Source organism: Emydura macquarii, unplaced genomic scaffold (genome assembly GCF_026122565.2).
Source record: "Emydura macquarii macquarii isolate MOO-44397 ecotype Brisbane River unplaced genomic scaffold, CSIRO-AGI_Emac_v2 contig_1119, whole genome shotgun sequence".
Lineage (NCBI taxonomy): Eukaryota > Metazoa > Chordata > Testudines > Chelidae > Emydura > Emydura macquarii.
This window is the reverse complement of record NW_027131256.1, coordinates 20,166,820-20,237,547: the sequence shown is the minus strand read 5'-3', so window position 1 is coordinate 20,237,547 and position 70,728 is coordinate 20,166,820. Positions and strand designations below refer to the sequence as shown.

Genomic DNA, 70,728 nt, shown 5'->3' with positions numbered 1-70,728 from the left:
GAAGGGATAGAAATGTACAAGAGTAGCTGTGTTTGCATGTGCTTCCCATTGCCCTGTTCAGCTAGGCAGTGCAGCTGAAAAGTGTGTTAATGCATACCAAGATTTCATGCAAATCCTCCAAAGAGATCTCCTGGAAAGTTTGGTACTTACCAATCCTCTGCCAGAGATTCCTCGGCAGAGCTGCTTTGTTTCTTCCCCTGTTGTAGGAAACTTTCCCATGCCAATTGGCAATCACTTGTGCAGGGACCAAAACAGAACACAGGCAAGCAGCATAGGGACCCAATTTGAAGCTGCTTGCATAGAAGAGATGCACCATAGCATCCCTGCTTACTCTCAGGAGTGAAATATCAGCTTCTATTGCCCCCCCGTGGCACAATTTGAAATGTTGTCTCTATCTACCTGCATCAATAACCCCAAATAATCACTCAGAACCTTTTCTCCAGCTTGAGTGCCCCCTCACCCTGGGTACAACTCACCATGCCCTAGCTGATCATTGAGCTGTGTGCTTGCCAGGGGACAGTAAGAAAGGGGTGTATTTTACAGTAATGAATCGATGCTGTTAGTGCACTCACAATCATGCTTCTGTTAATTGTTTATTGTGCTTTTACAGATCTGACCTTGAGGGGAAACATCTCCACACCTGCCGAGCACCTGCTGCTGATAAAAAAATGACCTTGGAGAAGCAAAGAGGAGATGTTCCAAGAACTCCTCTAGTTCTCTGAAGCGGGAAAAAAGCAAAAGAAAAAAGGGCATGGACACACACTGTGTCCAGAAATCAGAAAATTGATAGGCAGGAACAGAGGGAAAACCAGGGGCAAGTGATAGCAAGTCACGAATGTATGATAAAAGCCATGGAGGAGCAAACAGAGCTACTAAGGTCACTAATAATACTGCAGACTGAATTCATGTGTGCTTGCCTCCCCTTCCAGCCAATACAGAACTGCTTTCCATGCCCTCCCCAAACTCCACCCACACATTCCTACCAAACTCCCGGCCCATCTTGGCACCCATTCACTCCATCCCTTCAGACAGCTTCCAGAACAATAGCTGGACATACACCCAGCTGTCATAGCTTACACTGCCCCTCACTGCTTTCTTCCCTCCAGCCCAGCTTTTTGGATGTTTGTGAATAATTGTTATTTAATAAAGATATACTCTGTGAAGAATAAGGAATGTTTATTTGTCTCTTGCACATGGTTGGTGCAACTTACATTGATACACAGTGCAAGCTCGATAGCAGTCATAGGATGGCACGATACTGTTTACAAAGACTCCTTATTGTTGCTCATTGTCAAAATGGCTCCTCAAGGCCTCCCTGATTCACATGGCCCCCCATTGTGCCCCTCTAATAGCACTGACATTTGGTTGTTCATAGTCAGCCACAAGGTGATCCACCTCTGCGCTCCACCCAGGGGGAAACTTTTCACCTTTAGCTCCACAAATATTGTGGAACACACAACAGGTGGCTATAACTATGGAAATATTTTCCTCATTTAGGTCTAATGTGCCCCAAAGGCATCACCAGCGAGCTTTTAATCTGCCAAATACGCATTCATCAGTCATTCAGCACCTGCTCAACCTGTTATTGAAGTGTTCCTTGCTGCTATTCAGGTTGCCTGTATAAGGCTTCATGAGTCATGGCAGTAAGGGGTAGGCTGGGTCTCCCAGGATCACTATGGGCATTTCAACATCCCCCATTGGAATCTTTTGGTCTGGAAAGAAATTCCCTGCTTGCAGCTTTCTGTACAGGCCAGTGTTTATGAAGATGTGTGCGTCATGACCCCTTCCCTGACCAACTCATGCTGATGTGAGTGAAACGCCCACAGTGATCCACAAGCACCTGCAGTACCATAGAGAATTATCCCTTTCTATTGATGTACTCTGTTGCAAGATGGTCCTGGACCAAAATTGGGATGTGTGCGCCATCTAGTGCCCCGCCACAGTTAGGAAATCCTATTGCTGCGAAGCCATCCACTATTTCACGCACATTTCCAAGACTCACAGTCCTTCGTAGCAGAATGCGATTAATGGCCCTGCGCACTTGTTATAACACAGTTCCAACAGTGGACTTCCCAACTCCAAACTGATTAGCGACCAACCGGTAGCAATCTGGAGTTGCCAGTTTCCACATGGCAATCGCCACGTGTTTCTCCACCAAGAGGGCAGCTCTCATTCTGGTGTCCTTGAGCCACAGGGCAAGGGCAAGCTCCGCACAGAGTTCCATGAAGGTGGCTTTGCGCATTCGAAAGCTCTGCAGCCACTGCTCATCATCCCAAACCTGCATAATGATGCAATCCCACCACTCAGTGCTTGTTTTACATGCCCAACAGTTGCACTGTTGTTCTGTGAATGCAAAGAGTAATCCAGCATCATTTGTTTGCATGGCACACAGCAGGTCAGACACCTTAGATTCCTGTTCTGATTGGGAGCTCATGATATACTGTGTGACCATCCGCGATGTGTTCAGAACACTAAAAACAACAGTGGAGAGCAGCATAGGATCCATCCTTTCAGAGAGAAATGGCAGCTGTGATGAAGTGGAGATGCCCCAATGTTTCCTCCAACTGTCACGTACACACCTCCGTTTACCCCATATGTTACTCATATATTTCCCCCAGATGTTATTCAAGTATTTTGGTAATGGGACTCGATGTGTGATCATTGCAGAGACCACTAGAGGGTAGATGGGCCTTCCCCAGCCACACATACGCAGACCATGGGCAGACCCCCCACCTCTGATCCATTGGGTCAAACCAGCTACCACAGGTTGTAAAACCTTGCCATGGAAAGAGACAAAGGACTGGAGAGGGGCCCGAGAGGTGGAGGTCTGTCTGGTGGCTGGGAGAAAGGTCAGTCACCCATGTAGGGTCAAGGGGAGTAGAGCCCAAGAGTGGGGCTCTGAGCCCCCACAGTTGGTCACTGCTATAACTACTAGTTACGTTGCTAGCGACGTCTGTCTATACTGTAATCCTGAGAACTAACAAACCCGTCTGATTTCTCCACTGGCTGTGGATTGCTTCTGACTGCAAGGCGGGGTGCCTGGCCATTTGTGGGTGTGGAGGAACTCCCCAGCGTCACATCCAGAGGGTCCCACAGGGGGAGTTCGGATGGGGCAGGAGTGCTGAACCTTCTGAGGCCAGAGTCAGGAGGCAGCTGAATTGGTGTGTGGAAACCCGAGGAGGCAAATTCTGAAGCACTAGAGTCCTGAATGGCTGCATCCCAAGTAGTTCCTGAGCACTGACCCTAGGGATTCCATCACAGTGGCCACTCAGGAAAGTGGAGCCATTGAAAAATGCCAGGAAATGCAATTGGAAACACATGGCATGATGGGATGGAAAACACTGCATCATGGGGCATTGAGCCCACACCCGATGCAGTGCAATCCTCTCTGCCTTCCCACAACTCCTAGCAGCACAAGGTAGTGGCGACTCAAGAGTTGCTCAGTGGGATAGTAGTCATAGATGCCATGTCCCTGCCCTCACTGTTGACATGAAAGCAGCAACGGAGGACGTGCTTCGGCGTGCGACGTAAGTGTGGTGTGGACAGGCACAAACATTGTCATTATAGCGCTTCTTGCTCATCTCTGTAACTTGCATCAGTGACGCACTCTAGCTAGTGTAGACAAGGCCTTAGTGAGGGTGGCAGGGACACAGGCATGGCGACATGCCTGCCAGGAGCGGAAGGGTTCAGCAAGGTGGATTGGGGCAGCAGCATGTAGCACATGAGCGTGTGAGGGGGAGCCGGGAAGTAGACAGGGCCACGAAATGAGGTCAGGAGGGGCAGTGTGCGGCTCTGATGTGTCTCCACAGGCTCAGACCCTTCAGGCTGGGGGCATCCCATCCGCCCTGCTCCCGGGCCCCCTTCTACTGCCCAGGACTGCACGTCCTGGGGGCAGGGCTGGGGTGGGCGCGGTTCACTGAACCTGCCCACGGCCCAGGCAAACACAGCGGGGGGAGCGGGCGCCCAGCCCACTGCCAGCCCGCGCGCCCAGCCCACTGCCAGCCGAGCCCACGGCTGCCTCAGGCACAGCGCGCGCCCCTCGGCCTCCCGCAGGGCGGCAAAACGGCGCACTACACCGCAGACGCTCTCGAGGCAGCAGCACCAGCCTCCACAGCAACACGTCACTGCCCCTCTCCGGGAGCGAGCGGGAGGGGCGGGCTCTGCAGGCAGCGCGTGCCCGCCCACTGCCGACGCGCAGTCAGGGCGGAAGGGAGCAGCTGTTCTCGTTCCCCCGCCCTCTCTGGAAAGGAAAGCGGGAGGGGGGGGGGGAGTGTGGAAGGGAGTAATATCCGGGTAACTCGAAGGAACTGTCGATTCCGAAGCCTAGGGGAAGGGAGGGCCGGACTACACCACGGTCCCGCTATGGGGGTGAGGGGAGGAAGGACCGAATGTCCGGCTCGCAGCGTGTGCAGGGGAGCTGAAGCGGCAAAGAGCCCCCCCTTCTCCACTGAGAATGAGCTCGCCCTGCGCTGCCCTGAATCCGGCCGCCGTTGGGGAACACAGGATTACCTGAGGGTGCGCGGGACTGAGGCGTCCCCCTGGGAAAGTGCAGAGTGGGATTCCCCACACAGGGCTCTAGCCCTGCCTCCCGGAAGAAAGTATCTGACGGCCGCAGGGCGGAGGGGGGCGGCCGCCGGCCGGCTGATTGGGTGGAGGAAAGACGATACCATTAGGCGGGTGGATCCTAGTGGGGAGCAGAATGGTATCTCCCAGCGCAGGCTGTGGGCGGAACCATCCGGCAGCCTGGCCGGGGGAGGGAAATGGGATTAAACACTAGTGGCTGGCGGACGTAGAGAGGAGGCGGGATTATAGTGAAGAGCCTGGTTGGGGAAAGCTTAGCAGAGAGCGGCTCGTTGGTCTAGGGGTATGATTCTCGCTTCGGGTGCGAGAGGTCCCGGGTTCAAATCCCGGACGAGCCCGCTACGAAGGTGGGGGGGCGCGAGCCCCCCTGTTTTGCGAGGGGTCGGTCCCTTAATTCATTTTGTTACGTTCCATGCGGGGCGGGACCCCGAGGACAAGGACAGGGGGAGCCGAAGGGCAAAGAAGCAGATGCAGAGCGCGGTAACTGGGGGAGGTGCAATGGGCCCCGCGTGGCGGAAAAGCCGGGGGACTCGTGCTGCAAGTGGAGCTCCGGGCCGATACCCTGCAGTCAAGCTGGTTTTGGGGCTGGGGAGGAAGAAGCAGAGAGATCGCTGCTGTTTCCTTTTTAAACCCTTGGGAGGTGTTCAGCTGTTACAGGCAGTGGGGCGGGGAGGGCAGAGAAGCACCTAGACAGACAGACAGACAGACAGGGAATCTGTGGAGAATGGGTGGGGGGCAGAGGAGGAGAGGGGGATGGCCAGGGCCCCCAGCTTTGTGCATCCCAAGAGAGTATTCCCTGCCTTCTTCCCTCTCCCCCGGGGCTCTCTGCTTAGTCCCCCTGTGATGCGAGGATTAGTAAAGGACTGAGCAGTATTGTTGGAGGAGGAGGATGTGTGGGTCGGAAAAGTGGGGCTAATAAGAGTTCATGGGGAGAAGAGGGGGCGCATGAATCAATGGGAATAAATGGTTCCCTCGCCTGAGTTTTGTTCACAGTAATGCCGTCAATACAGAAAGCAAGAGGATCATGTTTTTAGCTGCAAATGCTTCCCCGGTTCTTTCATCTGCATGTATAAATGCATGTCCAATAAAAAACAATGTTAGATGATAATAGAAATGTTCCATTATTGGTGAAGGGGCGGGGGAAAAAACTGGGCTCGTCCGGGATTTGAACCCGGGACCTCTCGCACCCTAAGCGAGAATCATACCCCTAGACCAACGAGCCGATGTAGCAACTCACTTCTAGCCACTATAAAACAATCTAATGTTGGTTTGGGCCTTTATAGCTCTCTGGTTCAGATTCTAGTTAGCTCTATTCCTCCAGCATAGATAGCACTTTACCCCTTCCTTTCATTATACGGTTTTTATTAGAAACAAAATAACTAATTATACAAACAGTGCTATTATTTGTAGTAGAGATAATAAAGTACATATAACTGCATAGACTCTGAGTAGGTGATCCTGTTCCATCCTGTACTTCTGTAAGAGTTGCATTCTCCTTGGGTGAAATTCACTCCGGTGCAGTAATCCAGTACAAGATCTATGGACCATTTAAGAGCTCAAAGTAGGAAGGAATAAAATCCCACAGACAACAGACTGTTATACCTATGTCAAGCAGCAAAGTCATCCATCTCTCCTTGTTTATGAGAGACATATATTTAAATAACTATGGTCCCAACCCTGCAATCTGAGCAACACAGGTAGAGCCCTCCAACCATGGGGACCCTATTGACTCCAGTGCGATGCTGCATAGGTATAGGTGTTCGCTTTTATTCATAGGTCTTTTTGGCACCACCAACCTATCTAGCTGTTATGTTTACATAGAACCAATCATCATAGCAGCCAGGTGTTGAAATATGGCAGTATAAGAGAGGGAGAACTCAGAAAAAAATGGGCTCTGTTCTTACCTTCTTATGATTTAGTCACTATATTTGGATTTTTTAAATTATCTTAGTATTATTATTATGGGCTGGCTTTGCAAAAAGTAGGGCTTTGCAATGAGCTCTAAAGTGGTCAGACTTAGATTACATTTTGATCTTAGTTTCATCTACAACAGTCTATTACTTGGTATGGTCCCTGAGCCTTGGTTTAGGCTTGGAATGATCAAATGGAAGTGCTATGGTTTTCTACAACGTAGGCTTCATCCGCACTTATTTTAATACAGCCAAAGTTTTAATTGAGATGGAACACTGTTCTGGGCCCTGTAGTTTCTCTGGAAAGGACCACTCAGAGGCAGTGAACTGGTGTACTGTAAACCATGCAGTATGTGAACCATATTGCTTGGACTGAGAGAACAATTCCATGCCAGGACTTGTAGACTTCTCAGGCAGCTCTTTTTGGATCAAGATAGAAAAATCTATGCTGGGCCTTTTGCAGCACTAATTGCTGCATCCTGTTGCTCAAATGAGCTCAGAACAAGATGGGATATTGAATACTAGGACTTGTAGCTTCTACACGTGGACATGATGTGCACAAAACAAAAACAAACCACCAACCTGCTCTGCAGGACAATCTAAGAAGGTTGTTCCAGCACCTCCTCTTTTGACACTTTAATCTTTATAAGTTCCTCATCTTTATTACCTGAAAAGAATCAGGCCAGAGTAGGCCTCATCTAAATAGACTTGAAGAGTGATACTGTCACAATTCACAGGGTGAGCTGAAACTTTAAGGGACTTGGGGCTCAGCTGCACCTGTGTGACATTTACCCCACCTCCTCAAGTAAATGAGTGTAGAAGTCACATGACAAGGGGAAGCACGTGACAAAACTGCCTGCTGGGATTAAAAAAAGGGCAGCCTGGGAGTAGCTATTTAGGAGGAAGATTGGATGGGCCTAGGAGTGCTCTATTAAGAGGAAGGCTACTAGTTAAAAAATGGCTGATAAGGCAGCCAGCCTGAGCACTTTGGCAGAGGCTCTAAGAAGGAATGATATAACAGTTTATGTTATGGGGTAGATAGTCTAATTGTTTAGCATCCCAAGATGCTAAACCTGAATGGTAATGTAGGTGTGGGTTCCCCTATGCGCTTCCTTGTATGGAGGTACAGCTGCTCCTGTCAACAAGGAAGAGAAGGCACTGATTAAGGCCCAGAGGGCTGGATGTTGGACCCAAATGAAAGGCTGTTTGGGAACAGGACAAATCTTTTCAGCAATGGTTATGTCTGGCAAGAGGAGGGATGAAATTTATTTGTGTTTCTGTTTGGACTCTAATTCTGAAAGGGGGATACTTCTTGTGATTTAATTGGAGTGCCATAACTGTGCTGGGGGCTGGAGAATCATCTGACAAGGAAAACTGAGGTGTATTACTAGAAGTTAGACTAGGTAAGTCTTATTCTTAATGACTAGGTAAGCCTTATTCTTAATGACTCCTGTGGATCCCTAGAAAACTCTAGAAATAATATTCTGGCCTGATAAACTTATTTGACTCAATATGGCACCCAGCAATTAATTTTAAAACTGCTACAGAATGGCATATCATACAACATGGTTAAATCTGTGCTTCAACTATTTAAATATTAAACATAGGGCAACCCCCCCCCCCCCCAAGTCATATTTTCAAGAAAGAGATGGATGTAGAAGTGGGATGTAACCATAACTCTGTCCTCTTCAGTGTGTATAACAGCACCATAGTGGCTTGACATCAGACTATCCACATGTGAAATACCTGCTCTAGGCAGATGATCTAGTCATGCTATACCCATCCCAAGAAGTTCTGCAAAAGAACCAATACTTACTATAAACTTGCTTCAAAACATAGGTTGTACAGGTGAACCAGGAAAAGACAATGATCTCTAGGAGAAAAGCTACACCAAACAAAACAATTCAACTTTTTTGAAAGAAATGGAGAAACTAACTCAACTACCCTACCACAAATGTGTGGGGGGAACATCAAAATGGGAAATAGAAGGCTTCTGGGGCTTTTTCTTTTAATGATTCTATTTTCCTAATCTACTACTGATATTATCTGAAAGCATCCTCCAACCCATTTTATTTCATGGGAGTGAAATGTGGGGCTTAACCTTCCTAGACACCATACCACCTGGAACAAAAACACCTATGGTTCTGCATGCATGTATTATGCATACAGAGAAACTAACTGAATTGTGACCACAATGTAGAACAGGGACACTTTCCAATCAGTATTGCCAGGAAAAAACTACATTAAGAGAGTTAAACTTGGAAGTATATATATTAAGTAATTTAGGGTGAAAAACAATACAAAGATATCTACCCTTAAAACATGCATTATAAATCCTAGACCTAAGGTTAAACGTAAAAGAAATGTAAACAAAGATTTGGAAATGCACACTTAAAGCACACAAATAACCTTGATTCTACTCTGTAGTGATGCCAATAATCAAAAACTAATCTCAGCTGAAAACCTAATTCTATCCTCTCCCCAACATCTGTCAGGCTATTGCTTCATGAAATTGAGCAAAATGTTATACTCCTGTCTCCTATCAATCTACACCTAAACCAGATCCAGCTTTCACCCAACCCAAACAGAACTCTCATGTGCATAGTCTTCAGTAAAACCAGAGGGTCTGATAGTCACTCTCTGCAGCGGAGAAGCTGTTATCTGTGAAAAGAAGCTGGGCTGCTGAGGTAGCACTGTGGCTGTTCTGAAGTTTTCTAGTGGCAGACTGGGTAGGGAGGGTATAAGGGTGTTGAAGGAGGTGATATTCATTTATCCTGACAGTTCATAATCTGCTATTAATTTGTAACTGTTTTAAAGACCTAAATAGTGAGTAACAGTAAAACTTGAGGTCACATAGTCAGGTTGGGATGTGGCAAAGGGAGTGGAAATGGCAAAGACTGGGACGCAGTGGGGCGGGCAGTACTGTAACCCCATGAGTCAGGTCGCCAGAAGCTGATTAAAAATGCATGATATTTAAAAAATAAATATGAGGAGTGGTATTTGCCTTCTGTTTTTTTGAGCCCTTAAGCTTCCTAGTCTCAAACTCTTCCCACAGCAGGGAGGGCTAGAAACATTTTAAAAAGAGAGAGAGAGAGCTGAGGGGTTTGTGTAATCACATGACTGCAGTCGCTGGGGCTTTAAGAACCACACCCCTGCTGGGGAGTTGGAGCAGTGGTGGCTCGAGCCGGGCAGGGTGTGTGCGCGCAGAGGTGGCACAGGTCACACCTGTAATTTCTGCCAGGAAGGGGCCCAGCAGCAAAGAGCGAACATGAATCCCGACCTCCGCCCGCCCGCCTCAGCCAGGGCAGGGGGGCCCGCGCCCTGCCCGGAGCAGCTCAGTCACGTGTTCCACGTAGGCCCGGGAATGCTGGGGGGGGGGAGAGGCAGGGCAATAAACCTGCCCTTTCCGACAGGGCTCCCTTCTAGTGAATGACAAACCCACTCACCAATCACGTGGCCCACAGCGGACGCACGGGGCGGAGCCAGAGAACAGGACGCGCGGAGGTGTGCGCGATTGACGGCTCCTTTGTCCAATCCCCTGGCGGGGAGTCCTTTCCCCGCCCACTGTCCGTCACTAAGGGGCGGGGCTGCGCTGGGGCTCGGGGGCTGGAACAATGGGGGTAGGGGGAAGCGGCGGCGGCAGGAAAATGGCAGCGGGAGGCGGCGGCAGTGCTGGGTGGCGGGCGACTCCGGGCCGGGCCCCGGCGCTGATGCTCGCGGTGGCGGCGACAGCCGCGCTGGGCTTCTGTGAGTGCGGAGGGGCCGGGCGGCCTGGCGCGGGGAGCCCTCGGCGGGGCGGGGCGGGGCGGCTCCTGGGCTGGGGACCCCACGAGCTCCGCTTTTGCGGGGATCTCTGGGGGGGATCGTCGTCCCCCCGCCAGCTCCTCTCGGCTGCGCTGGGTCCGCCGGCTGCTGGGCGCGCCGCCCTCCTTGGGGCGGTGGCTGCTGGTGCTGGGGGAGAGCGCAGAGCAGCAGCTTTCCTTCCTCTGCCCACCCCACCCGTGCCCCCAGCTGCCGCGGGTGTTGGGTGTGTGTGTGTGTGTGTGTGTTGGGGGGGGGCTCGGCTGACAGTAAATGAAGCTAAACGCGGCCCCAGGAGGAGCTGCTTTAAACAGTCCGTGTGACTGGTGGCGCCGTCCTTGGACCTGAGGGCAGCAGCCGCAGAAAGTCCTCGAGAGACGCGTCCCCCAGCCTGTGCGGCCTGAGCCTGACTGGGGAGAGGGCGCCTGAGGAGGATTGGAGGGACCGGATTGTCCCTCTGTTTGCAGGGACTTGGGCGCACGACTTGAGTGTTTCCGGCTGGAAGAAGTGGCTGAAGCAAGGCTCAATTCCGTGTTGTTGCAGCCGTGGGGGGAGGGGGCACCAGTGGATAGACACAGAGTAGGGGCAGCTGTGAAGACGCCAACCGAACCTGCTCAGGAAGGCAGTTACTGCAGGGCATGCGAAGGACCCTGCCCACCTCCCACCATACATGTAGCTGTTTCATAGGCATTTCCAGGAGTCCTGTCACTTGGCGGAAACTCTGATCTTAAAGGGATGCTCAAGCGAAACTACCTTTAAGGTTGTATCTATTAGCAATTACTAGGCTAAAGAAACTCATGATTTCTAAAATGCTTTTGTGTTTTCAGTTAAACCCTGCAGTGAAACTGACTAGTTCGGTTTCCCCCTTTATTACATAGTTTTACTGCCTGGTTCTTGAATGGTTCTGTTCCCAGGATGGTAGGAATGTTTTTAAATATAAAACAAAACTTGTTTTTATGTGTGAGTCTGTAAGCATCACACAATCATTGCTTAATCATATTAAGTCTTCTTAAACCGAACTTTTAACAAATCTTTATTTCATTCCTTCATTCTAACACATCTTTAAAAATGAGTTGTACCATTTAGCAGAGATGATAGGCTACAGGGTGCCTTTTCCTATATGGACAGGGTTTGAATTTTCATTTACAGGTGTGCCCTATGGCAGATTCTGTATGGCAGGCATTTTTTGTAGAAAACTGATTGTGTTGAGAATTGGTAGTGCGGTCAGTGATGTGTGGTTGTTAGATGTGGTATTTGAGAAAATTGCAATATAGTGTCAAATGGAGTTTGTGTTTTCTGGACTGCTCTAAGGTGGTGGTTTTGAAGTAAGATGACTGTTCCTTACTATATCCAGGGTATGGCACATGCAGAAGTAGGTCTCATGCTTGTCTTCTAGACCAGTGTTTCTCAATTGGTGTTCCGTGGAACCCTGGGGTTCCGGGAGGTGAATTTCAGGGTTCTGTGAAAAATTGAAACCGCGCCGCCGGAAACAGCCGACAGCGCGCGCCGCCGGAAAGAGGAAGATGTCCTGGATTTTTCAGCGGAGGGTATCACATGGCCTTGCAGAAGTTAAAAAGGGTTCCGTGGCCAAATTTAATTGAGAAACACTGTTCTAGACTAAGTGTACCCCGAAGATATTCATAAATTCTCCCACCATTGCCGCAGCCTCATGGTGGGAGAGCTTCTGAGAATACTTAGCATAGACAAGGCCCCAGCTACAGGCAAGAGGTGGAATACCTCTTTATTAATCGTGTTGCATGCTTGGTTTGGATGACAAAGCAGTCAGATTGAAAAATAACTCAGTCACCAAAAAATAAAATTTAACTTCAGGACAGCAGTTCTCAAACGGAGGTATTAGGATTAGGGTGAGAGCCAATTTAAGAGGTGTTCCTTTTCTGTACTGTGCATCTCCATAATGTCTGAGTACTTCAAAACATTAATGGATTTAGTCTCATAAAACCCCTGTGAGACAGAGAACTACTTTTATTCCTGCTTTGCAAGAGAATAACTGAGGCACAGAAATATTAGGCATACGAGGTGCAAATGTGGAAACAGAACCTGGATTTCTGAGTCCTAGTCCAGTGCCTTTACCTCTATGGCAATTAAAGTAATAAACTTCAGCTAACAACAAACAAAGATTAACAAAATAATCCAGTGGGGTAGCCAGCAGGAGTGACTAAGAAGCCCTGACGACATGTCACAACATATGAATATAAGTGGCTTTTAATTATCATTGGAAAACAAAAGCCATCCTACAGAGGGAAAACCACAACTTTTTCCTTCCAAAAAAAATGAAAATATACCTGAATAATCTGGCTTTGTTCAGTCATTATACTGCAACTTGGTAAAGAATGCTTTGGACAGTGGAAAGATGGCTCATCTGTGGAATTAGGAATTTCTACTCACATGCCCATTAATAGTAGCTTATACTTACAGTGTATCAACAGCCTGTATTCTATCCAGATAGGGGATTAAAAAGCAAAACTCAGTCTTACAGAGCAAAGAGAAAATCATGTGGTCTTGGGTAAACTCTGTCCAGAAGGGCAAAAGCTATGTACAGATTAACTGCCTTGAAAGTGTATTTTGATAGTGAAAAATGCTGGACTGCTTACTCTTGACACTGAGGTCCTCTACTCGCAAACCATTCCAAAGGCCAAGATCCCCAAAATGGTGGTCTGGGGAACACTTGCTGGTGGACTTGGGAGAGCTGATTAGGCACATGGGGATGGATTTCTTCTCTTCCACTGCTAAACTTAAGTGACAGGTAAAAATAAAGAATTGCTATAGATGTTAGAGAATCATGAATAGGAGAGGAGCCAATACACAAAATTGCTCAAATATGTCATTCACACAATGGGGAAAAATCCCCAAACCTTTGAGGACCCTTGCCCCAAGGCATTCAGCCACCACTTGTACGGCTGTGTTAACCCTCATGTTCAGTTTGGGCATTGGGAACTGAAGTGTTTAAGTGTGGTGGTAGATGGCATCTTTCTGAATTTTCTGATAACTGCAAGTGGGGAACAAATCAGATGTGTGCCTTATGTGTGGATGAATTAGCTAATGCAGAAGAAGTTAGCCTGTATGATTGGCCAGCTGCCATGTGTGGCATGGAGTTTATGCAACATTAGACCATCCTTGGAGAACAAGACTCCCTCTGGCTACTAAATACCACTGTGCAATACAGTAGTTTCTGTTAAGCAGTTTTCTCTTTGTTGTGAGCTGACTCATGTGGAGGAGGTAGCTATCAGATGCTTAGCTTTCTTTCACTGCAGAAATGACACTAATCATAGGTGGCTGTAGTAAGGGAATGCAAAATATCCAACACCACTCTTCCCTCCCCCCCATGTACTAAAACATCTGGAGAGGCAGATTTGTCTTGTTAGGCATGATATTGGGCCAGGAGTGCTAACTGGCAGACTAACGGGCCTGGAGTGTTGCAAAGAGTCTCAGTCTTATAGATAGATGAGCGCTGTAATGTGTAGCACTCTCACTGCCCCACATAAACCCTGCTGGTGTGAACTGGAAGGTACTTTGTTTACGTTGATATAGTCCAACCTTAAGGTGAACTAGGTACCTTTTAGATAACAGGGTTAAAAAAAGAACTAGATAAGTTCATAGAGGATAGGTCCATCAATGGCTATTACCTAGGATGGGCAGGGATGCAAAACCATGCTCTGAAGTGTCCCTAGCTTCTGTTTGCCAGAAGATTGGAATGGGCAATGGGATGGATCACTTGATTACCTGTTCTGTTCATTCCCGCTGAAGCACCTGGCATTGGCCACTGCTGAAAGACTGGGATACAGTATGGCCATTCTTATGATCTTCTGCACCAGCAAGATCTACATGGGGCAGTTAGAGCATGACACATTAGCATGCTTTCTGATTCATACCCCCAAAGACCACAGAGCTGTGCTGACAACTCTGTGAGCAAGACCAGGGACATAATGGAGGGAGAGGGAGGGTAAGAGGCCCAGCCCTGCCCCTCTTGGCCAATAGCTGGGGAGAAGGAAGAGGTATAATTGAAAGTGGCACCACCAGTAACCCATTGCCAATGGGTTGCAAACCCTGGCTCTGCTTCTGAATTACGTATTTTAATGTAGAGAAAATAGTCTTCAAAATGTTCTTCTTGTGACTGGCTTAGATTCTGCCCCACAGCATAATTACAAGGCTTTATATGCACACATTATACAAAGTTAGTTGGGTTGCTGGTCTCCATAACTATTTGATAAATGAAATCCATAGAAGAGGTCATCTCACTTTGGAAGGTCAGTGGGTCCCCTGCCAGACTTCAATACATTTACCTTTAGATGGAATTCAAAATACAGGATTCTTAAATCAGTCTTCAAACTTTGGATATTCCCTTTAGGTGGCCTTATGCTCCCATGCAATGTAATTCTCAAAATAACTTCCTTATTTTTGAAGTAAACTCTGCCCATTATCCTGTACTTGGGTAGAGTGAGAAATTCCATGTTGGGACTTATTCCCCAGGTTAACAATGGGTAACTAGGGACTGAAGCCTGATCTGGTAGCTAGCATGTGGGGAGTGAGAGTCAGAAATTTTGCCCTCCATTCCAAACTATGCTACAGACTTCCTGTGTTGTCCTAAGTAAGTTACTCAGTACGTCTACATTACAGAGACTTTGCTGGCGTAACCTTGGCGTCATAGCTATGCCAGCATGACTTCATAGTGTAAATGCTGCCAAATAAGAGTTTTTCCATCTGTGTAGGATCTCCACCTTCCATGCAACAGTAGTTAGGTTGAGGGAAGCATTCTTCTACACCTACACTTAAAATTTAGGTTGGCATAACTGTGTTGATCAGGGGTGTTGATTTTTCACACCCGTGACCAACGTAGCTATGTCAGCCACATATTTAAGTGGAGAGCAAACCTCAAGCTATGTACCAAGCGTGCCAATCTGGAAAAAGTGTGGAGTTGAGACTTAAGGTTTGTAAGAGAATATATTTGTTTGAGAACTTGAGAGAATGTGCAATAGGAGTGGAAAGTATGCCCCACTTAGTCACGCAAAGTTCTTCGATGCAGTCAGACCAAAGTGAATATTGCAAACCAAGAGCTGTAAACTGAGTCAAAGTGCAAGGAGGAACAGAAATAGCTGAGTTGCAACAATTGTTTTAAAATCGGCAGGTCACTTGGGAGGAAAGCTGATTAAAAATAATAATAAAAAGAAATCAGTAAGACCATCCAAGCTGTTTGTAGTTCAAAGGCTTGTCTCTTTGTATGTCTCTCAAAAAAAGTTAAGATTGTTAAACGGTGATACGAGAAAGGTCTTAGTCTCCCCTTGAAACATTGCAAAACCCTCATGAGAAATGTAACTTGTCTTAAAATTAATTCAAAATGAGAGAATCTGCCTACAAATACCAACATTTGGCAGATATGTTACAGAAAAATATTTCCTGGAGTTGGTTATACTGGAATTTTAGTTTTAGATAATCAAGTTCCTAAAAACAGAATCTGTTTCAATTTGTTTTAGAGTGTGTGCTTAGTAGCCAAATATTTCAAGGACCAAGGCTGGTTTTGCATGGAATTTTAAGACCCCAGATGTTTGGAGGATATATTCTACAATCTATACCACTGGCAGGGAGGAAAAGCCCTCATCCAGTTGAGCATCTGTTGCCAACACATGTTCAACTGAACTGATGTTAGCAGAGTTGGGAACCCTATGTAAGCAACCCACCAACTGCTGACAGTTTGCAGCAGCATGTTGCCAAAACTTGCTGTGAGCAGCGTTAGATGATCCTGTGCTGAAGACTGTACCAGCAGCCAGTGAATGAGTGGGCTGCGAATACTAAGGCCATGTCTACCCTGCAGCGCTAATTTGAATTAGCTTAATTTGACTTTCAGAAGCCGATTTATAGAAATCGCAGCAGACTGTCCACACTACGCTATTTGTGCTGGTCTCTTACGTTCACACTTGCCAGCCTTAATTCGAATTACAAAACAGTGCAATGTGGGTAGCTATCCCACAGTGCTACTAGCCATGGTGGCTGTTTGGAAGCGTGTCCTCGTCCCAAGATGCAATGCTGCTTCTCCTACTTCCCTCCCCCCAACAAACAGGAAAAGGATTTTCATGCCATTTTTTTACTCCCCCTGATGGCTATTGCTGCAGAGACATGGAGACAGCTGAGCTCTGCACTGTAATTCTAATTGTGACTAATACAATGTGGCTTATCATGGAGTACTTTAGAAACAGAGCAAGAAGGCGAAGCAGGTACTACACCTGTGCCACTGTGGCAGCTGTGCTACAGGCAATTGAGCAGAACAATTGCTGCAGGCTGCAATGTTTCATCTGCAGTCCGTGTAGCGCAGGTTCTGGTGCAGGGAAACAATCACAGACTGGTGGGACCACATAGTTATGCAGCTGTGGGATGATGATCAGTGGCTGAAAAACTTACGTATGCAAAAAGCAACTTTCCTCCGGCTATGCTCGGAGCTGTCACCATCCCTGAAGCGCGTGAACGCTCGCTTGAGACAAGCCATGATGGTGGAGAAGAGAGTTGCCATTGCTCTCTGGAAGCTGGCAACCCCCGACTGTTACCGCTCTGTTGGGAATCAATTTGGAGTCGGTAAATCTACAGTGAGAGCTGCCGTGATTCAAGTGTGCAGTGCCATCACTAGACTTCTGCTATGAAGGCTAGTGACTTTGGGAAATGGGCAGGACATAATGGAGGGGTTTGCCATGATGGGCTTCCCAAACTGCAAGGGGGCCATTGATGGGATGCACATCCACATCTTAGCACCTGCACACCTCGTGACCAAGTACATAAACCGCAAGGGGTACTTTTCCATGGTCCTGCAGGGGCTTGTGGATCACAGGGGTCATTTCACAGACATCAGTGTGGGATGTTCTGGGAAGGTGCATGACTCTCGTATATTTCGTAACTTGGGGCTGTTCTGTAAGATGCAGGTGGGCACTTTCTTCCCTGACCAAAAAATTGACATCGGGGGTGTGGAAATGCCCATAGTGATCCTGGGGGATCCTGCTTGCTCCTTGCTCCCTTAACTAATGAAGCCCTACACCAACCACCTTGACAGTGACAAGGAATGTTTTAATAAGAGGTTAAGCAGTTGCAGAATGGTTGTAGAATGTGCCTTTGGGCGTTTAAAGGGTAGATGGAGGAGTCTCCTCACTCCACTGAATATGAGTGAGAAGTACCTCCTTTCTGTGATATCTGCTGCTGTGTTCTTCATAATGTGTGTGAAGGGAAGGGGGAAAGGTTCTCCCAGGGTTGGGCTGTGGAGGCAGAAAGACTGGCCGCCAATTGTGAGCAGCCAGATGCCAGCACTACGCAGAGAGCTAATCGCGAAGCGCTTTGCATTAGGGAAGCTTCGAAAACCAGATTCTGCAATGAGATGCAGGAGTGATTTCTGTTCCTCTGTTGTTTGCCTTTGATGTTCCCCTCCCCACCCAATCCCCCTTTGATATCTGTGCCTGACAAATCCCTCCTGAACAAGATAATATTTAATTAATAAACTTTTAGGAATACTGCAAAACTTTATTTCTTTACATTCGGGTCGTGGGAGAAGGAAGGGGTGAGGGTTCATTCACTGTCTCCAAGGGTAGGGTGGTAGCTTGCTGGGGTGGAGGAGAGCACGTACTGCATCCTGGACAATCTCCTCCGAGACCTCGTGGTGGCAGGGGAGGTGGAGGGTGGCATAGACCTCGGTTCAGGAGCATTGGAGAGGGGCTGCAGCGGGACTGTGTCCTGCCTCCACTTGTGAAAGTACACAAGACGCTGGAGCATGTCTGACTGGTCCCGCAGGAGTTTCAGCATCTCATGCGTTGTACTGCGATCAGTCTTCTGCATTTGTCTATGACTGTCCGTGACCCTGTCCATGCTCTGGGACAAGGTCAGCCTCCACGCTCTTTGCTCTGTCTCTGCGGATGTTGAGGTGGTCATGAGCTCAGAAAACATGTGTCCGTCCCCCCCGTCCCCGTCCCCCCCCCCCCCCCCCCAATCTGAGACAGTCTGTCCGCAGCATTTCTTAAGGGTCGGTTCAGTGCAGAGGTGTCTACAGAATGAGAGAAAAGTAACAGGGGACACATAGTTAGCATAGTGAAGAAAGTGATACAAATGTAACTATTTCAAAAAGGAGTCCATGAAAAAATGTAGCCACAAGTAGCATAGTGAATAAAGTGATACATTGTTTTGTGGTCTACTTATTAATACTTACATTTGTATCTAGAAAATGATTTCCTCTCTCAGCTTGTATTTCAAACCCCTACAGAGGTCAGCTGCGGGCCGCTTGTTGTGTGTGGGGAAATCTATGCTCTGATTTCAAACCCTTACAGAGACCAACTGCGGACGGCTTGTTGGGGGAAGGAGGCAGAGGGGAACAATGCTTAAAACACAGGAAGCCATGATGCTGGCTGCCTTGATTGCAGAGAAGAATCCTGTGGTGGAGTGAGGAACAAGGCCGCCCTTCCCTGAAAAACTTTCCAGGCAAGGGAGGTATAACAGATTACATACATTACATTTTCCAGGTGATAACTGACGAGAAACGTAGCGTTTCTCAACACATAAATCAAATGAGCCCTGGGTTACCACCCAGTACAGGCAACGAAACACCTGAGATCTCCCTTGTGCCCCCCCACCCAATGTACAAGGACAGAAATGCTAATAAGAGAAAACTCACCTCTGCTCGACTCCATGCTGGAGCACATTTGGGCTTTGCAGTAGCCATGCTGAAAACAGGAGGGAAAGCTCTCTCCATGCTGGCAGCAAGCACAGGAAACGAAGAGTCAAATCTTCCCGGGGCTGCTTGAGGGGAGGGGACTTTAAAATGGGGCTTATGGGATACCTTCTGGAGGTCAATTAATTTGAATTAAGTCCTGTTGCATCTACACTGACACTAATTCGAATTAACAAATTAGAATAAGGTGCGACGCTACTTGCAAACCTGGTCTTATTAATTCAATTTTACAGGGACCTTAATTTGAATTAACAGTAGCGCCAGTGTAGATGTGGGAGTAATTAATTCAAATTAAGGGATTTTAAATCGACCTAAGCTGCCAGTGTAGACCAGGCCTGAGGTTCTAGATGTTGCTAACTCCTAGTTCAGAAGTAGTGTTAACATAGATGGAATTTTTTCAGAAGCTTCCTTAGTGTAGACAAGGCAATAAAAACCTAAAAATTCTTGTAGCACATACAAGAGACTAAAATCTACAATCTTACAAGATAATGCCATTCTTCAGAGTCTAGGTAATCATGGAAATACATAATTTGTCATAGAAATTATATGTAAACATTGAGCCACAGATCAAGTTTGTGGCACTTCTGAAAATCTGCCCTCCTCCTCCCCCCCCCCCCCCCCCCGTGAAATTCATGTCGCACACCTCGATTTATCAATTGCATAATAGGCTTGAAAAGGTGCCACACATATACTTAGAGTGTGGGAGGAGAGTTACCCCTGTGTCCCCTGTTACCTCTGCTACTGATGTAACTGTGTGTTCTTCCAGTTTGAACTACAGAATAAAAATGTATACAGTATAGGAAAGGTACTTCTCTTGTAGTTGATATGCCAGCAGACTTCCATTATAAAAGAGACTTGAAACCCCACCCCACCCCACCCCAAATACTTTTTTTTAGCACAGATGATCAAATGCAGTTTGCATGCTTTGTTACACTGGCCTGTGGGATTTAATCCTTAAAATGCATATGCAGCCCCTGTATGCTATAGGGTCTAGTATGCAACGTTCCATGTTGATCAGATTAATTTTTTACTGTGGCATTTAGTCTTCAGACACTTCCCTGACATATTAAGGATGAGGGTGGCTGCAGTGTGTGCTCCATTTCATGCTAACTTGGTGCAGCTCTTGGGTCCCTTTCTAGCTCTCAAGAGATAGTGGGGCAAAGTTTCTGCACTGAAGCAGAACTGAATAAGAGGCTTTTTAGAACAAGGATCCTTGCCAATAAATGTTGTCTCAGCAATGTAGAGATAAAGGTGAGACTTCAGGGCACTTGTAAAATGCCCAAAGCTATACCAAGTGGATGTATTTTTCACCATTATCATTTTAGAGAGGCAGTATGCCGTAAAAAAAAAATTCCAGAGGGGTAGCCATGTTAGTCTGTATACAGCAAAAATGAGAGTCCTGTAGCAGCTTAGACTAACAAATTTCTGCAGGCATAAGCTTTCATGGGCTGCAACCCACTTCGTCAGATGTATGAAGTAATACAAGATGTAATTGTCACTGTTCACACAGTCTCACCTTCTAATCAATGGTTGTGAATAGGCCCCAACTACCCTAACTGAATTGACTTTGTTAGCACTTGCCCTCCCCATTGTTATGTTTCTTACCCTTGGATGTATATATATACCTCTGATCTGTGATTTCCATTTCATGCATCTGACAAAGTGGGTTACAGCCCATGGAAGCTTATGCCCGCAGAAATTTGTTAGTCTTTAAGGTGCTACAGGACTCTCGTTGTTTTTGCAGTATGCCATAATGTGATTCTTTGGCATATATACAGTTTAAAAAAAAAAAGTATGTTGGGCAATATTGTTGCTTAATGGTGGTGGTGTGAGGAGTGTTCCCCATGGGAAAAAGAGCTGAATGTGTGATAACCAAAGTTTGAGACACAAATTATCATAGTTTGAGACACAACTGGTTGTGTTTTTTCAACTCACTCAGTCTTAAGCAAAAGAGGAACAAAGTTCTTGGTTTATATAAAACATGGAAAATCTAAGCATGGTAACTGTTTCCTTTCCTGCGCTGCTTTAGGACTTGTCTACACGAGCACTTATGCTGGCAAAACTTTTGTCGCTCAGGGGATGTGAAAAAATACCCCCAAGAGACATAAGTTTTGCTGGCATAAACACTTGTGTGGACAGTGCTATGTTGGTGGGAGATGCTTTCCCGCTGACATAGCTACCATCACTCAGTTAGGTGGCTCATTTAGAGGCTCTCTCCCATCGACATAACGCTCTTACAGCAGCACAGTTGTACCAATACAGCTGTGCCACTGTAAATTTTAAGTGTAGACTAGACCTTAGCTGTGACTCCTCAGTTATACATGTAAGGGTGCAGAGGCCCAACAGCTCCACTGACTCACCATTTTTGTGATTAAAAACTGCCTCCTCCTATAGAATTGTTTTATTTGGACTCCCTAACGCCACCTTCTGGGTTTTCTCTCTGCTACCCTTTTTACTCATTCTGTGTCTCTTCTCTCTTCCTTTATGATCTGGCAGTAGCTACTGTCATGCAAGAGCCTTCTCAGCAGTAGCTGTTATCTGGAACAGCTATCATGTTTTATCTCATCTCACCTCCCCATCTCTTTTTGACGTGTCTCCCTCATTTAGATAGGTACCAGCTTCTAATTTCTCTTGAAAATTAAAAAAGCCTTTAGTTATGAAACTTTATAAATATGAATGGTCCTGAAGACAGTCAAAATGAGTAGTTTGTTCCTAACTAGCAAACCTTGTAGTGATTCTAATGACTGCAGTACCAGTGTAGGATGGAGATAGTTGGGTTTTAATCACCCAATATTTAGTCGTCTGACATCCTTTTTCCTGTTAGGTTGTCTTCACTAGGAAAAAGGGTGTTCTTAACTCGAGTTAGCTAACTCAAGTTAATTCACTTGATGTAAAATCTTAGGCCATGTCGACACTAGTGAGCTTACAGCGGCACAGTTGTACTGATGCAGCTGCGCGGCTGTAAAATGGCTTGTGTAGCTGCTCTATGCCAATGGGAGAGCGCTGTCCTGTCAACATAATAAAACCACCTCAACGAGTAGCAGAAGCTATGTCGGCAGGAAAAGCTCTCCTGTCAATATAGCGCTGTGCACACTGACGCTTATGCCGACCAAACTTAGGTTGCTGGGGGGGTGTGTGTTTTTTTCACATCCCTGAGTGACCTAAATTTTGCCAGCATAGTCTTTAGCGAAGACAAGGTAGGCTTGAGTTATCACAAGAATTAGCAAGTAGGGTTAAAGACTAGCAGATTTAATTAAAACTGGAGGAAATCTAATCTGTGTGCAAAACTGGGGGAAATCTAGTCTCTAGCACTACCTGCTGATTCTTGTGAAACTTGTCTTCACTGGAGTGGGAGGGGAAGATGTGTTCTTAATTTGAGCTGTTGGTCTCTTCCTTATGAAGACCAAGCCTCAGTGGGTGGTGGGATTACTAGCCATTAAAGAATTTTTCACTAATTATCACACTGCCAGCAAGACTTACTCTGGGACCTGCGCCAACCCAGGGACATCAACACCTCACTTCTAGATCTGTATTTGTCCTTTCATCGTGCTTTATTTACTTCCTATTTACTTAAATCTTTTGACTTTCACTGTAACCTTAAACATATTTCACTGGCTTTTCACATTTATGCTGTGTGATAGTTATCTCTATCACTTTAGTCATAGACCAGGACCCCACTGTGCTAGGCACAGAACAAAGACAGCCCCTGTCTCAAGAGTTTTACACTTTAAGTATAAGAAGAGACAACAGATGGAGACAAATGGGGGAATACAAGGAAACAGTATTGGTCAGCATGATAGACGGTGTGTTGAAAGCACTGCCTAACCTGTTTGGTTTTTTTTAGCCATCATGGCAAAGGAGTGTTGAGGAGGGATTTGGAGGAGGATAATGGAGTAGCTTTGCAGATGTTCACAGGGCGCTCCTAAGTGTGAGGAGCATGGGGTGTGTGGAAGTATAAAGATGCTTGTTTGAAAGTTAAACAAGTGGGTGATGGAGGTTGGTTTCATGGGCCAAGCGGATATGGGAGTTGAGAGCTCGATAGCAAATGACAGCCTATCCCCACTCCATCTATCATCTCTCAAGGGCATTGAAAGTGAAGGTAAGTGGCTTGTGTGTGATAGAAAAGGGAGAGCCAGTGAAGGGATGTAAAGAGCAGAGCTAGAAAAACTATTTTTGCAGCACCATTCTGAACGGATAAAAGGGGGGCGAATTGCATTTGTCAAAGCCAGAGAAAAGGTTACTGCAGTAATTGAGACGCGTGACCATGAGAGCCTAGACAAGAGTTTGGCTGTGTGGATGGATAGGAAAGGCAGTATCTTAGCTCTTATGTAGAAAGAATCAATAAAACCTGGGCACAGTCTGGATGAGAGGACCTCCTTGGACCATCCTTCCTATCTTCCACTTCCTGGCCCTCCGCTCTTTTGTTATCCCTAGCTCAACATATCCTAATAATGTCACCTTTTGTTGACAACACCTGGCTTTGCTTTTTTTATTGCCATTCATCTCTCATTTTCCCTCATCCAGATAGCAGTGACATTAATCTTAGGCTTTCCCATTCCTGTCACTTCAACCTCCTCTTAAACTGTCCCCGGGTGGATTACAACTTCGTGAGAAATGAGAGGGAGAACAATATATTGGACAGGTTTCTGTGCAAACTACAAAACTTGTTCTAAAGACCACTCTGTCTAATTGGTCAAAGACAAATATTAAGTTTTAGGGGTTAAAATGAGAAATTTAGCCTGGAAACAAATAATTTTGCTTTACAGAACTCTGAGAGATGGGAAGGTCTTGTAACTGATATATTGATGATAACAGGGTCAGTTATGACCACCTTCAGGTCATAACTTTTTGATATGTTGGTTATTAACGTTTCATGTCCCAAAGACTGTTTCTAGTGGGGGGGAAGTGGACCTGCAGACAGTGGTGTCTGCCTCTTCTTAATTATACCTGAGATTTAGACTACCACAAGAGATGTTCAAGTGCAATTAACTTTACTGGTGATTCTCTTGTCTTGTTTAATGCCACATATCAGAATATAGGGTTCTGTATTTGGTATTTCCTTGGGTTTGTCTGTGCCAGCTATCTCCAGAATATTGGGCTGTGATTTTGCTGATGGTTCTACTTTTGTTTTACAGTTACTTGGCTTGTTTTTCTCCATTTTGTGTAATCTTATTCTGCAATAACTATTTTGGTCAATTTTCCCATGTAGAAAAATTAAAAATAGTTTCTTGCTTTCCAAACCTGCCACTGTAGACACTAGACAGTTGGAGTTGTGGGTGCTTTTTGGAAAAACTGCACTTGTAGCCCTGGCTGGCAACCTCAACTGCTAGCTTCTGTATTTAGGTAAAGATCAGGAAACCGAGTAAGGCACTTTCAAACTACAATTTTGGGTAGAACAGGAACCTGTGTAAGACATTTGAGTTTGAAAAGTTAGCATTCCCCTGCAAGTGTTATTGAACAAGCTGACTCTTTCCTAGGGAAACTAGATTTTCCAGAAATATTGCTCTCTTTTGCTTCCATTGCTAGCTACAGAGGTAAGAGGCCAGCAAAACACATTAGTTCTGAACTTGTGTAGTTATCTACACTGATAATCTTAACAAGTAGACAAGCCCTAAACTTTCAGTTTCCTTTCTTTTTAAATGTATTGGTCAAGTAAAATCTGTTACAAGCTGAAAATAGTCCCTGGTATCAGAAAGCCCCTTTCATGGTTCAGTTGTTACTGGATTGCAGGAGAACAAAGACAGGTGGAACTTGATCAATATCACTTGCAGAAGCATGTGAACTCTTTAAACTCAAATGTCTTAATGTATGTCCTGGTTTCTGGGGCAGTTGTGTATTGACTGAGGGTAATTGTAAATCTTGCCTGACTTGGGTGGGGAGAGATGAGAAGACTGCAAGACAGTTCCAGAAGTGAAAGGTTTACATGGGCCTCTTTTGTCCTAGTACTGAAACCCAGATTTCACCATATTCTGGTGAGCTGTATGTTAGATTTCACTGACATGATGGTATGTTCTAACCAGCACTATGTTATTTATTCTGTGACTGTCCCAGAAGCACAGCATGAGGTGACTCTGAGCTAATGTGACTCCTGACTCGTGCAGGGAGAGATGGGAAGGAATAGCTGAAGAACGGTGTGGTGTATTACAGTCCTTTGATGTCTGCTTTGGGTTTGAAGATATGGTTGTAGATTCAATGAGGCTGGTATCAGGGTTGGCTGGAGACTATAAAGGGGAGCTATATCTGTTCCTGAGATCAATGCAGTTATGTTGCTGCAGGTTTCAAGTCTGTAAGATCCGATCTTTAGTGAGGTTACAACTTTAGAGATTTGTCTTTCTACTCTGCAGTATTATAGGATAGTGCTGGCTGGTTGGCTTTTCATGTAATTCAGTGGTTGCTCCTTTTACCTGGCCATAACACAGTTCTATCAAAGCATCAGGGTTTGTCGCTAGTGAGAATAAAGTATCAATTTTGGAGTGGCTTTGTGATGTGGGCAACTGGGAGTCTCAGTTTAGACTGAGGAGACAAAGTCCACTTATGAACTAATTGGGAATAGAAGCCAGGTTTCCAGGGGTGAAAGTTTATTAATATCTAGGTGTACAACAGATCCTCAGGTCCCCAGATAGTAAAATTCCAGCTCAGTAAGTGTGGGTTGAAGAGGAAGATAAGGCTTTTCTTCACTGCACTTCCGAGGGCTATTTATGTACAGCAGTGGTTTCTTAGCATTGACCTGTTTATTCCAGCTCCTTCCTATTGGTGGCAATGAATCCTCTGTCCCCTATACAGGCAAGCAGTGTCTCATGGCTGATATTTCTTCCCACACTAATGTTAAGGGCATCTTGCTTGCTTTGTGTCTGAAAGGGAGATTTGTTCTGTGGCTTGGACCTGAAACAATGGATTGTTTTCTGTTATCATAATATCCACTGCTTTAGCAGAAAAAATCTACTTGCAGCACTGCAGCTATGTGTTCACATCACTGAATTGCCAGAAGACCTCTTGTGTGTTCCAAATAAACATTTGGTGGTAGGGACCCAAGGAAAGGAGTATTTTTTTGGCCTGTAGTTAGATTGTTTGTTTGTAGGGGAGAAGGGAAGCTCTGTCGCAACCCCTTGTTGAAATCCATCTGTTAGAGTGCTGTTTCTGTTCTGTTCTGTTGGTTTGATACAAGGGCTATGATGACAAGGCAGTCAGTAGTGCCAAACCTTCCCTGGCCCCTTAAACAAGTTTGTTCTGTAGGAGAATAAATAACTAGCACTTCTAGAGCACTCTACAGACTAACTCTTCTACAGAAGTTGAAGTTACTCTGAGCTGTATGCAGTCTTCGGGGCTTGCTTTCACTCTGAATGCCTTCCGCAGCCTTACCTCCCCAGGTTGTTTTGGACTATAAATATTCAAACCCAACTCCTCACCATGCTATCTAAGTGTCTGGAGGCTGCCTCAGTTTAAAATATTATAATCTGTCTTTAATAGAACTGACATTATAAGCTGTTTTCCAGTCCTGCTGTGTGAGGTGATCCAGTTCCCTCTCAGATTTAAACACTGATCTAATGGCAGGAACACACATGACAGTTGCTGCTACCATCTTCTCTTTTGTAAAATACTTTGAAGCTTAATGGTCCTCCTCTTTTGGAAGTGGGAAGGAAGGATGGGGAGACAGATCCCAGGCTGTATGACTGGCTGAACACATCTATCACTGGCTCAATAATGAGAAATCTTGGTAAACCGATCCTTCACCTGAAATGCTGTAGGAGTTAAAAGCTTTGGTAACGTTGTAAGTCAAACAATTCACATGTATTTCATCCATGATTTATCTAGGACTCCTGCTGAAGTGCGCCAGGGAGAGGTAACATTATGCCTCATACAATTAAGTGATGCACTTAGCCTAAAGGTTAATTGTTTTTTTCTGCTTCCTCATGAGTGGAGTTGAATTTGGTGTTTTGTTTTCGTTGCATCAGAGATTCTAAGTGTGGTGAGGAGCAGAGAGAGATGTTAACCAAACAGGAAACTGCTTAGCAGCTGGCCCAAAATCTTTAAGGTTCACTTCTCAAAAACTGCCAGTGGAAGTTGTAGCAATAAATACAAGGGAGCTTCCTACTATAGCATTGTCTCCCTGCTGCACTACAGGAAGCGTCTGTTGGCACGGAACACCCCATAACAAACACCACAAGGAAGGGGAAGCCAGGTCTAGCAGTACAACCTATCACCATGGGGTGATGCTGCTTTGTTGGTTCTCTTGTGTATTCCTGAAGGGGAACCAGTTCATCCCATGTTGCCTTTGTTTTGCTGGTCCTTGAATACAGCTCTTGACTCTTCCATTTTTCTTTTTCTTCTTCCCCACCCTAAACAGTCAGAGTATCAGCAGTGGAGGTGAAGACACCAGAGGAGCTCTTTGTGGAGAATGGGACAGAGGCAAGACTTCCATGTACATTTTCATCCCCAGAGGTGATCAGCAGTGCAGCTTCCATCTCCTGGAGCTTCCAATCAGAGGGAGCAACAACCCCTATATCAGTAAGAGCTGTTTGTCTGGGTTAATCCCACTGTTTGGGGCACGGCTGGGAGGGGAAAGTCTTCGGTATATTTCAGAAAGAACTCTTTGAGGTCAGTTCTGTTTTTCAGGTATGATTATAGAGCAGATCCCACTCCAGATTGCTGCTCCTTCACCCATCCCTCATGTAAAGCTTTTGTTTTTAGCTTGGCTTGAAATGTCACATCTAGAAGATGTACAAGCATTTGGTGACCGTGTCACATCCTGTGTTTAACATTGCTTCTCTTCTTGTTGCCATGTAGCTTGGTGTGGAAAAGGCCCAAATGGTGATATCTGATGCAGGGTGGTTAACACTGCAGCTCAGAATGAAACACCCAGACTTGATGGACTTGTGCTAGCTGGGTATGAGCTAGCCTACTAAAAGTAGCTCTGTAGACATTGTGGCTTTGGCACAGACTTGGGCTAGCCACCTGAACTCAAACCTAGGGGATCAGGCTGACTTGAGAGGCTGAGCTGCAACATCCACACAGCTATTTCTAGCACGCTAGCTTGAGCCCTGCTACTGACAGTCTGTTTCTGCCTGAGCTGGGGGCTTGTTCCCAGCTGTAGTGTAGACATACCCATTGGCTTGATCTTCGCCTAAAAATTTGATTGACCTAGGTACATTGCTCAGTGTTGTGAAAAATTTCACTGCCTGTGCGACATAGTTAGGTCGATTTAACCCCCACTGTAGTAGCAGGTAGGTCTAGCTATTGCTTCTCGAGGGGGTGGATTTACTACAATGACAGAAAAATCCCTTCAGTCTATGCTACATTGGCCTCGATTGCGCTGCTGTAGCACTTGTAGTGTATACATACTCTTAAAAAAAAGTTTAGAGTGTGCATCAAAAAGGTGCATAGCTAGGGAATGAGGGGGCTCAGAGCAGGGAGGAAGAACATGGGGGTGTGTTGGTGCAGTGCACTGGGTTTCGGAGGGTGCAAAGTGGGGGCCCTGTCCCTTTGTTGACTTTTGCTCCTTGGGGCTGTGCATTGGCACAGCTCCTGTTGGGCCAGCACATCCTAGACAACAATCCTTTATTGATGTAAACAATTCAGACACAACACATGAAAACCAGTTTGACTAGAGCTTTGAAGAACTGGGTTTCTTAGAGGCTTTCTATCATCCCTCAACAAATAAGGGATAGCCGCGGACTGGGATCGGGAACAGGTAATGAGCATGTGAAGTGCATGGGATAGGGACTGCATGTGCACTCTCCTGCCTCCATCTGGTACGTGCACTCTTCACAGCCCCCCTCCACCCCCGCCCCTCCCAGCCCCTCCTTCTCATGGCCCCTGCAAGTTTACCAGAGGTGCGGAGTGCAAGGGTGAGGGTGGAGCTTGGGGGTGTATTTGAGTTTGAAGCAGTGTATGTGGGAGTACCTGCAGGGTTTGGAGCAGCAGGGTTTGTGGGAGGGATCAGCAATGGATCTGATGGAGGGAATGTTGGAGCAGTGTCAGAGCAGTGGTGGGGGGCAATGGAGAAGGTGTTGGAGTAGTGCAGGGAAGTGTGGGGAGGAAAGGAGGAGTCAGAGCTATACAATGGGGGATATTGGTTGGCTTCATCTGCCTCCCCAAATTCCCCTACATACATGCCCTTCTGTTTTTCCCCACTGACTCCATGCTAGTTCCTTCACTGTTCCCACCTCCTCTTTCCAGCTCCTCAACTTGCAGATGCCATGCTGACACCTGCTACTCTTTGGTGAGGTGAGCTGAGGAGGGAGAAGTGGGCTGTACTGGAGATGAGATGATGCTGGGGCAGGGACGTCACTAGCATGCAGCCAGTGCATTTTGCAGCCTGATAATCTTGCCATGGACCAGAGCAGTGGAGGGAGAGAGCTGAGCTGTTAGATGGGAATGTAGAAAAATTATTATTTGTCATGGTTCTCCTCCTCCTCCTCCTCCCCCTCCACCCCAACCAAAAAAAAAAAAAGCCCCAAAACTTCATTAACGCAGTTAAAGTTGCCCAGTGGAGTCTTGTGCCCTTCTGGGATGTGGCTAAATTTAAATTTCTGAAAATCAAGAAATGAAGAGTTAAGGTTTATACCATCGCTGCAATGTAGCCTTACCTCTACTCTCCTTGAGCGATGCCTGCACACACAGACTAGCTTGGGCCTAACAGATGCTACAGAACACTCTGGGAATAGAGCACATGATCACTGGAGGACAAAGTCTAATACCTTCTCTTTGCTATGACAGACCTCTAATTTAGGTCAGGCATAGCATACAGGACCTGCCGATTCCACACAAATTATGCAGACTTGCTAAATATTACCACCGCTTGCCTGAGAATTTTTTCCGAGTTGCCACCTTCACTTACCCCTCACCCGGTCTTGGGGACCACAATCATGCATATTACCAGAGTTCTGACAGTCCCCATGGCAAGACCCCTGTGCACCTCTGCTGGCACAAACTACAGAATTGAATGCTGAAATGAGGTATGCTTGATCCCAGAAGATCACATGTATCTCTCTTCATAGCGTAATGACAACTCTTCCCTCTATTCAGCTACACTTACCACAGTGAATGCAGCTGGAGTGCAAGCAGATAAATGCAGATTCAAATCTTGAACAAGTAACGATACCTTTATGTAGTCCTTCATGTCTACTAATGACACCAACCTTACTGAACCATTCCCATTGGCTGTTGTCAGCTGCAGGCCACAGAGCTAAGGTTGCATTGCAGGAGTGGCATGCTACTTAACTCAATTCCTGGTTTTCAGAGAATTAAGTTTGATCAGTCTCCATATTCTGGAAGTTCATTGGCAACGTTAACTCCTCACTTTTAGTGTTAACTTGCTATTTTGCACTTAAATCATGTTTTAATATTGCAGTTTGAACATTTCTGAATTTTCTGTTTTCTGTATTTAAACAGTCAGATTTAATGTTATGCTAGCAAAACCTGCCTTCTTAAATTAACTTTTTAAAAAATGTTGGGAGGGAAAACCCCTTCACCACCACACACCAGCCAAAACCTTTTCAGGCTTAGCTCCCTTCCTCCATCACATAGATTGTTAACCTCTACATACCTGAACATGCAAGTATTTAATACTCATCTTGCATAGTAGCAGCACCTAGATGCCTCCATCAGAATTGTGTCTCCATCAGAATTGTGTCCTCACTCTGCTAGGTGATGTATAAACACATTATTCTAGTAAGGATTGTCTTAGGCAGTGGTTCACGACTTTTTCCATTAAAGAACCCCAGGATCATTTCCCATCTACCTGGGAAGTGGAATCCCCCTCCTGTTTAGCAATACAAGAAGGGCAGGGTGGTTGTGACTTGACATCTGTGTGTGAACCCTTCTTTAGCATCACAATATCCAGGTTGAGACCCCTGGCCCTAAAATAAATAAAAATAAAATAAAATAATTTGCAGTCTGATGGGGATGGTGGGCTTGAAGGCTAAGCCATAGTGTGGCTACTTGAATGTGTGATCAGTGGAGTGACAGCATGCTTGCTACAATCTGCAAAACTAGAAATTGCAGGCCTCTCTGGAGGAATTTCTAGTCCTCCCCCTAATATGGTATTGAAAAGGGCCCAGCAGATCTGATGATGCTATAATAGTGAAGGAGGGTGTAAGCTTTGCAGCCGTCTTATGTGGATGTTCTTACACACTCTCCTCCCTGGCTGCAGTTCTTCCATTACTCTCAAGGGAATCCGTACCCTGGGAAGGACACACCATTTAAGAACAGGATCAGTTGGGCTGGAGACCTTAACAAGAAAGATGCATCAGTCAGCATAGCAAATGTGCAGTTCCAGGACAACGGCACTTACTTCTGCGATGTCAAGAACCCACCTGACATAGTCGTCAAGCCAGGAAAAATCCGACTTAGAGTCGTGCAGAGAGGTACCTCCCCTCACTAACTCTTCTTTCCTTTAGGTGTCATTCTGGGCCTGGGAGAGACTTTTGGTTTTATCTCTATTCTCCAAAGCCCTAACAGCCACTCACAGGCTTTGTTGTCAAAGTTAATTTTTAAACACTGAAGATACCAGGCTTGCCCAGTTTTTCTTATTCCCTGCATGGTATTCCCATATCCGAATCCTTGGCATGCCCTAAAGTCTGCAAACAAATCCCATTTCTCTTGCATGACTGTCATAGAGCCAACAGGCTTCTGAAGGCGTGAAGTGGGGTGTGGGTTTGGTTACATCATGCAGGAAACTAACATTTGGTCTGTCTTCATATTGGTGAAATAGATGCTTGGTCCATGCTGTTTAAATTCCAGGTGATGGAAGTCACTTCTCTCATAGATCAGGAACTAAACGTGCGGAGATTTTGAAGAGATCTAAAGAAGACCTGTGATTGTCTGTATGTTAAGGCAATTACCACTCCTAGAGCACAAGAAAGTGGAGCTCATCCAACTTCCTAAATAGTTATTAGGAAGTAAAAAATGTTTAACAGGTTTACAAGTCATTACCATGTAAACATCAGAAAGGAACACTAATAATTAACAACACTGAGCTAATCTCTGTTCATACAGTAATGTTTCTCTAATCAAGTATCTCAATTTAGCGGGGTGTTACATTACAGATGACACAAAGTTTATGTATCTCTCTGAGCTACTCTAAGGTCATGTCTACATTTGAGAGCTTACAGTGGCGCAGCTGTAAGATCTGTAGTGTAGCCACTGTAAGCTGACGAGAGAGCACATAATTAATCCACCTCCAAGAAGTGGCAGTAGCTATGTTGGCAAGAGAAGCTCTCCCACTGATATAGCACCGTCCACACCGGCGTTTATGTTGGTTTAACACATATTCCTTGGCGGGGGGGAGGGGGGTTGATTTATTCACACCCCTGAGTGACAAGTTATACTGACATAAGTGATAGTGTAGACATAGCCTAAGACTTCCATGCATCCAAGAAACCACTTCCATCTTTCAATACAAACCACTTCCTACTGTGTGCTTATGACTTTTGACATGTAAAAGTGACATGGGAGGCAGCTATTGAATTGATCCTGATGAAATCATGAAGCGAAATCCTTTCTTTCAGTAATATATTAAGGTTGGAAGAAGTCAAGCATATGCTTTGTTCTCTGGGGAACAGGAATAAGACACAAACTTTGGTTGTGGGGTGTAATTGGAACAAATTGTGAAGTAGGATGGGTGTCTATTTCTCCGAAGTTCATTACTACTTCAGGGATTCAGAAGAATTTATAATGCACAGCGCTTGTCACAGTTCAAGGCAACTGCACCTGTATTTCCCCTCTATAGTTCACCAAGGACATCCACTCTCAGGCATGTAGCTCCCCATCTGTCCTTTCTCTGCTCATTCCTTCCTGACTGGGGTATTTTTCCAGGTTGCACAGTTCCCTGCCTACACTGTGAATGCCCCAGCAAGTCAAATTGCCTGAGCAGGCCTGCTTTACATTTCTCCTTAGAGGCTGTAAACAGCATAAGTGCCTATAATTATAACGTACCACCCAGCTTTTCATAAGCCAGGACATTTATTTGTAAGGTGAAAGCATTACAGAGAAAACATATACGTGTAGGTTTTTATACTAATAAGCTTACCAGAGATCACCCCATCCCTAACTAGGGCTCTGGTAGGAGTCAGTCTTTCAAAGCCCATCAAGGGGTTTTTATAAGTTCATAACTTGGTTCAGAACAAGCACACACGTGAGTCTGAGTCTCTTCTTTATACAGGTTGGGCCTCTCATCTTGCCTTCATGTAAAAGGTGTTCAGAAGACAAAGGTCCCCTTCTCAGGGTGAAGTTTCAAAAGGCTGTTTGTTTTTTTTTTGCATAATTGGACGGGATACATTTGCATACACCTTCCCCTAGAAATTTCCTGGGAAATGTGCTGAACTTTAAAAGTTCATTCTTGACTGGCATATTTTCATATAGTCCGTTGAATCGCATAACACTTCCCACGGTTTACATTAGTGATGTCTCCCCCTCCCTCCCTAGAGACAGCACAGTCCCATAATAATAGATAAATACCTGAAATTTTAGTACAATGAATTGCTAAGACTTAATTCAGTAAAGCTTGTCTGGGATATTGCAGGAAATTGTGGTATATGTCACAATGCTGTCTAAATCATTGGGGAATAAAGAGGAGAATTGATCACAATCTTGGTGGAGCATGAACCCTAGACCTACACTAACAAATTTTTACCAGTGTGATCTCCTGACAGGCTTGTAACACCACACCTCAATCTTCACCATTGCTACTTATAGTGCACAGGTGTTCACACCACTTCTGGAATTACACTTGCTCTGTGCAAGGCTATTGTCCACCACCAGTGCAGTGCAGCGCTAGCATAGGCAGCCAGGGCTGATTATGTAGCTGCATTGGTTTAGTTGGTCTTCCCAATGGCATCCCACAATGCTCCTTGGCTGACCACTTTTATAGCTGAGAGCACCTTCACTGTCATGTCAAGTTGGCTGCATGCTCTGGAGTGTCACTCTAGAGCCTAAAATGTCTGAGTCCATGTGAAGCAGTGGAAACAGCTACAAGCATGGATGAGAGCGCTCTTTGTTCAGAATATCACCAGCGTCTGATTTGACTTGCGTACTCCCCAAGCTTCACCTCACCTAAAAACTACTTGCTTACAAAATCAGACATAAAAATACAAAAGTTACAACACACTATTACTGAAATATTGCTTAATTTCTCACTTTTTACCATATAATTATAAAATAAATCAATTGGAATATAACTATTATACTTATATTTCAAAGTATAGTATGTAGAGTAGTATAAGCAAGTCATTGTCTGTATGAAATTTTAGTTTGTACTGACTTTGCTAGTGCTTTTTATGTAGCCTGTTGTAAAACTAGGCAAATATCTAGATGAGTTGATGTACTCCCTAGAAGACTGCTGCATACCCCTGGTTGAGGGCCACTGTCCTAGACCATTTGATTTCAGAGATAACTCAACCAATTACCACTCTTGCTCTACAGCTAATCTTCATACAACAATTTCATTGGTTGTATTAGGAAGACTGCACAGATGGTGGATTATATGGCTCACCTGCCATCTCCACAAATCTCCTAGCACAACCAGCATATGCCATAGCTCCAGACACGCACAGCCCCATCTCATTCACCACCAGCAACTTTCCCAGCACAGCACGACCAGCACACACAATAACTCCGAACATCACTCTGAAGCCTAGAATGTCTGAATTAGTGTGAAATAATGGGAATAGCTTCAAGGATGGCTTGAGAGCTCTTTTTGTTCAGAATCTCACCAGGTTCAGTCATCACTGGGATTGACATTTTTGGCTTTTTTATGCATAACCTCATGAACTACCCCGAGTGTAGTGAGATCAATATGGAGTTAATTAATAAGAGCATTGATATGCATATTCATGATTATAGACCTTGTCTGTGCACAAGATTCACAGGTTTTACTATTTGCTTTTAGGTGTAGCTACACTAGTGCAAATCCCTCTGTGGGCCCTTGATTTGAGAGGTTTATATCAATTTAGCTTAATTTAGTAAATTAACTGGGGCTTGCACCAGATTAATTAAATCACTTTTATAAAAAACACATTTATTTCAATCAGTGCATCTTCTTATGCAGACAAGGCCTGTGGCCAACTTTCTTTCCTTTCTCTCCTATCAGGCACTCAATAATTCAAAGTCTATATAAAGTAGATCAATTTGATAGTTACTGTAATTTTTAAAGATAGATATAATAAAAGCTACCTACACTGGATCCCTTCCAGTCTGAAAAATCTTTGTTGCCGTGGCAACCTTAAGCAGAAAGAGGCTGGTGTTCATTAAGAACATATATGTAACTGATCACCAACAGGTGTTACAATTTTTTTGTGATATATTGACTCTAATGCAAAACCTTTGAAGAAACACTAAACAGTGAATGCCTGTGTGGCCATAGGGCGGTCATCTGCTGATAAACAGTCACACAAACAGCTTGGTATTCAAAAGTAATTTTAAACTTACAACTGAAATAAAGAATAATCAGGAGTGGAGACAAAGGTGTGCAGTTCCTTTGTCTGTTACTTCAGTTAATTGTTTCATCTTGCTGACAGTTGCTCATTATGAAGTGGTATAAAGTGGACATTTGCAGAGTGTCTTGGGTATTTCTTTGAACTTCAGAATGAATAGAAAGAGGCCCCACAATTGTCGCAGGTCCTGAGGAAGAGTTCTGTAGCTCGAAAACTTGTCTCTCATCAACAGAAGTTATTCCTATGAAAGATATCACCACACCTACCTTATATCTGTAACATCTTGCGCCCAATATAGCTATAACAACATTGCATACAGCATGTAGCTGAGTTCTGTAAATGATTTACAAGTATGCTTTATACATTTGTTTTAATTACAAATTTAACCATAGTTTTTAGCAATAATACTATTTAAGTAAGTGAGAGCTAAGGTTTAAAGAACTTGTTGCATTAATTTAGCCTCACTCTATGACAGAAAAGGGGTCACAGCAAGGTTTGCTCTTGATACAGAAAGACACTGAGTAATAGCAATTTGGAAGTGATGCATTTTGTGGTTTCAAGCTCCCAGACTCTCAGTTAAGAGCGGAATAACTCTTAATTGGCTTGTAAACAAAAGATTTTACCATTGTTTGAACACTTGGGTATTGGTGGCATCAAAACCTACAATACTTGTAAATTTCAGATGAATTAGGAGTAGTTTTAAATTGTTACCTGCATATTTGGGAGTGAAAGTCATTTTAGCTGGGAGTATTATTAGGAAGGGTAACATTTGAATTAAATTGACAACTTTTTAAACGAAACTGTAACATTGTAAAGCAAAATGTTTTTTAAATTTAGGCTTGAGTTATAGGCAATTCCACCAATGTTGCAGTTCAACCAGTTATTTTTTTAATTGACAAGTTGATAAGGATGTATACTACAGATTCATAGTTCTGTGTTGGTACCCAAACCACAAGCTCAAAATAGGGTGGAAGTAGGGTAGCTTACCTGTAGAAGACTGTCATAACTGTCAAATGCATTTCATAGATTTTAACATTCTGGTTAAATTAGTTCTTTTAGATCTTAACACTGTCATCTAGCATCTTGCTTTCTGTAACTCATTTTTAAAATTTCTGTTCTGGCAAATAAAACTCATATCTTAAAACAGTGCTAAAGAACAAAATCCAGAGAATCATGACAAGCTTGATATCACTGGTTAATTAAACACATTTAATGTGGTTGGTTTTTTTCTGTTTTTTTTAAATATCCTTCTCACTAAGGACACAAGTGTAATGAGAAACAACTTTTAATTTATTTTAAAACATGATTCTTTGGGATTTTTCTGAATTACACAAGACAATCAGTGGTGGGTTAGCAGGCATACAGCGACACTTCTTGCATCTGTGTGCTTTATTGCGAGTTTGCCAGGGCTGTCTGGGTGCTGCCTCAGCAGCATCTCCCACTGTAAGATGTGAAAACAAGAACAAGGGGACTCGTGCCTTCCATGTACACCACAGTAAATCCACTGCTCTCTGCATGGTGCTCAAGCACCCACCCATCCTTCATCTCTCCCCTTCTGCCTGTGAGAAGTGATGCATCCTCTGAGGCTCCTCTCCCTTAAGTGGGGAATGAACTCAGTGGACCACATGGAAGGGCCTAGAGAGGCCAGATGGCTCCCATCTCTAGTTCCTAAAAGGAGACTGAGGGAAAATAGTTCAGCTGCAAAAGAAGAACAAACAAGATTAAAACTAAACGATGGAAAGAATAAAAATCTGCTCATCACTGCTTTCTGCACAGACCCCCCAAAAGTTGAGTGCCCATTATAAAATAAGAATCAGTGATTTTGGCACTGGGTGCAGAAGACTTATCATGACATCTGCTAGAGTGATGGCGTAGCCCTTACAATGAATGGACAGCTCATGCAGGAAGCCAGGGGCAAAACAAAATGTGGACAGGACCAAATGCAAAAATATTCCATAGACTAAGTGCACCTGCACAGGGAGATGTACTGGGCAATGCAATCTGAGGTACAGCAACCTATAGACACAACAGTGCTTGCTTTATGTGAACATAGTACATCATGAGCATCTGAAACAAATGCCTAAGGTGGATGCTCTGCAACTTTGAAATCTGACTAGTTCAGCTGTACCTGGGGTAGACTGCAGTGATGTAGTTATCTAAAGTAGATGCAACCCTGGACTATGTCATGTTCAAACTCTTATAGCCTTAATTGGAGGCCTTGAAACAAGTGAAGGGTATGGAAAACCTTACAATGATGTATCATAGCATTTCCAAACAGAGGTATAGTTAATACATTCAGACTTCCATTATAAACCATCTTTGTACTCATTTTGGTTTTTCTTCTTCTGGCTGTTCTTGCTTGGCCTTGTTCAAAAGATGTATGTTGGAGAAAATTTGAGCAAATTAATATTGTCACTCTTCTGATAACTTGAAAAGGAACATTACAGATATGTCAATGATGTATTAAGTTTCAGGGAGCAGCGCTAGTAAAGGTTCGAAGTAATCTTGCTTTGGTCACATGTATACTTTTGGATTATAGTTGTGCTGTATGCATGCTACTTACATAATATGTAGCTGTTGCATAGCACTTGTCAGTAGATTTCAATATGTGTTAAGTCCATTCCTTTCCTCAGATATGCCTGCTCTTTCCAACTGATCTCAATGGGAGTTGCACAGATGTACCTGAGAACGAAGTAATGTGTGACATATGTTAAGGTTCTTGCTGTACAGTTCTGTTCTTCCTGATTTCTGAATGGTTAAAATGCAAGCTCTATCCTTGGTTTATGGAAACTTTTGTTCTTTTGTAATGTACTCAGAATGCATGCTCAGAACAGACAGGACTCTGCTTGTCCTTGGCTAGCTTTTCCGTTCGTGCTGCATGCTTTCGCTCTATATAACTGCCTCCTTCTCTGAAAGAATCTAAAGGAGGAAGGAGGCTTTTTGTGGCTCACGGTTTTACTAACTAGAGAGTGAAGCAAAATGTTGATCTTTCCCGCCCCTCCCAGACAATCTGCCTGCATTCCCCACTGGCGTGGTGGTAGCGATAGCCATTGGTGTGACTCTTGGTGTCTTGCTGCTCGTCGCTGTTCTCGTGTGTGTCGTCAGAAAGAAGAACTCTAAAAAGCATTACTCTGGGTAAGAGATCACACTTTTTACCAGTGTTGGGGGGAGGTGGGGAAGAATGAAAGGACCACAGGTGGCTGAGAGGAGTCAGGAGTCATTTCAGCCAAGTCCTATCTTCAGCTGGCCATCATGACCTCTGCAAAGGGATGTAGTACCACGAGGAGAACTAGTCTGGTAGGATGACCATTCCCCAGTTATCAGTGCTCTCTAGGCTTATGCATTATTGTTGATATCTTTCTTTGTAATACACTTTAAAGGACAAATCTACCCTCGAGTTGTTTCATTACAATGCAAACAGAAGACAGTTTGATCTAGAAAAGAAGATAAGATGTTTCAATCAGTACTGAAAAACAGCTGCTCTCGGTGTTTTTTTTTAAATGAAATAGTTGAAATATTCTATTTTTAATTTGTTATATTATGATATTATGACATATCAGTAGAGCATATTATATACTATTACTAACATGAAATGTAAAAATAATATAAAAACGAGAAACTCATAAAATGAAACAATATCTAAAACATCTTTTTTAGCAGTTCCACTTTTCAGGTAACTTTTTGAAACTTTTAGTTCTGATTTGGAAAGAAAATAAACTTCAAAATGTTCAAATTTTCAGTGAAATGGAAATTGAGTTTTGACCTGCACTTTCTGTTAGTGACTGTATTGCTGGCAATAAACGGGTAAGATGCAGAATGATACCTGAAGGAACTAAAGACACTGGGGGAGCAATTAATGCAAATCCCCAATACTGAAACAATGAAGGTGGCAAGTCTAAATTTTATCCCAAGGGGAAAAATGCACAGGCTGGTTTGAACTGGTTCAAAGGCCTTTGTAAGCCATGGCATGGAAACTGTATAAAATAACAGATCCTGACCTGGGGAGAAACAGACCCTGTGGGAGGACCTGAAGTGTATTAGACCAACCAGGGCCTCCATGTGGAAGGTGGGCGACCACCTCATAAGCTAGGCATGTGTACAAACTGTTTAGACCTGCTGAGGTGATCATAGTGAATTTCAGGGGTCTGCAGCTGAAGACCCCGGTTTAGATGGAGAGAATCACAGGATTCCACTCCAAGGAAAGTGGTGGCGAGAGACTCAAGGCTGAAACCCAAGGGAGAGCCCTTCAAGGAGACCACAATGGGGTCAGAGGTGCAGTTACCTTTGGAACTGTGCCATATGTGGTAGTAGGTATGGGATCTATGCGTCAGTGGGAAATTTCCAACAAGTACCAACAGCAGTGAAAATAAGTATTGTAGAAAGAAGCACAGAGAAAAGTCTGTCATTTTGAGGAGAGAGACAAAAACAGGAAAGATGAGTTATGAGTAACCAAGGAAAAATCAACTGGTGGAATTATGCAGAGGTAGCTAAACTCAAGAGCTGACAAAGACATAGCTGGTTGACCTGCTATACTCTGAGGACCAGAAGTGATATTCTGAAGCCACAAGGGCACCCAGATCTCTGTGGGAGAGAGCAGAGGTCAAGGGAGACCTTGGAGACTGTTTCCTAGAGGGAAGTGGGGAAGAGGAGGATGACAGGCAGCAACTGTTTCATTCAAACTGAATTAGTTCAGCAGTTGATGTGGAAAGTCTACAATTTGAAGAGAAAAAACTGCAGCTTGAGAGAGAGGCTGTCCTTGGAAACCCAGCGACTTGTGGACCAGAAGCAGCAGCACCAGCACAAAGACAAACAGTACCAGAGTGTGAGCAAGAAGAGAGGGATAAGCAGCAGCAGGAAAGAGAAAAAGAGCATTAGCTCAAGTTTGAATTGGAGAGAGAATAGGTGGAGAGAGACCCCGTGTACGTGGTTCCTCCAGTGGAATAGACGCAAAATGGTTACACCCGTTCCTAAAGAAAGGTATTTTTAAATGTGTTGGAAATGAGTTGTGAATTGAACAGGGTGGGGCATGCGGATATGGTGTAGTGTCTGGCCTCGCTACTGACAGTGAAGACCTTAAAGCTTTTACCCGTATGGCAAGATAGAACTATAAAAACGATGACCAATGTAAGTATGTGTTACTGCTGAAATTCAAACTAAGGCCTAAAGTGTATAGGATGGGGTAGTCTGTTATTTTTTGTCAAGGTCCAAATTTCTTGGTCAAGATATAGTCCACCTCCACACTCCAGAGAAAATAATGGCGATGATGATAATAAGTAAATAAAAGATTTCAGAGTCCATTCAAAAGCATCTGGTGGTCTTGATTTGGCCCGGGGTCCCCCTGTTGACTACGCCTTGTATAGGAAGAAGGCGATATGAACTATGCTGAGCTTGCAACCCAGATTAGGAGAGCTGGTGTGGTGGTTGCAGCTGGAAAATAGATTTCCTGTCAAACCCAAATCCTGTCCTGAATATGCAAACCCTGGTTGCATATTCATCAGCCTAACAGGGATGCATTGAGATCAGAAGCTGGGGATCAGGCCCAGAGGGAGGTCCAGCTTTACTGGGAGGGAGGCCACCTCAGAGGGACCCCAGGGTGAATGGTGAAAAGCGGTAACAAATTGGATCACGTTGCTGGAATTGCCTAGTCTATCTGCAGAGGCCCAGTGCAGTCCTGGAAAGGTTGTCTGCATCTCAACCTTAGAGTTTACTTTATGACTGAATCCCCAGAGGGAGAAAGTCACATGGCCAACTCACTTGGGGCATATAGTGCCCATGCTGATGGGTTTACACCCCAAACAGCTGTACATAGGCCTTAACAGACAAAGGACATGAAACTGTATAAAATAACAGCTCTGGCTTGTGATGAGAGACACCATCTAAGCACTTAGAGGTGTGAGACTGTGGCCAACAGACAGGCCCTGTAGGAGGACCTGAAGTGTATTAGACCTCCCAGGGTTTCCATGTGGAAGATGGGTGACCACCTGGTAAGTTAGGATTGTATAGAAGTTGTTTTTAAGATGTTTTCTCTCAAATGCTTTTGTTCTGAATAGATAGTAAGTTGCATTATGAAAGCTGTTTGGTCACTGGATATCCCTATCACTGCCCCTGAGAGAACAGAACTTCAGGTGCTGAACTGAAGTCAGACCTGCTTAAATGGTCGCAGTTACTTGTAGGGGTCTGCAGCCTAGGACCCCAGTCTGGAGGGAGAGACTCCTGGGATTCTGCTCTGAGAGAGGCAACAGCTACAGCCTGAGACCTAGGTGGGATGCCCTCAAGGAGACAATCGAGGTCAAAGGTGCAATTAACTTGAACCGTGACAGTGTTTAAAGAGCTCTTCCCCACCCCACCCTGTTCTCAGTTGGAGAGCTTGGAGAAAGTGAGCTCATTCGAGTCCAATGGTAAGACTGAGTGAAGCAAAGTCAGCAGTGTGTGCTCGGCATTCAGTGTGGAAAGCTTGGCTTCCTTTCTGCATGTGTTTTCCCTGTAACTAAAGGAAGCATGCACTGACATGCATCAAAGGTGCTTATACCAGGATTCAAATACCTTGCTTCAGGTTGTTCTACTCCAGTGATTTCTAGCTGAAGGATGCCCATGTGGGTGCCAAGGTTGGGTCAATAATATCCATGCACTGTAAATTCTAATAGATTTAATCATTATAGGTCGCCTCCCAGCAAAGGTTCCTTTGAACTTAATACTGCTTTCACTGACCGTACCAGCCCTGCATGTGTTGGTTAAAGGGAGGGCCCGATGTGCTGCGATTGCTGTTGGTATCATTGTTATAGACTCATGGACTAATTTTTAAATGAAACTAACCCAGTGTGTGGCAGTGTAATGCACTGATTGGGAGGAGGATTCTGTTTTGAGCTAATGTGGGAAGGGGCATTTGGGTGGCGTTGCAAACCCCTGCATGGCAGTACCAAAACCTCCATTCTTATTCTGACTTTGGTTTTTTTTCCTTTGTGCCTTGATGTGTTGGGATCGGATCCTGCTTATCTTCCTCTCCTTACAGAGATCCTGATATAGACGCCAGATTGGGAATGTAACAGGGCTGGGTCTCCTCTTCCAGTCCCACTAGACACCATGGTAACTAATCACATTGGTGATTGCTGTTAATACCTGTGTGTATGTGTACACATTTCCTCTTCCCTTGCTGACTAACCAGCTAGCTCTGTGCTAACATAACTCCATTGTGACTTGTGCTGGACTCCTGTTACAGCCTGTTGGCTAGGGGATGGCGCATCTCATTGGGTGCTTGGGTTTCATTGTCTTGTGTTTAATTGGGGTGGGAATGCTACTTATCCCAACCAGTGTACCTCAGTGTCTTCCAGCAGTGAACTCACCAGTGGACTAGAACATGGGCCATTCAGACTTCTTTCCTATGGGAACAAAACTTTTTAAATTCCCAGTGCCTATTTCTCTTTGTGGCAATAATGATGGGTTTCTAAAGTACCCATCACCATGATCTCTAGGTGCGAATACTCAGTCAACCCCAGAAATTCACCATAACCCATTTTAGCCACTTAAAGGGTTGCTCTCACTCACTTCCAGCCAGAATTGAAGCCTCTCATTGCTGGGTCTATAGGTCTCTTTTCTCAGTATTCCCCTTTTTACTGTCACATGTCTGAGATGCCTGCTCTCTAAAGGTTTGATTAACCCTTTGGATAATAAAAAGGTTGGCCTGTGAGGAGTTGCATTCTGCTCAATGTCATGTCATTATTCATGTGTTTGTATTTGCTGCATGTTTTGTATGTCTAAGAGATGGGGCATTATTGTGGGGGAGAGGGATTAGTGGGCAGAAGCATGGTGTTAAAGAGAGTTCCTGTATTTGTTTTGTGTATAGGAAGAAGTGGCCTGTTTCTATAGCGTATCCTTGGGTAAGGGAAGAAGGATGAGGCCAATGTTCAAAGGAACAGGCTGCTGCTAGGACCAGGGATTGCCCATTGAAATTTTAAAGGACCCTTATTCATTTTTGTCTCCTTAAATCAAGATCCAGCCCAGATATAAGGATGTTTCTTTCTACCCTCTCTCCCCAGTCTCTTCTATGGAGATTGAAAGGAGCAGGTGGAAAAGCAAACCTAGCTGAATTAACTTTAGAGTTATCAGCCTCCTCCCCAAAACTGTTCCTGTTAGAGGTATTCAGGGGCTTCAATTCTGACCCAGCAAGTCTGCTACTTGTGACTGTTATGGTGGCCACTACAGGAACTGGCATCCAGAGAGCAAGAGATTGAATTAATCTGGAATCCCAGGAAAGTCAAATACAAAAGAATTAGCCAGGGGACATACGTCAGCCACCTATGTCACATGGAAGAGCTGGTGGCTCCTGCCACCGTTGTCTCTAGATGTAGTAATTGTGAAGTCCTCACTTATGTGGGCTGTTTAGCCCATGCACAGTTAGAAAGTAGTTGGTATTCACACCTGGATGTTCTCTGATGCCTCATATATAGGACAAGAAAACACATTCTCAGGTTCTTATGTCTTAATCTGGCTGTAGTGGGTAGAGGAAAATAGCTGATATGTGTGTGAGGACTGGTGTAAGAGTGACTGGGTAGGCAGGGAGAATGTGTGAGCTGATCCCGATACCCATTATGGTCACTTTTATTTTGGCATAGCCTGCCACTTCACCCTGCCATCACTCGCTTTTGTTTTTTGTTCCTGTTTTGTGTTTGTCTCTTGAATGTTGTCCTGCAAACTCTGCTCTGCCGCCTCGTCAGCTGCAGTACCTCTGAGAGCTTGATGTCGCCGGCTAAGCAGGCTCCACGGAAGTCACCCTCCGACACAGAGGGTTTGGTAAACCACGTGCCCAGCAGATTGCACCAGGTAAATTGTGTCCTGCTGTCTTCTGTACTCTCCAATGCAGGGACCTCCCAGGATGTGGGAGAGGTGGATCCATGCCAGGGAGAGGATGAAGGTGCAGGAGGTGTGGGGGTGGGAGAGGTGATTTAGCTGGCTGTGTTGTTTCATGTACTCAGGCAGCTGGGAGGAAAAGGGAACTGCTCTGTATGGGATTGGGTATTAAGCTGTAACTGGGGTTTATGAACTGCTCTGAAGCTGGTATTTGTGAACTATACTTAGTAGCTGTAGCATTTCCAGAAGAATGGAGGGATTCAACAAGGCAGTTAATAAGCTGACAAGAAGGTATAGATCCCTTTTGTTCTTATCATCAAATGAGAAAAAAGTATGTTCTTATCTTATGTTAATTAAACATGGTAACTGACATGAGGTAAAATCCTAGTGAAGACAAGGCAGTTTGCAGTCTCTGCTCGCATTAGCAGATTGAGGTAAAGACCTTCTTACATGGGAAAACTACAAAACTACCTTATCTTCACTAGCATTCTACCTCATGTCAGTTACCACATGTTAACTAATATCTAGTGCAGATACACCCTAAGGCTATATATACACAGTAGTTGGGAGGTGTAATTCCTAGCTGAGGTAGATGTACATGTGCTAGCTTTGCTTAAGCTAGTGCTCTAAAAATAGCAATGAGGCCATGGTGGCATGGGCAACGGATTGGGTTAGTCACTTGCGTATGTACCTAGGATCTTGGATGGAGTTGGACTCAGGCAGCTAGCCTGAGCTGTTGCCCACGCTGCTGCAGCCACACTGCTATTTTTAGCATGTCAGCTCAAGCAGAGTTAGTGCATGTATATCTACCAGAGCGACATCTCCAGCTGCAATGTAGACGTAGCTTAAGTGGTGAATAGGTCCTGTGGTGAAAGAGTGAGTGAGTCGATGCAGTGAAGCACTAGGCAGTAATAGTCTGCATGTGAGCATGAAGCCTTTGGCTCCCGGGTATTCAGCCTTGTAGATTTGTAACAGTTCATTTCACCCTCCGGGGGCTTTGAACCTCTATGGTTCCACTCAGAAATTGAAGGCAGAATCTAATGCTGTCTAGACAGTCCTTCCACATGAAATGAAAACTGCCTTCATGAGTTACGGGAAAAATCTAGTGGGAAGCCTAGAGACCTCTCAAACTGGGACACTATATAATGTGGTGTGAGCTGGCAGGAATGTTCAAGGCCCTTTGGCAACATCTACCCTATAGCACTTACAATGGCTCAGTTGTGCCGCTGCAGCGCTTCTGTTGAAGATGCTCTAAGCCAATGGGAGAGAGCTCTCCTGTCCGCTTAATAGCCCCTGCCTCCCTGAGAAGCAGTAGCTATGTTGGCCAAAAGTACTAAGCACTTCATAAAGCAGAATGATGACAAAGTCCTGGCCTATAGAGCTTACAACCTACATGTATGAAAAGCCACTAGAAAGTGCACAGTGTGACATTCTGCAAAATGGGAAAGATGAAGTAGTTTCTTAGATTAGTGCATTTCTGGTGACTTTGAATTTTAGCCATGGTGTCAGTTGGAGGACTTTTGAATTATTGGGAAGATAGCATGCTTGTAGTTTTCTGAACTATTTAACTTTGGAAAACCAGTTTGTATTCACTTTGGAAGGAGTTTATCCATTAATAGGTTGGTTTTTTGACTGCTTCCTAGAACAGATGAATGAAGATAAAACTTTCCTTTCAGCTAGAGTCAAAATTCAGTTGCATAGTAATGTTGGGCTGCTCTGAACAAGGAGGTAGGCAGGGAGCATGAGGCTATTGGTTTCACTGGAAGATAAGGAAAGTGATGGGAGGGACATAGTTTGAGGGAGATGGAGCAAGAAAAGCGTTGTCTAGACTAGAAGAACAGGTATTCTTAAAAACAGTAGTTAATCGATTAAGTGGATCTTAAAATGCCTTAGCATCTAGTGTAGACAGGAGTTAACATCTTTAAAAATATGTTTGCTGATTGTGGTCAACCTCGGTTTACTTCTAGGATTAACCTTGACCAGTTAAATTGAGGTAGAAAATATTAATCTGTGTGTACAACTAGAGAAAATGTTAGGAGCTAACTCGCTGACCTCTTAATCTAGGCAAACCCTTCTAAAATGCCATTGTGTTTTTAAAGATGTCTATGCTAGGTGCTAAGTGTTTCACAACATGTTAATTAAAAGGTGTTAGCTGTCTTTTTGTCTCCCCCCATGGCTTTTCTACACAGGGAATTTATTCTGGAATAAGATAGGATATGAATTTAAAACACAGTAGCTGCTCTGTTATAGCTCCTGATGCGGATGAGTTTATTCCGGAATGTGTGTGTCCATGGGGGAATTTATTCAGCCATAGCTGTTCCAGTCAACTTTCCTGTGTAGACAAGCCTCTAGACTAAAACAAGAAGCTGACGATCAGTTTACTTTGCTTCAGAAATAGTGGCAGAAAGTGCCTTTCGGTGGTTTTGGACTTAATTTAAAATAAATATATTTTAATTTAAAAATACATGTTTTAATTTTTAAAAAATATATATATTCTGGCCTTCAGACATTGTGTTTCTCACTCCACAGTCACTTTCTTGTTTAATAAAATTTCTGCCTCCCCACTGTCTCCTGTCTGGCTCTTATTTATTGTCTTACAAAGTCTCATGTGCCATATAAGATCTAATTTTAACATTGAAGACCTCTGAATCTTGTGACACTCTCCTTTTCCTCCTCACCACTCCTCCCCCAGTGCAGTTAGTACACTGTTCTGTGTTATAAATTCTATTCATTAACAAAATATACCGCCTCCACATTTTAAACTGTCAATGTGCTGCAAACTTTTGTAATGCCAGTTAGTAACTATGTTGTTCAAGTTCCATAGGGAAAGCTGCAGGTGTTGGTAGCTGGGTAGGGAACACTTGAATGTTTAGATGCAGATAAATTTATGGGAATTGGCTTTGTTTGATTTAAAGATGGTAAATAAGGCTTTTGATAGTAGGGTAGGGATGCATTTCTTTTAGAAGATCAGAGGGGATTTTTAACTTAATTTCCTTTTCCTCATGTGTTTCAGCAAACCTTGACAGCAACTAGCTGCTCTCCCATCCCAATATTTGCCACTGCTCCAGAAATGAGAAACACATTTGCTTGAATGTGTTTCTGTTAAAATGATCTACAGTGAAATGAATGATGACATTTTAATGGTTACGAAATTTAAGGGTTGATGCCCTTTTTAAATGAAAGGGACAATTCACACCTCTTAGACTGACACAATAGTGCTATCTGCAGGTGTGTGCAGACCTTAGTGCATTGGTTTAAGCTCCTCACATTTTGAAGATTCTGTACAACCATAAAGACTAGGGGCTTATTCAAAACTTTTCATATCTGGGTGGCTCTACTCACAGAGGAGCTGAGCATCTGCAGTTCCTTTGATGTAAGTGGTAGCTGTGGGTACTCAGCACCTCATTTGTCTGTTTTGTATGATTAATTCTAACTGTCAACTTGTGGAAGCACTCTCTTAGGATAGCCTACTGCGTACCTTTCCCAGTCAGTATCCATGAAATCCACATGTTGTCTGCATCTGATTCTCTAAATGTTCAGACAGTCAGATGCCTCAAGTGTGCTTTCATTGTCCTGTCCTGTCCTCAACAAATCTCTGCATGTTTCATCTTGTCAGAATTATATACGGTCTCGATTACTTACTCCATCCTCCTCCTAATTGTTTCCATTCTGCCATCCCAGTTGTTTGTCTGGATGAGAGAGAGAAGAGCATCCATTCTGAGTGCAAGAATTTTCTGTTGTCTGAATAACTTTGACATTAACATAAGAACAGCCATACGAGGTCAGACCAATGATCTGTCTAGCCCAGTGGCTAGTGCCAGATGCTTCAGAGGGAATGAACAGAAAAGGGCAGTTTCAAGAGATCCATTCCCTGTCGTCTAGTCCCAGCTTCCAGCAGTTGGAAGTTTAGGGAAACCCAAAGCATGGAGTTGCATCCCTGACCATCTAGGCTAATAGCCATTGATAGAGTTATCCTCCAACCTAGTTGGTGGTCCAGGTTCTAACATATATGAGACAAATTAAAAGGCAAATACCTGCTGTCAGGTATGCCAAACATAACAAACAACTATGCCAAACATAAATGGTCAGCACCTTGGAATACTGAGCTCCTGTATCCTGGGTTTGCAAACTCTTTTCTGGTCAGACAGAAGCAGCATTGACTTTAAAACATGCTTGCAACTTCACATGCACACTCAGGCTATGTCTACACTACCACTTATGTCGGCAAAACTTATGTTGCCCACGGGTGTGAATGCTCCACCCCCTGAGCAACATAAGTTACATTGACAATCAGTTTAGGCTTGGTCTACGCTACAAGTTATGCCTGTGTAGCTGTGGTGACATAGCTCTGCTGATATGCTCTCTGAGTGTGAGATTCTGTTGTGCTGAGACCACTTCTCAGGTGGCTGCACCTTCCTCAGCCTTGTATCCAGGGCCATCATTTGCTACAGAGGGTAAAGGGGGAAGTTTCATCCCCAGACCTTTGTTTGTCCCCCCCTCCCAACACCCGACTTTTCATAGGTCTGTCTGCTCCACTTTTTGCCCCTCCCCAACCTCGTAGGATATAATATCACATATAATGTTCTTTATGCTAATACAACTTCTCTCCCTTCCCCTTGAATTTTTCTGAAATAACACCTCTGCTTGTATCTAACTCACCCAGAAAATGCAGTATCCTAGCACAGCAGAGAAGTTATCTTTTTTGCTGAAATTAATTCCCATCTCTTCGCCTGCTTCTCAGATGCCTGCTCTTGGGATATGCAGCACTCCAGTCCCATCCCTATCTCCATTCCACTCTGCACTTGGCATTCCTGCAGACTGCATTTCAGGGAGCCCACGTATTCATGGTGTACATGTGTGTTTCTGCAGAGCATTCAGCACATCTGTTCTGAAGCTTCAGATCTTTTGCTGCCCTCTAGGGCACTGAAACCAAATTGTTTGGCAGCATCTGTTTGTCAAATTCTTTGATATGAACAACAAACTATATATGAGGATTCCTTCATTGATCACTGAGGTGCAGCTATCTGAACATGATAGTAGGTTAGCAGAATAGGTTAGGTCATGAAGAAAACTAAATCTATTAGAAACAGCATGAGAATGAGATGAGATGTTTTGGCTAGGACACTATTTGAAGACCTGCACCAGGCCTGATATTGCTACTCTGGTGCCAGGGAAGCCTTGAGGACCCCTGTGGTTAGATCTTCTGTTTTAAAACCGGGCTAGGGCACTGGTTCAGTACTGAGGGAAGTGCACCAACTACTGAGTCATCACTTGCTACAGCATCTAAGTGGTCTTTGTCACTGAATCATAGGATTGACCCCGTTGCTTAGTTAGCTGGTGAATGGTGACTGCATCATATCACACCGTGGCTGCAAGCTAGAATTCCTTCACTATACTTGAGGAATTGATCCTCCAGTGTTCCAGTAGGGAAGTTGTGCTGAGGATTTGAAGGTCTGCAGTTAAAGTGCATAAAGTGAACTCTATCACTTAATGGTAATCTGTAGCTCGATACGATGCTTAAAAACTAAACTCTAGCTTGCATCTGACTGAACTATATATCTTCAACATAGCTTTCTGTGTCTATTGAAAATACACTGATACATTTCAGAACTGTGGATCCTTCCTTGCATTCTTCACACGCCGGCCAATTCAGTTGAAGTGAGGCCCCTGTGCTGCATGACACACTGGGATTGGGAGTAAGGTGACACACTAGAGTTTTTGTATCAGTCCACTTGCTTTGGGGTTCCATTAGCTATCAGGGACTGCATTTGCTGTAGCTTTATATTCTCGCAGGAGACCCTGCAGCAGGGAGAGGGAAGTGCAATCCATTCTTAAAGTGCTGATTCTGTGTTTTGTGTCTCTGTCCTCAGGGCCCAGTCATTTATGCGCAATTAGATCACTCCGGAGGGCAACACAGCGACAAGATTAACAAGTCAGAGTCCGTGGTTTATGCTGACATTCGGAAGAACTGAGGAAATCCCAACGTATCCAAAGCAAAACAAAAGTTCAAACTGGAATGGCTTGAATCAAATGTGACCCAGAGAACTCACATGTGGCCTTGGATGCCTAGGCTAGGACCAATGCATGTGAATACAGAGAGATATATATGTGTTGTGTGTAAATAGTCTATTTAATCGTACAGAAGTGAGACCAGTGTTGCATGTTGAAATGCAGTAAGAATTCTGCTTATAAATGGCCAATATTCTTTTTTTGTATCTAGAATAAGGGGAGAAAAAGTGAAAATTCATAACATTGCAATTTTTAAATATTTTTTGTCTAATCGTTAAATGGAGAAACTGGAAGATGCTAGGGGATTCTAGATTTACCTGATCCTTTGTCAACAGGGTTTTCTTTTCTTATAGGGATGAATATGAGGAAGATAGTTTCTGTAGGATAGCTCCTCTTCTCAAGTCTATACAAATTGACTGCCATTTCATCTCACTTATCCAATTAGACCTCTTTCCTCAGAAAAACCCTCATCTGCATGGGAGAAGGAAGAGCTAAGCTATAAAGGGTCTGGTAAATTTTAGCCATTTGAAATGTTGTCTACCCTTCCTTCACCTTTTTAAATGTATGAGAACTTTTAGATTTATATAACGGTGACATTGTTCATAGATTAATAGATTTTATGGCCAGACGGGACCATTATTAGCTCATCTAGTCTGATCTCCTGTATATCGCAGGCCATAGAATTTCACATAGTTTACTCCTGTATTGAGACCATGTATTGTTAGAGCTTAAAGCCAGTCCCTTAGAACACAGGGACTGTTGGTCCAGTAGGATTTGTGCAGTGAAAATAAAACCCAATCTTTTATAAGTAAGCGAAGGGCATCTAGGAAGCTTCATATCTGGGTAACTTGCTTCAGTTAGATCCTGATGTGCCCTTCCCTGAGAACTTGCTTCCAGTGAAACCTGCTGGGTTGTTTGTCCACTTGTAGCAGGAAGCAGGGGCTCTTTCTGGAGAGAGATGACGTTGCACTTTGTGGAAAAGGAAAAGTGATGAAACTTTACTTGCAATAACCTGCCTATATTGTCTTTCCCTGAAGCTAGTTTAGAGTAAGAATGAGAAGCGTGATGAATGGGACCATCACAAGCCTGCTGCTGTAAGAGGACAGGGCCATCCTTGGTTCCACTGTCGATGACTGATTCTTCCTAATGTCCCATCTCCTGTGATCTGCTAGAACAGAAGAAATTGAATCATGTGTAAAGCACACAACCCTACCTATATCACTGTCACACTGTGGCCCAATTTGCCTCTGAGAGTCTCCCCCGTGATCTGTTGAGCCTAGTTGAAGGCATCTGAACTAGACCTACACTGGAGAGATTCATTTCAAGGTTTCTTGGATCCTCTTTGTTCTTCCTTTGTATCTTTATGAACACTTGCTTGTATTTTCAAAGGTTCATTGAGTCCTTCTAGAAGGAAACAAGCTGCCTCTTGTGTGTAGTGAACTGCAGGCATCATGATCTGAAGATTTTGTCTGTGTCTGACTAGGGACATTGAGTTTTTGTGTTTATGGGAACATGACCACCATTCCACAGCTGGAATAGACGGATTCTATGATGTAGCCAGAGGGACTTAATGCAATATGGGACTGAAACTATTGTGAACTTCCTCTCCCTTGACTTGTCTTATCTTTTGAAGCTTGTTTATCAGGAACAGTAACCTGTGTTAATGGAAGTGTACTTCAAGTTTCAGTTAGTTCAGAGGAGTTCATATTTGCCTTGTGGCTAATGAGATCAGACCACAAACCTGATCATTTTTAACCCTATACTTTTAGCCAATGGAGCGTGCTGAGTTTTCTCTTGATTCCCTGCCACTAACCCTGGTCGTTGCTAGTTAAAGGAAGTGCAAAATTTAAAGGGCTTTTAAAATTCCTCCAGGTTTGCTGTCCTTGTCAATCTCTGGCCCTGCTGAGGTATGTGCTAGCTCCTTGTGCTATGTAGGACTACTTCTGATGAATGCATAGTGCTAAGTAGGAGAAGGCAGGCTTCTTGTAGCACAGCTGAGAGATAAGCAGACTCTCCCTTGTTGGGGTAACACAGATGTAAAAACTGAAATGGCAATGAGGTGATTGGCTAGATGACTAGGCTTGGAAGGAATATATTTTTTTATTGGTAAATGTCAAACATTGATTTCACTGTACACACATAAACTTGCGCAAAAATATTTCCATCGATAATTGAAATTTACAAGTAGACAAAGTAAGAAAAATGCTGCTTGAGAACTTATTAGTTTGATTTAATGTTATATACTTTGTATATTTTGACATATGATGTTGACCGTTTGTGTGCTAATGGTTATAATGCTTTAACTTCTTGAATCTCAACATCTACAGTCATTAAATAATTGTCTCACTCCTCCATAATTTCCCACAACTGTGAAAATTTACATTGAAACAAATGCTTAAAATCCATAATTTTGTGCAACTTTGAAAATTAAAATTGATAAAAAATTGGAAAAAAAAAAAGATTAAAAATAAACATATAGTCCATCAAAATTAAAAACAAAACCCAAAACAAGAATTCTGCCAAGCTTATGCAGAAGTGTTACAACTCAAAACCTCCCTCTCCCTTTCCTTCCCATGTAAACAAGCATAAACTGAGGACTGGTCTGCACTGAGAACTTACTTTGATATACTTTTATATATCTACATCTTTCAGAGACATACCCCCCCACCCCCCCAAGAGATCTAGCTATGCCGCCCTAACCCTCAGTGTAGACAGTGCTAGGTTGATGGAAGAATTCTTCCATCGATCTAGCTACCACCTCTTGGGGAGGGGGATTACCTATGCCAATGGGAGAACCCCTCCTGTCAGTGGAGGTAGTGTTTTTACACTGAAGTGCTACAAGGTGCAGGTGCAGCTGTGCTGCTTAGTGATTAAAATGTACACATACCCTGAATGAAGCAGTAGTGAAATCCTAGACTATGGTCTAATACTACTAGGCCATTTTAGAAGCTGTGAAACTGAATGGATTGGTTGCATTCTTCTACTCTCAGCAGTCCTTTCTGTATTGCAGTCAATAACTTAAGGCTTGTCTACGCTATGGAGACTACAACAGCATGGCTATGCCAGCATGACCCTGTAGTGGAGGCACAGCCTTCACTGATGTAGTTTTTCTGCTGATGTAGAAACATCACCTCCCCGAATGGAAGCATTCATTTCTCAATGTAGCTGTTCCTACACTGCGGATTAGGTAAGTGTAGCTGTGTTGGTCAGGGTGAGGCTTTTTCACACCCTTCACAGACATAGCTATGTCGACCTAACTTTTAAGCTCTGGTCTACACTTCAAATTTAGATTGACCTAGCTGCATTGATCAGAGGTGTGAAAAATTCACCTCCCTGAGTGCAGTAGTTGAGCCGACTTAATCCCGGTGTAGATGCACCTTTGTCAATGAAATAATTCCTCCGTTGACCTAACTACTGCTGCTCAAAGAAGTGGATTACCTGCATTGACGGAAAAACCTCTTCTGTTGATGTAGGAAGCATCTACATTATGGCACTGGAGCTGTGCCACTATAGCACCCATGCTCTAGACATGCCATATGTGTAGATCAAGCCTAAGACAGCTGTGCTGTTCCAAAGGCTGTTATAATGGAGGCCATTTTTGGATAACGAGCTGAGGTGAGCTCTGTGGGAATCCCATTGTATCCATGATGGTGAATTCTTTATAAATCTTGTCTTTATCACTCAGGGCATAATACGTCACAGCACAGAAACTAGAGTCAGTACAACTTTCTACTTGTGCGGAGAAGGAGTTTGCCTGACTATAACTGACCTTGTACTCACTGCAGACAAAGACAAATGCCTTTTGGGATTCCCACCCTAGCTCTGCCTGCTACAAGAATTGGCACTTTTTAGAGAGGAAGGGTTGGATGGTATCACTTCTGTTTTGCTTGTCTTTTCCCTTATAAAACATGCTGCTGGTCCTCATTAGAACTGAAAAGATGGCAAGGCAGCAAAATTCAGTTTCAACAAACTGAGACCTTTTAACCCTTAGTTGACTGCCAGCAAACTTGCATATAGGTGTGACTGCCAGCAAACATGCATATAGGTGCAGTATCCAAAGGGCTGCTGTTGCTACGTGATAACTTGGGTGTTTAGTGAATGAATTGGCAGCTTCTCCCCATCTTATCTCCAACACTCCTTCTCATGCTTAGGTTAATGTTTGACTGCAGTTATACAGGGCAGATGACCCAGGTTGAGGGGGCGTAGGACAAGGGTGTTTTATATGGTGTTTGGAGGAGGTGTTACATTGGGAGGCATAAAGCCTCATCTGTACCTGCAGTGCTTTGTGTTTTATAGATTTCTACTGACATTTAAGTTTATGATTAGAGAAACTGGAATTAGGTTTTTAATTTGACATTTAATCTTCCAGAGTTGTTCAGGTGATTATCTATCTTGTAACTCAATGTGTGTGTGTGAAAGTGTGTATGTGTGAAACTTAAAGGCTACGTTTCCCTAGAGAGCGGACTCTTTGGGTGAAGTACTGTTTGATCTCTAACATAAATGCCCTAGAATCTGTTTTAAACCTTGCTTGGAATGTACATTATTCTCATATTTGTCTAGAACTTTTAAAACCAGGATCCTTCTATTATGTGTATGGGAGCCGAGGGTGGTATTTTTCCCCTCTTTAAAATGAATCTCTGGTCAAAGATCTGGGGAAGTATTTGACATTTCTGGGATTGCAGTCATCTCGTCCATCGTACCAGCATCTAGATGTTGCCGCATGTTATGCTAAGGCCACCAGAATACATAGAATGATAGAAATGTAGGGCTGGAAGAGACCTACAGAAGTCAAGTTCATCCATCAGGTCTGAGGCAGGACCAAGCAATGGAGATCCCTAAATCATAAACTACGTTGCTCGGACTTTATGCCATTGTGTTTGTTGTTTGTTTTTTTTTAAGACCTCCTCCTCCTTCCTCTCAAACACAAATAGCCCCTTTTATTTTTAAGGTATTTCTGCACTTTCTAAAACTGGAATTTAAGTTGAGTAAAGTTCCCTGCCTTCTGGGGTGAATATGCTGTGCAGTCTTGTTTCTTCCCCTCCAAAGCAGCTGCAACATGGAGTATTGGAGACACTTTGGGCAGGAAGACAGGAGCTTTTGGGTCTTATTCCTGCAGATTTCTAACTTGGAAAGTGTATTCCAAAACAGGAGAGGCATGCCTCCTCCCCATGAAGAGGATAGCGCACCAATATCTTGCCTCGCTTGGGGGGTAGGGGAAGCAGGACAAACACCTATAAAATGGGTGTATAATCATTGTGGGAGGGAGCCAGGTGTATACTGCATGGCCTCACTATATAAAGTTAAGGCCATGAAGAGCCAGGGATAGCAACTGTTCTTTGTGCTTTGCTCTGACAGATTCTTTTGATTTGGACACTCAAATCATACTGTTTAATTTTTCTTGACTGATTTTAATGTTTTATATTGTAATCTTGTGACTATTTTAATACACTTTTTTCCATTACTGGTCTGTTGTGGTCTGTTGCACAAGTCACACCTGGTTGTGGGTGGGGAAGGAGGAGAGAGACTGAAATACACAAGCCTCCTCCCTTGCACCTTAGAGACAACAAATGTCAAAGATGATAGTCTCCACTCATCTGACACAAGCCACCTGGATCAGAATGCTGCATGAATCTTTCACCAGAGGATCTCAGCATGCTTTACCAATATTAAGCTGCACAATTCCCCTGTGAGGCAGGTAAGTGATGTTATCTCCATCATTAAACTGGAGGAGTTCTGGTAAAGGGTGAAGTGGCTTGCCCAAGGCTACTCAGCAAGTCAGTAGCAGAGTTGGGAATAAGAACCTAGGAGATGGGTCTTCCAGTGCCCTATTCAAGTCACTACCCACCCCATTGTGAAGCTGTCTTTGCAGAATACTTTTCTTGTCTTGAAAAGTATCTAAACCAATCCTACTAGACAAAGGCATCTTGTTGGAAGAGAAAATGCTTTCCCTAGCCTGCCTCAGAGCAAACAGTAATTGTTGCACTTGGCAAAACAGACCCACTGGTCTGCTTAAAGGTCTGACCAGAGATATTTGTGAAAGAGATGGCAATGTCTCACTATATCTTTGGAAGACCTTGTTGAATTAAGTGCCTTTGAGGTCCACTGTATTAAATGAATGGTTTATGCTGTGGTGGGCTGCAATTGTACATAACCTCTTGAGGGGGGGATATGTGACAAGTGTGAGACTTGGGTATCCAAAGGTCTGAACAATGGCAGATAAGAATGGAGTTTTGGAACAAAAAGTGTTAAGTGCTTTTCCTGGGAAATATCTAGGGGGAGGTGAATACAAATTCCCCACCTCTGGTTATGCAAAGCCTTTTGAAACCACAACCTGAGGAGTGGGCTATTGTCTGCTGATCACCTATTACATGAGGCCAAGATCGAAGGCCCAAGTTGTACAAAGGAAAGACCGAACTATTCCTGGTTGTTCTGATTCTGGATCTGAGATGGTTATGAACTTATAACCATGGGGAAAACCCAGTTGTGAGTTTCTGAAGGACTGACATCTACTAGAGCCTGAGGTTGGAGTTGGGAGTGATACATGCTAAAAAGTTTACCAGAGGTGTAGTTTCTTTTGTTTTTAATATGCTTTCTCTTTTGCCTTAAGAATAAATGTGGTTGCATAGAAAGAGCTGTGTGGTAACTTGCAATTGCTGGCAATACATTTTTCGCAACCTCTGGAGAGAAAGCAAAGCATGGACACTGGCCTTTTAGGCAGTCTGGCTTGCTAGGGATATCTCAGTGTAGGCCGGGAACTGTACATACTGGAAAAATCTGGTTAGGGGGCTGTCCATTCACCCTGGAAATCCTCCTTGGTAACTGCCTTCTCAGCTGCAGCCTGCTCTTCCTTTTCAATCTCCTCAGGATCTCTGTAGAAGTAGAGATCAGGCATGACCTCCCATGGGTGTTCACGAGAGATGGTGCCACGCATACGTAGGACTTCACGGGCCAGCATCCACCACATCAGACCCACTGAATGGGCCCCCTTATTATTGCATGGGATAGCAATATCCACATAGCGCAGGGGGGAGTCTGTGTTGCACAATGCAATGGTTGGGATGTAATGCAGGTCTCTACCCAAGAGAGGTGACAGCTGAGGAGCTAGGACCCTAGAGTGGGTGTTCTCGAGGGACCACAAAGGAGGAGTACAGGTGCCCTGAACTGTGATAATGTTAATAAAAGTACCTTCTGCCCTTAAAATCTATGATATGCCTGCTCTCCATTTGGGACTCTGAGGTTTACAACCATGGACACTGGGTGAAGCTTCCCCTTGGGAGGCTAGCTCCCCATCCCACCTCTTCTGCCCGTGTCCCTGCCCACATTCTGTCCCAGGCCCTGCCCCCTCCTCGTTTGGCCTACTTGCTGCCACATCTCTCCTCCCTACTTGATCCCCCTTCTCTTTTCCACATGCCCTCTACCCCCAGGCGGCGAGCGACAGTGAGGGGGTGGGGAGAGGAGGGATGTGGCGAATAGCAACGGGGGAGGAGAGGAGGCACGCATATGGCGAGTGATGGTGAGGGGAACTGAGTGGGGAGGAGAGACACGGTGGTGGGGTGTGGAAGAGAGGAGGGGGCAAGACTGGGGGTGGGGTGGAGTGGGGCCTGCAGTGGAACAGGGTTGGACTGTGGGTGGGGCCATGGGCGGAAGAGGCAGGATGGGGAGCTAGCCTCCCTGAGGGAAGCACCTGCCACCCATGGCCCAGGCCCTTTTGCAATCGCTGTGCCCCTGGGCAATTGCTCCTTTTGCCCCCACCCATTGGTGGGCTGGATCCACTAAAGCTAAAAATGCAGTATTGCCAACACTTGTGACTTAATCATATTACTTGATACTGACTTTTTTCTGAAAGCCCCAGCTCCCACAGTCATGAGAATCTCACGTAAAAAAAAATTTTTTTTTTGTAGCCTCTGTTGTTGTGGAGGAAAACTTGTCAATATGTACTTCTAAACTAAAGGCTCAAAACCCAAAGGCAAATACTTCCCCCCCACCTCCTCACCCCGCAAATTAGCTGAAAACTAAGAATTTTTTGAACATTTGGGAATACTGAATATTTGTACTGAAGCACCTTTGCTGTTTAGGTAACAAACCTTTCTTCTTCGAGCGCTTGCTCATGTCGATTCCAAGTAGGCGTGTGCATGCTACGTGCACAGTTCGCCGGAAGGATTTTCCTCGGAAGTACCCGCAGGGTCGGCTCTGTTGCCCCCCTGGAGTCGCGCCACTATGGCGCTGTATATAGGGGCCTGCCAACCCTCTGCCTCCTCAGTTCCTTCTTTACCGCCCATGACTGTTGCTGGAACCTTGCTGCTCTTGCCTAGCAAGTGCTTCCCTTGTGTCTTGTTACTTAAATGCCTGTAAATAGTTTAAATAGTTAATTTAGATAGTTGTAGTTAATTACTGTAGTTAGGTTAAGTATCCCGCTTATCAGGTTGTTAGCCTCCCCTTCCCTCCAGGGATGAGGAATGCCTGGTTTTAAGCCCTGTGGGTCCTGCTTGAAGCCTATGCCAAGGGATGACTCACACTTGGCCCGTCTGAGATGTCTTGGGGAGTCTCATTTAAAAGAGAAGTGCAAGATCTGCAGAGCTTTCAAGCCTAGGAGCCAAAAGGAATGCAGCCAACGCTTAAAAGTTCCTGCTAATGGAGGCTGCTGCCCTTAGACCTGCGGAGCAGACAGCAGGCTCATTGGTGTCGGTGAGGAGTGCCCCGGCCTCTACGAAGGAGCCTCGGCACTGGCAGGCATCCCTGGCACCGAAGGAACCTTGGCATGGTCTGAGAAGCGGCACCGCTCCCATTCCCCAGAGCCGCAGAAGAGGAGCAGGGACGGGACGCTCTCTGATGCCTAAGTCCAAGCCTGTGGAGACTACCAGAACGCGACCCATGCCGGGACACCTGAGCCCCGAGCCCTCGACCTCGGTACCACTGACTCCAGGCCAGAGAAGAGCCTCGTCAAGTCTGGTACCAAAGGACTTCCCGTGTGAGAAGAGGAAGGAGGATCTCACTTGATGGCTTTGGGTGCAAGAGACTGGCCCTCGCACTCAGCAGCAAGTGCGTCACATGGTGCCGTAGAAAGCACCGGTGCCGACATAGCACACGATCCTGGCACCGAGGATGAAGAGCTAGCACAGGACCTGTTGGGAGTACAGGATCCATGGGGTCAGAGCATGATCATCCTCATCACCAGATGAGGCAGTGGCTGGGGCCCTGCCTGCACCAGCTCTGGATGACAGCAGGGCGCACTAGGAACTGCTCCGCAGGGTCACGAAGAACATGGCCCTCCAAGCGATAGAGATTGTTGAGGGAATGGACCCTATGGTGGATATTTTAACACCTGAAGGGTCCTTACAGACAGCATGACAGTGATGTTTTATATAAGCAGACAGGGTGCAACTCACTCCTCTCTCCTGCGTTGGCAAGCCCTCAAACTTTGGGACTTCTGCATCGTTCAGTACATACACCTGGAGGCATCATACCTGCTAGAGGTTCAGAACACGTTGGCAGACAACCTCAGCAGGTCCTTTCTTGTGTACAAATGGTCCATCCACCCAGATGTGTTGAACACCATCTTCCAGAGGTGGGGAATTCCCCAGGTAGACTTGTTTGCCACAAGATCCAACAGGAAGTGACTTCAGTTTTGCTCCTTTCAGAAGCATAGTTTAGGCTCAATAGCAGACGCCCTTCTCATCCTGTGGACCGGTCAGCTGTACTATGCTTTTCCACCTACCCCGCTCATTCTCAGGGTTCTGGTCAAGATCAAACACGACAGGATATCAGTGATCCTGATAGCCCCAATCTGGCCTCGGCAGCACTGGTACACCTTGCTTCTCAACCTCTCTATAGACAACCCAGTCACCCGTCCACTGCTACCAGACCTTATCATGCAGGATCATGGGACATTTCTCCATCCCCAACCTCAGATCCCTTCACCTCATGGCCTGGAAGCTCCATGGTTGAATCCCCTGGAGTTGGCGTGCTCGGAGCGAGCGAGTGAGGGAGGTGCTCTTAAGCAGTAGGAAGCCCTCCACAAGGACTACCTATCTGGCTAAATGGAAAAGTTCCTGGCATGGGTCGCCCAAAGAGCCTCCAAGCTCAATTGGCTCCAATCGCCGTGATCCTGAATTACTTGTTGCACCTAAAACAGCTGGGCTAGCGCAGTCATCAATTAAGGTGCACCTGGCAGTGATCTCAGCCTTCCATCCAGGGGCAGCAGGATGCTCGGTTTTTGCTAAGGCGATGGTATTGTGGTTTCTGAAGGGCCTAGACAGACTGTATCCTCCTACTCACCAACGAGTCCCTCCATGGTATCTCAATCTTGTTCTCTCACAATTTACGGGACCTCAGTTTGAGCCTCTTGCATCGTGCTCTGTTATATTTATCGTGGAAAGTGGCGTTTCTAGTAGCCATCACTTTGGCCAGAAAGGTCTCCGAACTCAGGGCACTCACATCGGAGCCACTGTACACTGTGTTTTTTAAGAATAAAGTTCAACTTTGTCCCCACCCAGTGTTTTTGCCAAAGGTAATGTCTCAGTTTCACGTAAACCAGGATATCTTCCTTCCAGTCTTCTACTCAAAGCTGCATGCTAACAGTCGGGAACGTAGACTACATTCCCTGGACGTTAAAAGGGCATTGGCTTTTTATATAGAGAGCCAAACCGTTCAGAAAGACCACCCAACTCCTCGTGGCACTGGCAGAAAGGATGAAGGGTTTTCCAGTCTCTTCCCAGAGAATATCTTTAAGGATTACCTCGAGCATTGGGACCTGCTATGACTTGGCGAAAGTGCTGGCTCCGAAGCTTATGGCCCATTCAACAAGAGCCCAGGCCTCATCGGCAGCCTGTCTGGCCCAAGTTCTGATTCAGGACATCTGCAGAGCAGCCACATGGTTCACTGCTCATTATGCAATCACTCAACAAGCCAGAGACGACGCTGCATTCAGCAGAGCAGTGGTCCAGTCTGTAGTTCTCTGAGCTCTGACCCCACCTCCTTGGTCTGGCTGGGGAATCACCTACTTGGAATTGACATGAGTAAGCACTTGAAAAAAAGACAGTTACTTACCTGTAACTGGTATTCTTCGAGATATGTTGCTCATGTCCATTCCAAGATCCACCCGCCTACCCCTGTTGGAGCCAACCGGCAAGAAGGAACTGAGGAGGCGGAGGATTGGCAGGCCCCCATATAGAGTGCCATAGCTCTGCGACTGCAGGGGGGCACCAGAGCCGACCCTGAGGGTACTTTTGAGGGAAAACTTTCTGGTGAACTGTGCATGCAGCGTGTGCACACCCACTTGGTATGGACATGAGCAACACATCTTGAAGAACACCGGTTAAGGTAAGTAACAAGTCTTTTATCCAGGATAATGTGTTCAGACAGTACTTTCCAGATTTTTTTAAAGCTTCTTGAGGAAATGTGTTAGCTGAACTAGTTTTAAAAATCATAGAATCAAAGAAATGTAGGGCTAGAAGGGAAGCCATCAAGTCCAGGCCCCTGCACTGAGGCAGGCACGTAAACCCAGACTATCCCTGACAAGTGTTTGTCCAACTTGTTCTTAAAACCCTCCAATTATGTGGATTCCACAACCTCACTTGGAAGCCTATTCCAGATTTTAACTGCCTTTCTAGTTAGAAAGTTTTTCTTAATATCTAATCTAAATCTCTCTTGCTGCAGATTAAACCCATTACTACTACTTCTATCGCAGGGGTCGGCAAACTACGACCTGCGGACCGCATACGGCCTGTCTGAGCTTTTCATTAGGCCCTTCAGCTCAACCAGTGGTCTGCGAGCTCCATTCAGGTGGTCCGCGTAAAGGTTGCAGAACAAGCTGGCAGTGCGGCGGCAGCCACTCCCCCTCTCAACCCTGCACCTTCTACCTGCCCCTCTCCCACTAGGTGGGCCCAGCAGTGTCCTGACTGGAGCCACTCCTGGAGCATTAATGGCCCATCATACAATTTCCATATCCAGATGTGGCCCTCAAGTCAAAAAGTTTGCCCACCCTTGTCCTATTGTCAGTAGACCTGGCGAACAATTGATCACCATCCTTTTCAATAAAGCCCTTCCCGTATTTGAACCCTCCACCTTCAGCCCTTTTTTCTCAAGACTATTTTTTTAACCTTTCCTCATAGGTCATTTATAATTTTTGTTGCTCTCCTCTGGCTCCAATTTCCTAAAATGTGGCATCCTGACTTGGACACGGTACTCCAGCTGAGGGCCAAGCAGTGCTAAGTAGAGCAGACAGCTACCTTCTGTGTCTCAGGTACAACGCTCCGGTTAATACGTCCCAGAATATTAGCCTTTTTTTGCAGCTGCATCATATTTACTCATATTCAATTTCTAATCCATTATAACTCATATATTCTTTTTAGCAGTACTTCCACCTATCCAGTTATTCACCGTTTTGTAGCTGTGCATTTGATTTTTTCCGTCAAGTGAAGTTTTCACTTGTCTTTATTGAATTTCATCTTGTTGAATTCAGACCAGTTCTCCAATTTGTCAGTTATTTTGAATTTTTTGCTGTCCTAAAGTGCTTGAAACACCTCCCAGCTTGGTATCATCTGCAAGTTTTATAAGCATACTCTCCACTCCATGATCCAAGTCATAAATGAAAATATTGAATAGTAACCAGATCCAGGACGTACCCCTACAGGACCCCACTAGATACGTCCTCCAGTGTGATAGTGAACCATTGATAACTACTGTTTGTGCACAACTGGTTGCTAGATTGTACTCAATCAAGACAGTTTTTCCTTGGTTTGCTTTTGAGAATGTCATCTGGAACTGTCTAATGGTTTACTAAAATCAAGATTCATCATGTCTACTGCTTCCCTCACCCCCATCCACTAGATCAGTAGCTCTCAACCTTTCCAGACTATTGTACCCCTTTCAGGAGTCTGATTTGTCTTGCGTACCCCCAAGTTTCACCTCACTTAAGAACTACTTGCTTACAAAATCCGATATAAAAATACAAAATTGTCACAGCACAATGTTACTGAGAAATTGCTCACTTTCTCATTTTTATCATACAATTATACATCAATTGGAATATTAATATTGTACTTACATTTCGTATATAGAGCAGTATATAAAAGTTACTGAAATTTTAGTTTGTACTGGCTTAGCTAGCTCTTTTTATGTGGCCTGTTGTAAAACTAGGCAAATACCTAGATAAGTTGATGTACCCCCACAAGACCTCTGCATACCCCCCAGAGGTACATGTACCCCTGATTGAGAATCACTGCACTAGATCAGTAACCCTTTCGAAGGAAATTTAGCTTGGTTTGGCATGATTTGTTTTTGATAAATCCATGCTAGCTATTCCTTATACCCTGTTTATCTTCTAGATGCTTATAAATTGATTGTTTAATAATTTGTTCCTGTATCTTTCTAGGCTATTAAAGTTAGGTTGACTTGTCTATAATTCCCTGGGTCCTCTTTGTTTCTCCTTTTAATGCCCTTTGGGACCTGACATATCCTTCAGGAGTTCCTGAAAATAATTGCTAACTGTTACAAGATTGAAAAGTTCCAGAGGGGTAGCCGTGTTAGTCTGTATACAGCAAAAACAACAAGAGTCCTGTAGCACTTTAAAGACTAACAAATTTAATTTTCTGCTGGCATAAGCTTTTCATGGGCTGTAACCCACTTCGTCAGATGTAAGGAATAGAAATCAGATAGGAGGTATATATATACATATCCAAGGGTAAGGAACAACAATGGAGAAGGTAGATATAAGCAAAGTCCATTCAGTTAGAGTAGTTGAGGCCTACTCACAACTATTGATTAGGAGGTGAGAATGTGTGGACAGTGACAATTACTTCTCCTAATGAGAACCATTCCAAGTCCCTATTTAGACCCAGTTTGATTGTGTCAAGTTTGCAGATGATTTCTAGCTCTGCAGTTTCTCTTTGAAGTCTGTTTTTGAAGTTTTTTTGTAGAAGTATGGCAACTTTCAAGTCAGTTACAGAGTGTCCTGGGAGAGTGAAGTGCTCTCCGACTGGTTTACAGATTGTTATTTTTTATGTCTGATTTGTTTCCATTTATTCTTTTGCATAGTGACAGTCCAGTTTGGCCAATGTACATGGCAGAGGGGCACATACCCCACCACCACCACTTCCTCTGCAGTCCTAATACACTGAGCAGCTGCTGTCTCTTCCCTTTTGCAGGCCTACAGCATGACTGGTGCTATTGTGCAAGTTTTGCAGTGTACGAGGGGGAGGAGAGAGTAGTAGATCTGGTTGCCCCATTGCCTGCTTCTCAGCTGGTTTGTAGGAGCCCCAAGGCAAGCAGGACAGCAGCCTACCACAGTCTATTTGCCCCCATGGAGAAATAAAGTACTGATTGTGGCCTTTTGACCTTATAGAAATATTTGGCCTCAGCTTGAAACTATTGGACAACTGGTTTTTAGAAAGTCTGGGCAAGCACAAAGTGCCAGTGGAAACGAGAAAAGGCTATAGGAGGGGATGTGTGCACACCTGCAGGGAAAACAGATTTGTGGGAGAAAGATACAGAATGGGAAGAATTAAGTTACAGAAAATTATACAGGAGAGAGAGAAACTTTTGGTAGCGAAAGTGTGCAGGAAGGATCCTCTGGGACTCTGGTGGGTTTCAAAATAATTGGGGGTGAAGAGAAGTGGAGGAAACAAATGTTCATAGTTTGAAAAGACATTTTAGTCAGTGATATGATATTCACCCCTTCTGAGTCACTTCCCATTTGTGTATAACATTCCCTAGGTAACATGCTAAAAGGGAGTCTTTAAATCAGGTTTCTGGAAGGGTTTGAACATAAAATCATAGAAATGTAGGGCTGATAGGGACCCCAAGAAGGCCTCAAGTCCAGTACCCTGTGTGAAGCAGGACTAAGTAACTATAGACCATCCCTGATGGATGTTTAAGAACAGATTGGACAAAAACTGCCAATAAGGGGGATTCCTCAACCTCCCTTGGAAGCCTATTCCAGAGTTTTATTGCCTATTACTACTTGTCCTATTGTTAGTGGACACAAAGAACAATTGATCAGTCCTCTTTTTATAATAGCCCTTAATGTAGTTGAAGACTTAATAGGTTCCTCCCATTGCTCCCCCTTCTTTTCTCAAGACTAACCCTGCCTGTTTTTTAACCTTTTCTTCTCCACTTGCTGCAGTGTAACTATGTATAAACCATCTTAAGATGTGTTCTAAAGCAGTGTTTGGTTAACCTGGCTAAGGTGCAACCTCAGGGTGGGTGAGGTCCTTGAAGGGGCAGGTTCTGGCCTGCTGGACCTAATGAATTTCCACAGTCAAGGTATAGCATGATGTAGTAGGAGTGATAAAACTGGATTCCGTTTTCCTTTCTACCCCTCCCTACACCCGATGCAATGGGCAGCAGCCCCTGCAGAGCACAGAAAGGGTAGGAATGAATGGTGAAGGTGCTTTAAGTCAACAGCTGAATTGCAGTACAACGTGTGAAGGATGTGGGGGTGCTGTGATTGATGAATACTACCTGTGCTGTGATTGACTGACCTGTAAGGTAGGTTTTGGCTGACAGTGGGGTTAAGTCAAAAAAGGTTGTCAGGAAACAGATCAATGAGATGCTATCGTTTTGGCTAAACTACTTCAGGGTCATAAGGATGGCTGGGCCAGCACAGTTAAAATTTATTTAGGCAGGGCTGAGAGCATAGGATCAAAAAAGACTCTACCCTATTAATTGCAGGGGTGTAGGTCCAATTAAAAATATTGCCTCATCTACCATCTCACTCAACTGAGAAGTCAGTGAGGGAGTTGAGCAGAGCCTTTTCCCTTGAACAGCTTGACCTGGGCTCTGCAGCAGGAGGCTAAAGAAGTTGGGCCTACCTCGCTAATGGGGTTGGGGAGCAAGCTCTAGGTAGTCTGCACATGGACTCTTTAAAAATCCTTGGCATTCCTATTAAGAATAAATATCCTGTTTTGAAAAGGATGTATAGTCACTGAATGTTATTGGTCCCAGATACTGAACCCAAGTCAAGCCTGCAACGGAGTAAGTCTGCACCTGATCCACATCTGAGTAGAAGAATCTCATGATTCTATGCTTAGAGATGACAGCTTAAGGCTCATGAGCTGTGGGGATGTGCTGAGAAAAAAACTGGGGGGCAGCTAGCCTGGGAACAGCAACACTGCATGAAACAGGAAGTAGGTGAGATGTCCTGTTACCTTCTGCTCACTGGATGGAGATTGATTTCTTCAGGTGGCTGATTGTATTGCCCTTTAGCTGTCTGTTTACAAATACTCTGCCTTGTGCAGCAGCATCACCATACAATTGACTGCAGAATATTAGCAATGTTCATGGAGGTAGGAGTATCAAAAATGGATATTCATAATCCTACCTTAGCAGCACCTGGAGTTCAGAAAAATCCAAGCTAGTGAGGCAAGTACCTTTCGGTTCTGAAACTATTAGAATTAACTGTGGCCCTATTTAATATTTTAAAAAGGTAAACTGACATTTAGAGAAACTGTTAAATTCAGTTTGACTGCCCAGACTATCCCTCTCTGGAAGAGGATGCTTGTCAGTACTAAGAGCACAGTACAAACATGCTATTCCTACCTCTAATACATTTAGATGTTCCCTAGGCTTTGAGAACAGATGACTTTGCTTATGCAGCATGGACTCATCTTCCACCCCTTTCTTCCCCCAAAAACACTCACTTAGGGATAACTCTCTGCCCTGTCTTGAGTCTCTACTATTTAATAGCTTCCATTGGTTTGCTCTTTGGGGAAGGGTAGGAGCTGCCTTTTCTAAATGATATGTCACCATCTACTGTAGGTGTCCACCACACCAGGACTAATTCCAGGTAAGGTAGGTCTACACAGCAAAGAAAAACCCATAGCTAGCCTCTGCCAGCTGGCTCAAGTTACAGGGCTGTTAAAATGCTGTGACTAACATTCCAGTTTGAATAACTGCATTAGGCTTACAAGCTGTAACATCAGCTTCCTGCCCTAAACTGCAGGGTTGCTGCTAAGTAGTCACGATATTCTATCCCCAGAGTAAGCTGTATTACCTGAATTTATCCCTTTACTTCAGAAATTGTTTGGGAAGGCGCCCCCCAACTAGTGTTCTAAATCAATGACTCATTATGGGAGGTAGACATGCTAGCAAGATCATGATTACTAACCATGAAAGACCACCCATTTTATAAGTTAGTTATAACATGTTCCAGTCTAGGCACCACATGATTTTGCTTTGGTCTTCTAAAAGGCAGCAATTCTCATTTCTTCATCCAGATAGTTATTTAACACTGCCTTAAATTCCATGCTGGCTTTTTATTCACTGCAGTTCAAGAGGACAATTCCTCCCACACAACTCTTAAGCAGAGATCTATTTGACAGAGGGGTGGGAGAGAACATCTGGGAACAGCACTCTTACTAGGGAATTGCTACATTTCTGGCGCTGTAGAGCAGTGGTTTTCAACCTGTGATCTGCAGACTATATCTAAGATTTCCAAAGGGGTCCACACATTCATTTGAAATTTTTTAGGTGTCCGCAAATGAAAGGTTGAAAACCACTGCTGTAAAGAATACCTCATGACAAACATCTAGAACAGTCGTAACATTTTAATCTCACCCTATGCTACGTTACACTGGGTGAAAAGATTCAACCGTGGCATGTCAGTCTTCTCACTTCCCTGGGAAGTGAATGCTCACTGTACAGTACAGAGTGGAACATAATTCTAATAAATTAAGGAAAATCTTAGCATTTGAGTCCCACTTAAGGGAATTACTTTGTTTGGAATCTGACTATCCATGTAAAAGAGATTAGTTTAAAAAAAGAATTCACAGGCCTGGAGTCAGTCTTATGAGAGACCAGGTTACAGTATCCATGGTCCATTTATCCCTGACTATCCTGCTGAGACTGCTAACCAACAGTCATTTAGTACAGAGTGGGTGTGATTTGTTAGGTGGACATTTCCCCCTACTTAAATCATACAGCCAGCGAGTCACCCTTCTATAACTTTATTACTCACTAGGCCCAGGGCCAGATTTGGATAACTGATCTAGAGGTTCTACAGCTCATCAGCTGAGTCATCCAAGAATTTCAGTTTCTTCTGGAAAAGCAAAATACACTTAGATGTTGGGATCAAAATGGACTTAACACATTGCAAGTTCATTACACCAGCTAAAATTTTAAAAGGTTATATTTTATTTAAATGTATAGCGTCACTGCACGTTACCTACATTGTAGAAAGACTCTTGCTCTCTAGACGTTTAGAAAAATTAAACCTTCAACTGGAGAAGATTAATACCACTCAGGCTAAGTACAACTGGAAGTTATGTGCACAGCTGGACTTGACCAGTAGGGTTAAGGCTCTTTTTGCTGCAATTCTTGTTCCTTGGCTTTTAGTTCTTGGTTATACCTATAGATGGAACATAAGCAAAGTCAACAATCAGCAAACTGAAGATGAGTTTGCAAACATTCCTAAGAGCTACAATGGAGTCTTTTTCATACTATTGTTTAGGAGATATTTGAGCAGTAGCAGGAAGTCTTTAATAGGCTAAAATGTAACAGGAGGTTAGAAGTACAGAAACTTTATCTATAGGCAGAAACTTTTGAAGATTGGATCAAATTTGATTTACAAGTAGAAGTTTGAGTTATACTTTTGATTACACTACAAGCGAAGGCTTCCAAGCAGCTGAGCAAGACAGTTACTGCAAGATTCCCAAGTGAAATGGCTGACAGCTTTTCGACTCATTCTAGTTCATTATTTCAAGTAGCCATTTAGAATTTGTGGTTAGCCCTTCCCAGGAAATAGAGCTGAAGTGAAATTTGGAGAGTGCTCTTCCCAGGGGCTTTTTTGCAGACCATGCTCAAGAAGGAACTGATGGAAAGGTTCAAGAGACAACAGTTGGAAGTCCAAAGAAATTCATAATAGCTGGAAGGAGAAGGGAGGGGAGAGTGGTGTGGTGACATTCAAGCCTACAGCAAAATATGGTTGCCCTAAAGGGCAAGTGCACCCTGTGCAGTTCGAATAGCCTGGAATAGCTTATGCCTGGAAGCCGAGACCAGGAATGAGAATTCTGCACAGAGATCTCTAGAGAAATTCTATTCTCTCCTGAAAATGTTAAATCATAATTTAAGTTACAGCATCCCTTTACACGTTTTGCTTAACTATAATTGTTTTAGTTATGGTAGATGTTTATAATCTTAACTCCATTTGCTTGGAATAAAAACACTTTGCTACACTGTACTCAAGTGTGCAAAATTAAGTTTTGCAAAAATTTATACAATTGTTTAAGCCTGACTGAATTTATGTAGGTTGGTTTGTTTTTAGTGAGTTCTGATTAGTAGAAATTCAGAAAACACTCAAATTAAATTAGAGTATTTTTAGTGAAGAGCCTCCAGTTAGCATGTACATACCTCCATATACGAAAGAGCTGGGAACCACCGGCACACCCAACGAAAAAATTCACAGTAAATAGACCCCAGTTTTTAGGAATAATAACAAGAGAATATCTTGACCAAATAAGACCTGTTGGATAAAAAGCAAAGATTAACACTAAGCAAAATACTCCAACATGCATCTAATTACATTAAAAGTCACTTGAGAAATGTTGACACCCAAAGGTACTCAAATTGTTTAGTATGGAACACATCGTAATAGGAAACATATGGAAACCTCACATCACTAGTGCCATGATAGGCCCTGTACACTCCACAGCAAGTTGGACCTTAATTCTGCAGCAAAGTTCCAGATTGGAGGGCACTCTGTGTAGCAGGCTAGAAAATCTGCAGCAACTTTGATTAAATAAAAAAAAAGTGAAATGTGAAAGTAAGTACAGGTATCCCTGTATTATTTATTTTGATACTGCATTGTTTTACATAGTCCCTACTTTTCATTTTTAAAGCATGATATGTTTTTGACTATTCACGACTGTCTTAGAAATTGAAGGGTGGCAGGCGGGGGAGGGACGACTGTAGAGTAATTGGAGCTTTTGGCCCAGCAGAGGGCATAGGTGACAGTTTGGGATGTGGTCTTAATGGAGCAGATATACTGGAGTGATCAGCAGTGGAATAATTAGCAATATTGACATTAAATGTCACTCCATTAGGATGAATGTAATTCATACTTCTAAGCTACTCTTTCCAGATGGATGCAGATTCAGGAAGTCAATGCACTGATTTACACTCTTATTTTACAAAGAAATTTGAAAGCATAAGAGTTGGGGCTTATCTACAAAGAAGGTTGTTCCAGTTATACTGGTGTAATGATTAGTATAGTTAAACTACAGTAGCAATGCTGGTATAACGCATGTGGATACATTGCAGCATATAAGTCGCTTTTTGGTTTGGCTTGAACCACTTCCAAAGCAACATGAACTAAACCAGAAAAAGGCCACTCAGACTTAAGTGTTCACCTGGTAAGCTATAGTGGTATATCTCTAGTATTTTAAATCCACACACTACCTTTTATTAGTGTAACTTCCCATGATAAGCCCTTTTGTGGTGAACTCTATGG

The 70,728-nt window shown here is 44.3% G+C and overlaps 2 protein-coding genes and 2 non-coding genes across 6 annotated transcripts in view; 2 read left to right on the top strand and 2 right to left on the bottom strand.

Annotated features, from left to right (window-relative positions):
• The first annotated feature begins 4,847 nt into the window (after nt 1-4,847).
• TRNAP-CGG (transfer RNA proline (anticodon CGG)) lies at nt 4,848-4,919 on the top strand. The gene has a single exon. It is a non-coding gene; the product is annotated as a tRNA-Pro (tRNA).
• An 812-nt stretch (nt 4,920-5,731) lies between these two features.
• TRNAP-AGG (transfer RNA proline (anticodon AGG)) lies at nt 5,732-5,803 on the bottom strand. The gene has a single exon. It is a non-coding gene; the product is annotated as a tRNA-Pro (tRNA).
• Nucleotides 5,804-10,120: 4,317 nt separating this feature from the next.
• MPZL1 (myelin protein zero like 1) lies at nt 10,121-55,746 on the top strand. Of its 3 annotated transcripts, XM_067546276.1 has the most exons (6): nt 10,121-10,238; nt 27,347-27,507; nt 31,154-31,367; nt 38,438-38,567; nt 44,144-44,249; nt 50,147-55,746. In XM_067546276.1, the coding sequence occupies exons 1-6, from the start codon at nt 10,139-10,141 to the stop codon at nt 50,246-50,248; spliced, it is 813 nt and encodes a 270-aa protein (XP_067402377.1). In that variant the 5' UTR covers nt 10,121-10,138; the 3' UTR covers nt 50,249-55,746. The 3 variants fall into 3 exon arrangements, with proteins under 3 accessions (XP_067402377.1, XP_067402379.1, XP_067402378.1); XM_067546278.1 differs by lacking the exons at nt 44,144-44,249; nt 50,147-55,746 and adding an exon at nt 43,273-44,138; XM_067546277.1 differs by lacking the exons at nt 44,144-44,249; nt 50,147-55,746 and adding an exon at nt 40,121-42,509.
• Nucleotides 55,747-68,391: 12,645 nt separating this feature from the next.
• Nucleotides 68,392-70,728, bottom strand: part of MPC2 (mitochondrial pyruvate carrier 2) — a 17,778-nt gene continuing 15,441 nt past the window's right edge. Inside the window, exons 4-5 of the mRNA XM_067546275.1 lie at nt 69,630-69,741; nt 68,392-68,628 (exon numbers count right to left, since the gene is read on the bottom strand). Of these exons, the coding sequence (XP_067402376.1) occupies nt 68,574-68,628; nt 69,630-69,741 (167 nt within the window). The 3' untranslated portion in view covers nt 68,392-68,573. The remainder of the gene's footprint in view (nt 68,629-69,629; nt 69,742-70,728) is intronic.

Bases quoted from the DNA above. Each gene is read 5' to 3' on its own strand.
- MPZL1 (XM_067546276.1), top strand. From the start codon at position 10,139: ATGGCAGCGGGAGGCGGCGGCAGTGCTGGGTGGCGGGCGACTCCGGGC. The intron at 27,508-31,153 runs GTAAGAGCTGTT...CCCTGGCTGCAG, and splicing joins GAGCAACAACCCCTATATCA to TTCTTCCATTACTCTCAAGG. The intron at 31,368-38,437 runs GTACCTCCCCTC...CGCCCCTCCCAG, and splicing joins ACTTAGAGTCGTGCAGAGAG to ACAATCTGCCTGCATTCCCC.